Source organism: Bombus pascuorum, unplaced genomic scaffold (assembly GCF_905332965.1).
Source record: "Bombus pascuorum unplaced genomic scaffold, iyBomPasc1.1, whole genome shotgun sequence".
NCBI lineage: Eukaryota > Metazoa > Arthropoda > Insecta > Hymenoptera > Apidae > Bombus > Bombus pascuorum.
This window is the reverse complement of record NW_026869747.1, coordinates 8,797-80,885: the sequence shown is the minus strand read 5'-3', so window position 1 is coordinate 80,885 and position 72,089 is coordinate 8,797. Positions and strand designations below refer to the sequence as shown.

The 72,089-nt window shown below is 34.6% G+C and overlaps 2 protein-coding genes, 1 non-coding gene and 2 pseudogenes across 3 annotated transcripts; 3 read left to right on the top strand and 2 right to left on the bottom strand.

The window, feature by feature from the left end:
- Positions 1-29,644: 29,644 nt before the first annotated feature.
- On the bottom strand, positions 29,645-29,717 carry Trnaf-gaa (transfer RNA phenylalanine (anticodon GAA)). The gene has a single exon. It is a non-coding gene; the product is annotated as a tRNA-Phe (tRNA).
- An 11,043-nt stretch (positions 29,718-40,760) lies between these two features.
- Positions 40,761-45,968, top strand: LOC132915858 (cytosolic endo-beta-N-acetylglucosaminidase-like; annotated as a pseudogene).
- Positions 45,969-51,389: 5,421 nt separating this feature from the next.
- LOC132915863 (uncharacterized) lies at positions 51,390-63,698 on the top strand. The gene is made up of 3 exons (XM_060975631.1): positions 51,390-51,510; positions 52,130-52,404; positions 63,011-63,698. The coding sequence occupies exons 1-3, from the start codon at positions 51,390-51,392 to the stop codon at positions 63,323-63,325; spliced, it is 711 nt and encodes a 236-aa protein (XP_060831614.1). The 3' UTR covers positions 63,326-63,698.
- Positions 63,657-67,011, bottom strand: LOC132915850 (solute carrier family 53 member 1-like). The gene is made up of 3 exons (XM_060975617.1): positions 66,960-67,011; positions 64,714-64,805; positions 63,657-64,130 (listed from the first exon to the last, which is right to left on the bottom strand). Exons 2-3 carry the CDS (start codon positions 64,780-64,782, stop codon positions 63,876-63,878), a joined length of 324 nt encoding a protein of 107 aa, XP_060831600.1. The 5' UTR covers positions 64,783-64,805; positions 66,960-67,011; the 3' UTR covers positions 63,657-63,875.
- A 1,938-nt stretch (positions 67,012-68,949) lies between these two features.
- On the top strand, positions 68,950-71,537 carry LOC132915871 (putative serine protease K12H4.7; annotated as a pseudogene).
- The last annotated feature ends 552 nt before the right edge of the window (positions 71,538-72,089 follow it).

Genomic DNA, 72,089 nt, shown 5'->3' with positions numbered 1-72,089 from the left:
TATTGTTTCGAGTAATAATCATACCATTGAACAAATTTTTCTATAGCGCGTTCCAATCTATTTTGTTATCACAGAGTTCAATAATTCCAGAAGTTACTTTCTGATATCAATCACTTCTGCAAATTTATCATACTCTTCAAATAAACATTGATATACCGATAAATCTCTAAAAGTAAAACTACGTTTATAATAGTACATTAGTACTTTATCCAGAATAATTATACGCTTTCACGAAAGTATTTCAACACTTATTGCAAAGAACTTTTATGTCCATATTGTATGTTGAAAGTCATTAACATTACAAGATGCCACTATCAGTATTATATCGAATAAATTTGAAACCAATCTAGAAATGTACATAGGAGTTACAAGATATTTATCGTGAACATGCATTTAGTAAAAACTTAGTATACAACATGAAACTATCTTAAGCATATAATAAGTAAGCATTAAATATGGTGCCGCTGAATATTGACGCTTATTAATATAATGGATAATGTTATTGAACGCTTAAATACTTTTCTGGTCTTTGTGAAATATAACTTGGGTATTCAGAAACAGGAAGCGACTTGCGATGTCGATAACGTTTTCATATGCTGTTAAGGTGGGGATCGCTAATTATTTTTTAATTTTAACCTTTTGGTTATTATCAAAAAAAGTTTACACAAAAGAACGTACTTTTCGCATACCATTTATATTTAATAGAGCGTGAATAACCGAGACCTTTTTTCCCAGGTAACCCAAGTAATCTACATTTAACCCAGATCCAACTTAAACTAATTTCGAAATAAATTAAATTAGATTTAGGTCAGGTCAGATCAGACATTTTTTAAGGTGGAAATCGCTCCTTCGCCTATCCTTTTACTTATTGATGCTACAATATCAAAATATAAAATAAATTTCAAACAAACTTTTTTTGATAATAACTTTTTAATAATCTGTGACCCGCAACTGTATGAAACCTTTACAAAACTACCCGAGGGGATGACTTCGGCAACATATTAAAAAATATCATTTAATTGCCATATATATATTCCCAGATCTAAGAAACTCATTTCGAATTAATTTAAATTAGATTTAGGTCAGGTCAGGTCAGATCAGACATTTTTTGAGGTGGAAATCGCTCCTTCGTCTATCCTTTTACTTATTGATGCTACAATATCAAAATATAAAATAAATTTCAAACAAACTTTTTTCGATAATAATTTTTTAATAATCTGTGACCCGCAACTGTATGAAACCTTTACAAAACTAACCCGAGGTGATGACCTTGGCAACATGTTAAAAAATATCATTTAATTGCCATACATATATATCCTAGATTTGTTTCAAATTTTACAAATATAATCATGATAAGCGAGTTTGCCATTTATAGCCAATACTAATTAAAAATCCAAAATGTTTCGTATAGCACATATAAGTACAGTAACACACATATATTCTTAAACGTGTCTATAGGTGTGCGAATACTTTTTTGAGCCTGTGTACTTCAACCTGATCATATATGAAATATGAAATAATTTTTCAAATGATTATCCATAAATGTGTCAAAAATAGACTTACCAATAAAGCTTTCGAGCATTAACAAAAGGAAGTAGCGCCTACTAGCAGACATGTTGCACAGTCTTGACCACCAGTGGGATCTTGGTAGTTCTTGTTCTCCTCCACTCTCAAGGGCAACAAGCAGCTCGGTCGCTCGCCTCACCGTCGAACTATTATGCCTTGAACTCTATATGTTCAATATCGGCTATCGGAGCCTCTTCCATTTCAATGTCTCCTTCTTCCTCCTCACCAGTCGTGATAACATGAATGGGGACCTGGTGGTCCACCCCATCCGGCCACGGTCACAAGCTAACGACACAGCGGGGCCCGCTTGTCCACCCACGTCTGCGCCGGTACTGGGGTATCCCGCCCCTGCACCGTAAACTTCATTATTTATATTTTCCGACAAATCATCATTATCTTCATCATCATCTTCATCATCTATTTGTTTTATGGCGTATGGTTAACGAGCCATACTCTCGTCTTGGTGCCACTCACTCTTTCGCACCCTACCCCGGTCGGGACCGATGCAGGGTGACGGGGAGCCCCACGTGAAGGTGAGGTGAGTGGTCTTGACAGATATGGGCCCACCAACTTCTCCGAAGTTCTCCGCACCGGATCAGCGATCTGACGGGCGCCACAGCGCCGACCAGCCGCCACCCGACTATAGGTGAACATCAGATACATCGGGGTTTCTCAGGGCATGATGCTACGCACTGAGAACCCATACCCGCCTCGTGCTCCCCATGTGAAGTGTGTATCTATGTAAAGTCCAAGGTGTTTGACTTGCCTTGTTTGTGTTATTTGCGTGCCGTTCAGGAAGATGTTTGGTGTTATCTGTTTTCTCAATGTGAATGTGATGTGGTTGCATTTGTTAGGGTTAGCTTTGACAATAGTTGACATGTACAGTGATTCACGAACATGAGTTTGGATCTTATTAAATTTACTTTATAATATAACAGTATTTGAATTTATATTTATTTTTTTAAACTCTTTTTAAACAGTTTCTAGGGGTTCAATTTCGAAAAACGCCCAAACACGTGTTCGTTTCGTGTGTGTGTGTACACATACATATACATATATATATGTCGGAGATGAAAGGACACCGCCCCCCCCCCCGTTGGAATTATTTGGAAAAGCCTCAATACTGTAGCATCTACGAAATAACCCAGACACAGTCATTCGAAACTTGAGACAATGAGTTTAGGCTCGAGACGACAACCGGTCGCCGAGCGTAGCCACGGTCACGGGATGAACATTCCACCTAACAGAGATATAAAGTAACATAGCTTTCCTTTAAAGAATTGGCAGTACAGACACTTGACAATAAGACATTCCAACAGCCCCGCAGCTCGCCACACACAGACCCCATTCTTTGGGCCAGATGATCGCCAGATGCCGATGCATCGTTTACAGTTTATGTTCAGATAACCTGAGGAACCGTTACAAATCTTAGGACTTAGTTAACTAAAGTCCTTCAGATTGACAAACAGTCTTTATTCTATCAGCCTGTAAATCTGTCGCCTATTGCGGGAAGTTATGGGAAAGCCTGATTTGGTCACGTACGACGTTGCCTGCTAGGAACTCTCTCTCTAGGGCGGCTAGCATCCTTTTCTAACCGCCAACATAGAAATTGACCAATTAACAGCAGCGTCTATTTCCCTCACCCTCCGAGTGGAGGCTTTCTTTGACGAATCCGATGATCTCGTGCCCTTAGGCACACCCCATCATAGTTTTCCTCTGCAGCGTCGTCGCGACGGAAAGTCATTCTTTTCTGGTAACCTGATTAGCTAAGAGTCAATCAAGCGTTCCTAGTATCGCGAGTAGTAAGTTGAGTCCGACTTAGACTTTGAAGCAAAGTATATTCGTTATCCCGTTGACCGTGGATTCGCTTTATCGAACCTAGGGCCATTGTCATTAGCGTCCAGCTACCGCGTCCGATTGTCAATCTTGTATCAGCCATACTTGTGTAATAAATATCTGTGCGACAACTATGAACAACATTGGTGAAGATTCATTAAACGCCCCTAACGCCAACCCGACATATATATATTGTGTATATTAAAGTACAATGTGTGGAATACAGTGTGAGCTGGTCCAGATCCGCACGCTAGCAGTGTTACCCAAAGACTGAAAAACCTTGAAGCCAAAACTAAAGACCAGGTGTAGAGTTTTCTTAGATGTGGCGACCACTTCAACAGGTCGTAAATACATATTTCTCCTTCTTATTTATTAGAGACAACGCCATTCGAACAATCGAAGCTCCGAACCGATCTCATTCGAGCATTCACTTAACCCCGATGCAGCTCGTTCAAAAGACTGAAAACTTTCCAAAAGATGGAAATGTTAGAGAACGGAGCATCATAAACTTATTGATTAGTCACGAAGAAGGCGATAGCAACTTTGTGAACGATATCAAACAATCGTTTGATCCAGTGTAAGCATACGTTACTGAAGCAACAAGCTGCAGATTGTTCAAAGCATTCCACGACGCAATTTGTTGTACACGTGTCGGACGATCGATTCCATGGAAATTGCACTTGACTGTCGAGTGCAAATTACATGATACCACTTACAAATTAGCGCGCTTAAACCGCATCGCGACATTGTTACGGTGTCTACTATCGTGGAATTAAGTTAATTAGGCTATTCGGCCGAAGGTCCAATACGATCGAAAGCTAATTGCTCCAATGTAGAAGCAGCTATTTTTTCTTCCTTCTTTTAATCTTCTTGGGAGAATGAGAAAAAAAAAATCGCAGCGACTTAATAAACGATATCGATTTGAGTCTTACGTTGAATTAAAGAGAGGAAGGAAGAAAGTTGTACATAGGCAGATTCAGAAAAACATTCGGACGCTTATTCCATATTATATTACAACATAAGGTATCTTTTATATTGTACGTGTCACAGAGAATATCTTTTTCATTACCGGTGTTACGAGTAGAGCATCTTCGTAGGCAAACGAAATTCTAGTTGCAAAGAGTTAAATAACAAATAAATGTCATATTTAAATCGTAGTTAAATTTCTCTGTTTATATCGCTGAAATAATTAACCTCGTGCCAACTGTATGTTTTAATTATCGTGCAATGCTAGCCACACGAGATTAATTTGATGTGCGGTATTGCAGCTTCAGATATGCTAAATAGTACTATATCATTTTGGTAAATCGTTTGGACGTAGCTTTTCAAATGAATTTAGGAGAGAACTTAGTTAACTAGATTTTACACGTTTTTATGACATTGACATCAGCCGCTACATTGAATATAGGAATACATAATAAAGATATAGTATATAAATAATAATAAAGAAGTATTAAATGTTAAATAATATATAAAATGTATAATTTAAGAGTTTGTTATAATACTCGTTGAAGCGAGCAAAAGATGGAACCAATCTGAAGAGAGAATTAAATATTTTGATACAGAATATAACAATTTGTTTTCACCTCTGTAAACTGTCGTTCGATGTGTCTTCCTTTCATTTCAATGTGCTGTAGCATAAAGTAAAGTTACTACATTATTTATCGATAACGTACAGATTAAAATCCTTAAAGGTTTTCATCCCAAAGAGATCCAACGGGACAACTTAATTTAAAATACCGAAGGTCCGATTTAAATGTTATTGTATACTACTTAAATGTGATGATATGTCTTATCGAAGCAAATGTCCGGATACTTTCGTCCGAATACATATATACGTAAAATTATTTGTGTAAATTTTAATACGTTGGTGTTGTATAATACATCGTTATATTTCATACATATAAGACGAGATAACTCGGACTATGAAGGAAATAGTTGATCCATTAGAATTTTGTATTCATACATAATAGCGGTGCAAAATATGAAAAAGTTAAAAGAATTTATTATGTTAACTTATTATGATCACCAAGCATTAAACTGATCACAAATCGTATTTATGAATTTTGCAACAATTAATAGAAGACGAATTAACGAGACAGCGTATAATAACAAATATGCGTATAATAACAAATATTTTCGTACAAATTATAAATAATTCTATGCTCGATTAAATCAATACTGACAAAATTTATGCTGCTTATATTTGTTGGTATATTATTAAATTTTTGCATCAATCTTATATTTAATTTCAACAAACAGTACACTAAATAGATATAATTCAGTAATTGAAATAAATGGCAAATTACGATAACCAATCCTATATATATATACTACATATATACTATATATATATACTATATATATACTATATACTATATATATATACTATATATATACTATATACTATATATATATACTATATATATACTATATATACTATATATATACTATATGCTATATATATATAGGTTACATATTATATTATATATATATGTCGGAGATGAAAGGACACCGGGTCCCCCCCGTTGGAATTATTTGGAAAAGCCTCAATACTGTAGCATTTACGAAATAACCCAGACACAGTCATTCGAAACTTGAGACAATGAGTTTAGGCTCGAGGCGACAACCGGTCGCCGAGCGTAGCCACGGTCACGGGATGAACGTTTCACCTAACAGAGATATAAAGTAACATAGCTTTCCTTTAAAGAATTGGCAGTACAGACACTTGACAATAATACATTCCAACAGCCCCGCAGCTCGCCACACACAGACCCCATTCTTTGGGCCAGATGATCGCCAGATGCCGATGCATCGTTTACAGTTTATGTTCAGATAACCTGAGGAACCGTTACAAATCTTAGGACTTAGTTAACTAAAGTCCTTCAGATTGACAAACAGTCTTTATTCTATCAGCCTGTAAATCTGTCACCTATTGCGGGAAGTTATGGGAAAGCCTGATTTGGTCACGTACGACGTTGCCTGCTAGGAACTCTCTCTCTAGGGCGGCTAGCATCCTTTTCTAACCGCCAACATAGAAATTGACCAATTAACAGCAGCGCCTATTTCCCTCACCCTCCGAGTGGAGGCTTTCTTTGACGAATCCGATGATCTCGTGCCCTTAGGCACACCCCGTCATAGTTTTCCTCTGCAGCGTCGTCGCGACGGAAAGTCATTCTTTTCTGGCAATCTGATTAGCTAAGAGTCAATCAAGCGTTCCTAGTATCGCGAGTAGTAAGTTGAGTCCGACTTAGACTTTGAAGCAAAGTATATTCGTTATCCCGTTGACCGTGGATTCGCTATATCGAACTTAGGGCCATTGTCATTAGCGTCCAGCTACCGCGTCCGTTTGTCAATCTTGTATCAGCCATACTTGTGTAATAAATATCTGTGCGACAACCATGAACAACACTGGTGAAGATTCATTATACGCCCCTAACGTCAACCCGACATCAGAAGTGGGATCACCACCGTCTACAATTAAGGAGCAGCTTCTGGCCATCGTGAGTCAATTGAAAAAGCAAGAGGCGGGTGCGGAACCTAAGGAAGTATCACCACCGTTCTTCATCACCTGAGTCTGCGCGACGAACGTGTCGAGAAACTAGCGCTTACAAGCGACATCAAGACTCTGGACCAATTTTTGACGGAAATGAATGCTTTCCACTACGCGAAGAAGAGGCTGGCGCCTTCGTCAGGAAATCCATCAACGGGCCCCGAAGTTAAACGGCAGAAGCTACCTGACCCCCGGATCAAGTGTCGTCACTGTGGTATTCCCGGGCATAAGATAGCGGAGTGTCGTACGAGAATGAGAACCGAGAGACAGGAGACTGCACGACGCCAGGAGAAAAGCCGACCGGCTGGATCGCCCAAGGTGTCATGCTTCAAGTGTCGCGGAGAGGGCCACATCGCACCCAACTGCCCGCTGCTGCAGAAAACAAATCGCAACCCTGATAACGAACGTCGAGTCAACTCCTGCGTGGTGGAGTCTTCAACTGGTAAATTAAGCCATCTGGGTGAGTCGTTCTCGTTTTATTTCGATTCTGGAGCCGAATGTTCGCTAATCAAAGAGTCCGTAGCCTCGAAATTTTCCGGCAAAAGAACGACCGAAGTAGTAGTAATGCGAGGGATAGGAAATCACCGTATTAATTGCACGTCTCAAATTGCATCCATAGTACGTATTAATGGTTTTGCGTTGGAAATAATTTTTCACATCCTTGCCGACGGCTACCTAAATTACGACATCATGATAGGCCGCGAAATTTTGAGCCAAGATTTTAACGTAAATATTACCCAAAATAGCCTCAGTATCTGCAGGGCAAAAGCTGCCAATGTTTACAATGTAACCGCCGAAAGTAAAATCGATATTAATGGGGTCGACACCGAGGTGTTCGGTAAAGACAAAGACCGATTGATCTCCATCCTCGAAGAATTCAAAAGTTCATTTATTACGGGTTTCCCGCGTGCACGAGTAAATACGGGACAGTTAGAGATACGTCTGATCGATCCTAATATCACCGTACAAAGAAGCCCCTACAGGCTTAGCGAGGCAGAGCGAAGCATAGTGCGCGAACGAATAAGCGAATTAATTAAGGCAGAAATTATAAGGCCTAGTAACTCACCGTTCGCGAGCCCTATGTTACTCGTAAAGAAGAAGGACGGCTCGGATAGGTTGTGCGTAGATTTTCGAGAGCTAAACAAAAATACGGTCGCGGACCGATATCCTCTACCTCTTATCGCGGATCAAATCGCGAGATTGCAAAGGGCGAAGTACTTCATTAGCCTCGACATGGCCAGCGGGTTCCATCAAATCCCCATTCATCCCAATTCGACAGAATATACAGCGTTTGTCACCCCCGACGGGCAATACGAGTATACGACGATGCCGTTTGGATTGAAAAACGCACCGTCCGTTTTCCAGAGGGCTATTCTCAATGCCTTGGGCGGCCTCGCCCACTCGTACGTCGTTGTCTACCTGGATGACGTCCTAATCATCGCTGAATCGGTAGATCAGGCTTTAGAAAGATTACGCATCGTACTAGGTACCCTCGTAAACGCCGGGTTCTCCTTCAATTTTTCGAAGTGTTCCTTTCTCAAGACGTCTGTACTTTATCTCGGGTACGTAGTTCATAACGGAGAAGTTCGCCCAAATCCGGGTAAAATACAAGCCTTGAGTTCTCTACCGGCACCAACGACCGTCGCTCAACTTAGGCAGTTCATAGGTTTAGCCTCCTATTTCCGAAAATTCGTCCCTAAATTTTCGCAGGTAATGAAACCATTGTACGCACTTACCTCCGGTATTAAAAATCTAACTTGGACAGATAGACACGAAACCATAAGGCAAAAAATAATTTCCATCCTGACCAACGAGCCGGTGTTGATGATATTTGACCCGAATTACCCGATAGAATTACATACTGACGCTAGTTCGGACGGATACGGCGCTATTTTAATGCACAAAATCGACGGCAGAAACCGAGTAATAGAATATTACAGTAAGAGAACGAGCCCCGCGGAATCCAGATATCATTCATATGAACTAGAGACCCTGGCAGTTGTAAACGCCGTTAAACAGTTTCGCCACTATTTACACGGACGGGAATTTCTCGTTGTCACTGATTGTAACTCGTTAAAAGCAGCTCGTAATAAAGTAAGTCTAAGTGACAGGGTTCATAGGTGGTGGGCTTACTTGCAAACTTTCACTTTCGACATTATGTATCGAGAAGGCAAACGAATGGCCCACGTAGATTTCTTCTCGCGTAATCTTGTAGACACCGACCGCGCCCCCACCAACAAGATCGAAGAAAAGAAAATTAATTTGGCCGAAATCTCGGAAGATTGGCTACTAGCGGAACAACGTCGCGACCCTCAAATTTCTGAAATCGTCAACAAACTGCGAAACGACGAGTTCGCGGAAGACATTGCGAGTACGTATGAGTTACGATCCGGTACCCTTTACCGTAAAATACAAAGGAGAGGCAAGACCCTCTGCCTGCCCATCGTACCAAGAGGGTTTAGGTGGTCCGTCATTAACCACATACACCAGTCAATTATGCACTTAGGTTGGGATAAAACGCTCGAGAAACTGTACGAGTATTACTGGTTCGAAGGGATGGCGAAATATGTTCGCAAATTCGTAGAGAACTGTCATGCTTGTCAGATTTCTAAGGCGAATTCAGGCAAAGTGCAAGTTGAATTACATCCCATACCTAAGGCCAGCATACCTTGGCATACCATTCACGTAGACATAACGGGAAAGCTGAGCGGCAAGAACGACTCGAAAGAATACGTCATTGTCCTGATCGATGCCTTTACCAAATTTGTATACTTACACCACACTCGTAAAATAGACTCACTTAGCACCGTTAAGGCACTTAAGTCCGCCATATTTCTATTCGGCAGTCCCTCTCGGATAATAGCAGATCAAGGGCGATGTTTTACCGGCAAAGAATTTCAAGATTTTTGTAAGGATAGACAAATTAAACTCCACCTAATAGCAACCGGTGCTAGTAGAGCGAATGGACAAGTAGAGCGTACTATGGGTACATTAAAGAATATGTTTACAACAGTAGAAACGACCGGGCGATCATGGCAAGACGCGATCGGCGAAATACAGTTAGCTTTAAATTGCACCACTCATCGTGTGACTAAATCGAGTCCGCTAGAATTATTAATTGGTAAAACAGCGAGACCCTACGGGTTACTACTATCTGAAAATACCGAAGAAAAGGAAATAGATATCTGCAACGTAAGACAACAGGCCATACGAAATATGGAAGATAGCGCTAAGTATGATAAGGAAAGATTCGATAAAACGAAAGCCAAAGTAGTTAAATTTAATCTCGGTGACTTTGTATTAAAGAAAAACGAGGAAAGGAACCAAACGAAACTAGATCCGAAATTTAACGGTCCATTTGTGATAGCGGAAATTTTGGAAGGAGATAGGTACAATATAAAAACACTAGACGGCAAACGGTCATATAAATACAGCCATGATAGGTTAAAGAAAATGCCAGATAGTCGCGTTCCTATTGAGTTGGACGTCTGCGGTGATGACGAGAACAGTGACCATGACGATGCGAGTACCTCGGTCCCAGAGGATCATGCTGACCACAGCACTTAGCAGAAAGAGTTTGCATATGCCAGTGTGGCGATATGGCAAAGGACAATGTCTTCATACATGTCCAGTGCGGTAATCAGGTGTCGGATCGAACATAGTGGCTCACATACGCCTTACGGGGGGCATACGGCCCAAACAAAGTAAGTGCGGGATCAACACACCGTTACCGAATTCGATTCAAGTATCATGGAAATAACATCTAACGTAGTGTGGCGATATGGCAAAGGACAATGTCTTCATACATGTCCAGTGCGGTAATCAGGTGTCGGATCGAACATAGTGGCACACACACGCTTACGGGGGGCATACGGCCCAAACAAAGTAAGTGTGGGATCAACACACCGTTACCGAATTCAATTCAAGTATCGTTAACACTACGGAGATAACATCTAACATAGTGTTTGAACAAAAGCTCAGTGTGGTATCATGATCCAGAGAACTGAGGGTCGTCCAGGTGCGAGATCGAGAATGGTCCATCATGTCATTACGCCCAGACTGATGATTCACAAAATGCGACTAGCACTTCGAATATCAATCGTAACGTTACGGATTTCCACTCTCTTTTAACTCTTTCTTTATCAAACGTCCGACCAGAATTTTTCCTGTCAAACTGGACCCTTGACCTATTTTGACACTTAACTAAATTGTAAATAACGACAGTTATATCGAATCTAACATTGGGGAAACCCAATATTCTAGATACACCCGAGGACGTGTGATAGTCAGGATGGCCGTGTCGGAGATGAAAGGACACCGGGTCCCCCCCGTTGGAATTATTTGGAAAAGCCTCAATACTGTAGCATTTACGAAATAACCCAGACACAGTCATTCGAAACTTGAGACAATGAGTTTAGGCTCGAGGCGACAACCGGTCGCCGAGCGTAGCCACGGTCACGGGATGAACGTTTCACCTAACAGAGATATAAAGTAACATAGCTTTCCTTTAAAGAATTGGCAGTACAGACACTTGACAATAATACATTCCAACAGCCCCGCAGCTCGCCACACACAGACCCCATTCTTTGGGCCAGATGATCGCCAGATGCCGATGCATCGTTTACAGTTTATGTTCAGATAACCTGAGGAACCGTTACAAATCTTAGGACTTAGTTAACTAAAGTCCTTCAGATTGACAAACAGTCTTTATTCTATCAGCCTGTAAATCTGTCACCTATTGCGGGAAGTTATGGGAAAGCCTGATTTGGTCACGTACGACGTTGCCTGCTAGGAACTCTCTCTCTAGGGCGGCTAGCATCCTTTTCTAACCGCCAACATAGAAATTGACCAATTAACAGCAGCGCCTATTTCCCTCACCCTCCGAGTGGAGGCTTTCTTTGACGAATCCGATGATCTCGTGCCCTTAGGCACACCCCGTCATAGTTTTCCTCTGCAGCGTCGTCGCGACGGAAAGTCATTCTTTTCTGGCAATCTGATTAGCTAAGAGTCAATCAAGCGTTCCTAGTATCGCGAGTAGTAAGTTGAGTCCGACTTAGACTTTGAAGCAAAGTATATTCGTTATCCCGTTGACCGTGGATTCGCTATATCGAACTTAGGGCCATTGTCATTAGCGTCCAGCTACCGCGTCCGTTTGTCAATCTTGTATCAGCCATACTTGTGTAATAAATATCTGTGCGACAACCATGAACAACACTGGTGAAGATTCATTATACGCCCCTAACGTCAACCCGACATATATATATATGTCGGAGATGAAAGGACACCGGGTTTCCGTTGGAGTTGCTTGGAAAACCTCAATACCGTAACATTTAAGAAATAACCCAACACAGTCATTCGAAATTTGTGACAATGAGCCTTTGGGCTCGAGGCGACCATCGGTCGCCGAAGCGTGGCCACGGTCGCGGGATGAACGTTCCGCTTAACAGAGATATGAAGTTACATAGCTTTCCTTTAAAGAATTGGCAGTACCGACACTTGACAATAAAACATTGTAACAGTTCCGCGGCTCGTCACACAGAGACCGCATTCTTTGAGTAAGATGATCGCCAGATGCAGATGCATCATTCACAGTTTATGCTCAGATAGTCTGAGGAGCCGCCACAAATCTTAGGACTTAGTCCTTCCGATTGACAAACAGTCTTTGTTCTATCCGCCCGTAAATCTGTCACCTATTGCGGAAAGATATGGGAGATCAGATTTCCTCACGTGCGACGCTTCCCGCCAGGAACTCTCTCTCAAAGGCGGTTAGCATCTTTTGCTAACCGCCGATATAGAAATTAACCAATTAACAGCAACGCCCATTTTCCCTCACCCTCCGTGTGGAGGCTTTCTTTGACGAATCCGATGATCTCGTGCCCTTAGGCACATCCCATCATAGTCTTCCTCTGCAGCGTCGTCGTGACGGAAAGTCATTCCCTTTCTGGCAGTCTCATTAGCTATACGCCTAGTGTGCTTGTACGATCGGTGAATAATCTACGAGTCGAATCCGACTTAGACTTCGAAGCAAAGTATATTCGTTATCCCGTGGACCGTGGATTCGCTTTATCGAACCTAGGGCCATTGTCATTAGCGTCCAGCTACCGCGTCCGATTGTCAATCTTGTATCAGCCATACTTGTGTAATAAATATCGGTGCGACAACCATGAACAACATTGGTGAAGATTCATTAAACGCCCCTAACGCCAACCCGACATCAGAAGTGGGATCACCACCGTCTACAATTAAGGAGCAGCTTCTGGCCATCGCGAGTGAATTGAAAGAGCAAGAGGCGGGTGCGGAACCTAAGGGAGTATCACCACCGCCTACAATTATGGGGGAGCTTCGGGACATCAAGTGCCAATTGAGAGAGCAAAGGGTGAGTGCGGATCCTAAGGAAATATCATTGCCGCATTTCAATCCCGAAGTCGAGGGCGCCGATCCGCTCGCGTGGTGCTCACTTGTTAGTCAGTTCATGGACGAAAGGCCCATCCGTAGCGACGAGCTATTTTTCATTCTAAGCCGTACAATGGGCGGTAGTGCCGCACCATGGTTCGCGCGGTTACCGTTCGGTAAGGGCTTCACCTGGACCAAATTTAAGGAATTTTTCTTTATGCGCTATGGTGGTAAAGAGACGGCAACCTCAGCCCTAATAAAGATGGTGGCCGAACCTCAGCAGGAGGACGAATCCATAGGAGCCTATGGTGTTCGTCTCCGTTCCCTCTTCGGGGCAAGGTGGGGTCATCTGAACGTGGACGAGACGATCAACGCCGCCGTTCTTCATCACCTGAGTCTGCGCGACGAACGTATCGAGAAATTAGCGCTTACAAGTGACATCAAGACTCTGGACCAATTTTGGACGGAAATGAATGCTTTCCACTACGCGAAGAAGAGGCTGGCGCCTTCGTCAGGAAATCCATCAACGGGCCCCGAAGTTAAACGGCAGAAGCTACCTGACCCCCGGATCAAGTGTCGTCACTGTGGTATTCCCGGGCATAAGATAGCGGAGTGTCGTACGAGAATGAGAACCGAGAGACAGGAGAAAAGCCGACCGGCTGGATCGTCCAAGGTGTCGTGCTTCAAGTGTCGCGGAGAGGGCCACATCGCACCCAACTGCCCGCTGCAGCAGAAAACAAATCGCAACCCCGATAACGAACGTCGAGTCAACTCCTGCGTGGTGGAGTCTTCAACTGGTAAATTAAGCCATCTGGGTGAGTCGTTCTCGTTTTATTTCGATTCTGGAGCCGAATGTTCGCTAATCAAAGAGTCCGTAGCCTCGAAATTTTCCGGCAAAAGAACGACCGAAGTAGTAGTAATGCGAGGGATAGGAAATCACCGTATTAATTGCACGTCTCAAATTGCATCCATAGTACGTATTAATGGTTTTGCGTTGGAAATAATTTTTCACATCCTTGCCGACGGCTACCTAAATTACGACATCATGATAGGCCGCGAAATTTTGAGCCAAGGTTTTAACGTAAATATTACCCAAAATAGCCTCAGTATCTGCAGGGCAAAAGCTGCCAATGTTTACAATGTAACCGCCGAAAGTAAAATCGATATTAATGGGGTCGACACCGAGGTGTTCGGCAAAGACAAAGACCGATTGATCTCCATCCTCGAAGAATTCAAAAGTTCATTTATTACGGGTTTCCCGCGTGCACGAGTAAATACGGGACAGTTAGAGATACGTCTGATCGATCCTAATATCACCGTACAAAGAAGCCCCTACAGGCTTAGCGAGGCAGAGCGAAGCATAGTGCGCGAACGAATAAGCGAATTAATTAAGGCAGAAATTATAAGGCCTAGTAACTCACCGTTCGCGAGCCCTATGTTACTCGTAAAGAAGAAGGACGGCTCGGATAGGTTGTGCGTAGATTTTCGAGAGCTAAACAAAAATACGGTCGCGGACCGATATCCTCTACCTCTTATCGCGGATCAAATCGCGAGATTGCAAAGGGCGAAGTACTTCATTAGCCTCGACATGGCCAGCGGGTTCCATCAAATCCCCATTCATCCCAATTCGACAGAATATACAGCGTTTGTCACCCCCGACGGGCAATACGAGTATACGACGATGCCGTTTGGATTGAAAAAACGCACCGTCCGTTTTCCAGAGGGCTATTCTCAATGCCTTGGGCGGCCTCGCCCACTCGTACGTCGTTGTCTACCTGGATGACGTCCTAATCATCGCTGAATCGGTAGATCAGGCTCTAGAAAGATTACGCATCGTACTAGGTACCCTCGTAAACGCCGGGTTCTCCTTCAATTTTTCGAAGTGTTCCTTTCTCAAGACGTCTGTACTTTATCTCGGGTACGTAGTTCATAACGGAGAAGTTCGCCCAAATCCGGGTAAAATACAAGCCTTGAGTTCTCTACCGGCACCAACGACCGTCGCTCAACTTAGGCAGTTCATAGGTTTAGCCTCCTATTTCCGAAAATTCGTCCCTAAATTTTCGCAGGTAATGAAACCATTATACGCACTTACCTCCGGTATTAAAAACCTAACTTGGACAGATAGACACGAAACCATAAGGCAAAAAATAATTTCCATCCTGACCAACGAGCCGGTGTTGATGATATTTGACCCGAACTACCCGATAGAATTACATACTGACGCTAGTTCGGACGGATACGGCGCTATTTTAATGCACAAAATCGACGGCAGAAACCGAGTAATAGAATATTACAGTAAGAGAACGAGCCCCGCGGAATCCAGATATCATTCATATGAACTAGAGACCCTGGCAGTCGTAAACGCCGTTAAACAGTTTCGCCACTATTTACACGGACGGGAATTTCTCGTTGTCACTGATTGTAACTCGTTAAAAGCAGCTCGTAATAAAGTAAGTCTAAGTGACAGGGTTCATAGGTGGTGGGCTTACTTGCAAACTTTCACTTTCGACATTATGTATCGAGAAGGCAAACGAATGGCCCACGTAGATTTCTTCTCGCGTAATCTTGTAGACACCGACCGCGCCCCCACCAACAAGATCGAAGAAAAGAAAATTAATCTGGCCGAAATCTCGGAAGATTGGCTACTAGCGGAACAACGTCGCGACCCTCAAATTTCTGAAATCGTCAACAAACTGCGAAACGACGAGCTCGCGGAAGACATTGCGAGTACGTATGAGTTACGATCCGGTACCCTTTACCGTAAAATACAAAGGAGAGGCAAGACCCTCTGCCTGCCCATCGTACCAAGAGGGTTTAGGTGGTCCGTCATTAACCACATACACCAGTCAATTATGCACTTAGGTTGGGATAAAACGCTCGAGAAACTGTACGAGTATTACTGGTTCGAAGGGATGGCGAAATATGTTCGCAAATTCGTAGAGAACTGTCATGCTTGTCAGATTTCTAAGGCGAATTCAGGCAAAGTGCAAGTTGAATTACATCCCATACCTAAGACCAGCATACCTTGGCATACCATTCACGTAGACATAACGGGAAAGCTGAGCGGCAAGAACGACTCGAAAGAATACGTCATTGTCCTGATCGATGCCTTTACCAAATTTGTATACTTACACCACACTCGTAAAATAGACTCACTTAGCACCGTTAAGGCACTTAAGTCCGCCATATTTCTATTCGGCAGTCCCTCTCGGATAATAGCAGATCAAGGGCGATGTTTTACCGGCAAAGAATTTCAAGATTTTTGTAAGGATAGACAAATTAAACTCCACCTAATAGCAACCGGTGCTAGTAGAGCGAATGGACAAGTAGAGCGTACTATGGGTACATTAAAGAATATGTTTACAACAGTAGAAACGACCGGGCGATCATGGCAAGACGCGATCGGCGAAATACAGTTAGCTTTAAATTGCACCACTCATCGTGTGACTAAATCGAGTCCGCTAGAATTATTAATTGGTAAAACAGCGAGACCCTACGGGTTACTACTATCTGAAAATACCGAAGAAAAGGAAATAGATATCTGCAACGTAAGACAACAGGCCATACGAAATATGGAAGATAGCGCTAAGTATGATAAGGAAAGATTCGATAAAACGAAAGCCAAAGTAGTTAAATTCAATCTCGGTGACTTTGTATTAAAGAAAAACGAGGAAAGGAACCAAACGAAACTAGATCCGAAATTTAGCGGTCCATTTGTGATAGCGGAAATTTTGGAAGGAGATAGGTACATTTTAAAAACACTAGACGGCAAACGGTCATATAAATACAGCCATGATAGGTTAAAGAAAATGCCAGATAGTCGCGTTCCTATTGAGTTGGACGTCTGCGGTGATGACGAGAACAGTGACCATGACGATGCGAGTACCTCGGTCCCAGAGGATCATGCTGACCACAGCACTTAGCAGAAAGAGTTTGCATATGCCAGTGTGGCGATATGGTAAAGGACAATGTCTTCATACATGTCCAGTGCGGTAATCAGGTGTCGGATCGAACATAGTGGCTCACATACGCCTTACGGGGGGCATACGGCCCAAACAAAGTAAGTGCGGAATCAACACACCGTTACCGAATTCGATTCAAGTATCATGGAAATAACATCTAACGTAGTGTGGCGATATGGCAAAGGACAATGTCTTCATACATGTCCAGTGCGGTAATCAGGTGACGGATCGAACATAGTGGCACACACACGCTTACGGGGGGCATACGACCCAAACAAAGTAAGTGTGGGATCAACACACCGTTACCGAATTCAATTCAAGTATCGTTAACACTACGGAGATAACATCTAACATAGTGTTTGAACAAAAGCTCAGTGTGGTATCATGATCCAGAGAACTGAGGGTCGTCCAGGTGCGAGATCGAGAATGGTCCATCATGTCATTACGCCCAGACTGATGATTCACAAAATGCGACTAGCACTTCGAATATCAATCGTAACGTTACGGCTTTCCACTCTCTTTTAACTCTTTCGTTATCAAACGTCCGACCAGAATTTTTGCTGTCAAACTGGACCCTTGACCTATTCTGACACTTAACTAAATTGTAAATAACGACAGTTATATTGAGCCTAACATTGGGAAAATCCAATATTCTAGATACACCCGAGGACGTGTGATAGTCAGGATGGCCGTGTCGGAGATGAAAGGACACCGGGTTTCCGTTGGAGTTGCTTGGAAAACCTCAATACCGTAACATTTAAGAAATAACCCAACACAGTCATTCGAAATTTGTGACAATGAGCCTTTGGGCTCGAGGCGACCATCGGTCGCCGAAGCGTGGCCACGGTCGCGGGATGAACGTTCCGCTTAACAGAGATATGAAGTTACATAGCTTTCCTTTAAAGAATTGGCAGTACCGACACTTGACAATAAAACATTGTAACAGTTCCGCGGCTCGTCACACAGAGACCGCATTCTTTGAGTAAGATGATCGCCAGATGCAGATGCATCATTCACAGTTTATGCTCAGATAGTCTGAGGAGCCGCCACAAATCTTAGGACTTAGTCCTTCCGATTGACAAACAGTCTTTGTTCTATCCGCCCGTAAATCTGTCACCTATTGCGGAAAGATATGGGAGATCAGATTTCCTCACGTGCGACGCTTCCCGCCAGGAACTCTCTCTCAAAGGCGGTTAGCATCTTTTGCTAACCGCCGATATAGAAATTAACCAATTAACAGCAACGCCCATTTTCCCTCACCCTCCGTGTGGAGGCTTTCTTTGACGAATCCGATGATCTCGTGCCCTTAGGCACATCCCATCATAGTCTTCCTCTGCAGCGTCGTCGTGACGGAAAGTCATTCCCTTTCTGGCAGTCTCATTAGCTATACGCCTAGTGTGCTTGTACGATCGGTGAATAATCTACGAGTCGAATCCGACTTAGACTTCGAAGCAAAGTATATTCGTTATCCCGTGGACCGTGGATTCGCTTTATCGAACCTAGGGCCATTGTCATTAGCGTCCAGCTACCGCGTCCGATTGTCAATCTTGTATCAGCCATACTTGTGTAATAAATATCGGTGCGACAACCATGAACAACATTGGTGAAGATTCATTAAACGCCCCTAACGCCAACCCGACATATATATATATATATATATATATATATACTATATACTATACATATACTATATATATATATATATATATATATATATATACTATATACTATACATATACTATATATATATACTATATACTATATATGTACTATATATACAGGGTGCGCCGTTAGAATTCGGACAGAATTCAATTTGTAGTTCCCACCATATTAGAATTCAGATGTTTGTGCTGATTGACTCTGAAGTTAGTTAAATATGTCAATAAGTCTTCTATAACCTCAAAATGACAGAACTCGTTAAGCAAAACCCGGAATACGATAGAAGAGCGGCGATTATAGAAAGTCTTCGCGCCGGGAGAACGCCGGTCGAAATTATAAAATTCTTTAGCTACCCAAGATCGACGGTAATTTAATTTTGTTGTGGGCAAAACCAAATTTCCAGCAAGTGTTCACGTTTTGAGCGTTGTCTCAAGTGAGGGCGACGTCATGCCTCCGCACTTCTTCCAAAAAGGCGAAAGAATCACAAAGGAGGTTTATTTGGAGGTCCTGAAGACAGTAATAAAGCCGTGGATGGAAATTACGGCTTCTGGAAGGCCGTATTTATTTCAACAAGATGGCGCACCTGCTCACACAAGTCATCTTGTTCAAAATTGGCTCTCTGACAATGTGGACATGTTTTGGTCGAAAGATTTCTGGCCTCCTAACAGTCCCGACCTAAACCCATTGGACTATTACGTGTGGGGCGTTATCGAGAGACAAACTAATAAATGCAGGCACCCCAACGTCAACTCCCTACGAGCTGCTATCGAGTCAGAATTCGCGACAATTAAACGCGACCAGTTGAAGTCAGCGTGCTCGCGCTTTAGAGCAAGAATAGAGCAGGTCATAGAGGCAGAGGGTGGTTACATAGAATAAAAGTTCTCAGCAAGGACCCTTTAAATGAGATATAACAACATTTTCATGTGTTTTTGTGTATTGACTTAAATAAACAACTTTCTGCACAAAACTTCTTTTGTCCGGATTCTAACGGCGCACCCTGTATACTATATATATACTATATACTATATATATATATATATATATATATACATAATTAAATGATAATATGTAAAATACCGAGGTGGACCAATAAACGTATTGTTAAATCCGATGAGCTTTAGTTAAGTTAATTTTTCAGTAACATTCTTACTACATCTTATGATACTTTTCGCAAAAATTCATTGCATCAACAGCTTCCTTTATTTACACAAAAATGTATAGAGAATGTAAAAAATAAAGTCTTAATGTGTTAATTAATTTGCTAATTACAAAGAGGCGACTCAAGTAAAATATGTACTTTGGAAAAGAAACGGAAGCTAAGCTGCAGATGTTTGCACAAAATGCCTTCGTTTTTCTAAATGAAGCATCAACGAACTTGCAAATGTAAACGTTTTAATCAAGATACAAGAAATATAAGTATCCGAATTTAAAACTGAAGGTAAAAGACAATAATGAGCAACCGTGCGCTTGTATTTCTCAACTGTTATCTTAGAATATTTGCGAAATCTGCGAATTATTTAAAAAGAAATAAACATTTTTTCATACATAATGAAGATAGTAAGCAATAATATAAATTTAAAAATGAAAATGATAAATGGTAATATGAATTAAAAATAAGTAACTATATATGCGTTTATTCTTCGTTACTAGCATTTCATAATATCCAATAAAACTGTGTATTATTTTGAAAGTTCGAAACAGAAAAAACTTTCTTCCATACAAAATAACTTAATAATAAAGTTATACTTTGCATTGCAACTCTTCCGTCACACAAAATCGCTTCATAGAATTTTTCCTCTTTGCTAAAAGAATTATGAAAATTTCCTTTATCGTGTTTTCCTACTTTACAATCACATTTTGTAAGATTATAACCTTTTCACCCTTCCTTTATTACGTGCTTCCATCATCTGTGGTTTAAAATAATATTAAATCAACAATATCTACCTCCACGTTTCAAATGAATTCTGAAACATTAAGTGACATTTTTTATGGAAGAGTAATTTCAAAATTCAATAATAATTTGTCAATCGACTTTACATTAAAACTACCTTTCCATTTCATATCAGAATTAAATGCACGTTTCTATTGATTTCTTGAACATTTAAAAAGTATTACTAACATTAACTATATGCAAACTAATAATATTAAAAAGACAAATTAATATAGATAACTAAACCAATCTTATTCGTTTCCCACAAAACATTTATCAACTCTCAAAAGGCTTTATATCTTCGAATCGCTTACTTCAACTACTTCGCATAAAGATCACAAAAACGTGATAAGACCATCTTTGTAGGTTTTCTGACATTCGTAAATTCATCGGAGTTTATAACCAAGAATTTCTCTGATCTTTTAAACATTTTGGACTTCGTCAAAGACGCTACAATCACCATAGGCAACACAACAAAAGAAGGAAGAAGAAAAGAAGAAAAAAGGAAAACTGCAGTTCGTAACCAGCTATGTATTTGCCGGACAGACTTTCAAGGCCACGAAAGCTCGACTTTGAAACCGCCATCCATTCGCATAGCCGACGAATCACGAGATAATGAAGAAATTTAATCAAGACTTGTGGCTGGCAAGAATCTTCTGACGCAGTGTGCAATAGCTACGAGTTACTCACGCTTGCACGACGATATATTTCGGAATATTAAAATTTACCCCGTCGATTAGGCCAAACTCGACAGAGAAATTCCTCTGTCTTTCTATTGCGATACGCTTTATCCTATCTGAGACTCCTTTGGGACTTTTCCGCGGTCATTTTCGCCTAGATAACGAAGAGATATTCCTTGTAACCGGTTCCTAAGGAATATACTCGAAATTCTTGCTAATAAGTTTTTCATATATGCAATTCCGTAAGATGAAACGAATCGATTACGCTCAAGAGACAACGAAAGATGAGGAAATAGTAAATTTCATAGACTTTTTATAAATCGAGACGCGAACTTGCTATATTTCTTATATATAACTTGCTTCGCGGGGTTAACCAATCTGGGAAATAAGCGGCTCGTTTGCCGCATAAAAGCGCATGCAATGCTGTTAATTTACGTGTTAGGGAAGATCATAGGTAGACTGTGTAAATACATATATACAATATCCAAAATAAAATACTCGAATGCTTATCCATTTTGATTTCCTGATTATGTGCATTATATTATAATTATATTATGTGTATCTATAATTTCTTTCAATGATCATTCGCTGTTATTTCTATCACCTACATATTCTTCTAATCTACTTTTCAAAGAAGGCAATTTTCCATTAATCTCTTCGTCTATCGCGTTAAATTCTTCCGAAATCGGAAGTTTTTACAGTCGTGTAATAACACAATTTTTCTTATCACTAATAACTAATAATAATTTTCTCAAGAATTAGAAATATCTTAGGCTCTTCTGGGACATTTCTATAGTTATTTTCACCAGGATCGAGAGTGACAGAGATATTCTTTTTAGCCGATTTCTACGGCACATATTGAAACTTTTTACTAACAATAAATTTTTGATAGGTAAATTTCGATATTATGAAACGGGTCGATGATACCGAAGAGAAAATGAGAGGAGAAGGAAAGAGCAACGAGCGCTAATTATAAAAGGGTCAAGTGGTCGTATTTTTTACGAGTACTGTTCACTGCTGTTCACTAGCAAAGAGTATAGAGTATAGAGTTACGGGTTTCATGGATTAATAATAGATTTTCGAACACGCTTTGTTAACGAAGGATCGTTAGACGGGCCTTTGAAGAATTCCTTTGACGAAGTTGTCGCACAAGAAATTTTAATTTTAACGCATATACTAGTGATCCAAGGAAGATCCGAATGCTTTAGGTTCTTGGACGAATATTTGTGCCTTTTTATACAAAGTCGATGTTTTTTCTCAAATTAACGATGCAATCCTTTTTTAAATTAACGAGCTAACTTTTAACACGTTAAATTTTCACAATTCCGATTTCGATGGAATGTTCTTCGTTTTTTCGAAACCTGTTACTCTTAACAATTGAAAATCTCCAACTCGAACAGAGAAAATAGGAAAAAAAGAAGGGAATATAAAAAAGGAAGAAAGGTTGAAGAAAAAAGAACAGAGAGAGAGAAAGAGAATAGAGAAAAAAGGTTATCGTTGAAATTGTGCCGGCATTACTTCAACTTCAAAAATTTCCCTGGAAATTACTCGGCTCTTTTCCCTGCCCTCTCGCCGCTAGAGAGCATGGAAACAAACGTTTCCGAGGACGAGTGCAGCGTTCTAGAAGGCGACGCGCTTCTTAAAGACCGCCAGAGAGGAAACTTCAGAGGATGGGACGGTTCCATCCTACTCGTTAGCTGTTACAACTTGCAGGAGCGTGCAGACGCGCGATTTTAGTTTCCCATAAACCGTCATCGACCATTCGAACGGCGTAATACAACCCTTCTGCCTACGAAGAATTTCAATTCGCGACGAACTAAACCTGCGCGAGCCTAAATCAGGAAATTTTGACAGAAACAACGGAAGTATATTGTTTACAGAACGAACCATAGGATGAATGATGATTGGACTGTTGAGAATTTTTATAGAAAATGCAGATGTGTATGTTGGAATTGAAATTACTTAGCGTTAGACAAATATTAATAGGAGAATTTGGAAATTTGCATTTAACAAAGTTTGTAATTTAAGTTACGCATTCGTTAAAATGAAATATCAATTTAAATTGGCAGATTCAGAGGTATCGAGACACGTGTAGAATTTGTAAATCTAGGCAGCCAGTGGATTTACAGAATGTTATAAGTAAGGGAGTAAAAGCAGAAATTATAGTATATAATTATAAAAATTTATAAAAAAAAAATTTACTATTGATATTAAGAAAAAGATCATAGTCAATTATTTTATTTCATTTTTATAAGAGATGTTTGATGTATTTTTCTTTCATTTCACATTGTATAAATTATGTGTATAAAACTAAATATCTATACAATTTCAAACAATTTTCTACCTTCTCTCAATGTCTCAAATGTTCCACTTATTTTGATTTGACCGCGTTATTCACTGTGGATGAGTAAATCAAACATATAAAGTGACCCCCAATCAGGAAATACAAAATTATGTACACTTTACCACAAAAAGTATCGACTGATTTCTGAAATATATACCGCTGAAAATAAAAAAATTAGCAAACTGACAAAAAACATTACTTACAATGGTGGCCATTATGACGACTTATGACGAAGAGAAGCTCGCTTTTGACGTTTCCTCAGGGAGTATTCGCCAGCTGGCTACCTTCTTCGGCAGACGATTGAACTCGACTGAACACAGAGCACAGCGCACGGAGCCTGCTTGCACCGTTTGCGAAAAAGCAGCAACGCGCACGAGCGAGTATTGACCAATCAGGATCGCGCGAATGGCCATTATTAACCCCACGCAACCCTCGCCTAATTTTTTCTCAGATTTAAAAAGTGCCTTTGCCTGTGTGCGTATATGAGTTCCATGGATACCGTGGATACCATGGAAACATACTTTGCAAGCTCCTGTTGTCAGGCAAATCTGACATTCGACGTGGTTTTCCTTTTCTAGTCTACCCCCGTGTAATACGCGATTTCCACTTCGAACGTGGGAGTATGTGCGCGCATATGGGTGTGCTTGTGTGCGTATATATGCTTTAACGAGTGAGCACATACATATGCGCTGCAGAGCAACAGGCACGCGAGAACATCAAATCTGAGTTTATAGATTGAAAAACACATTTATAGAAAAACGTAATTTTCTCATTTATGATGATTATAGACATTATGCATTTACATATTTATGAGCTGCGACGTGTTTCGAAAGACGATTGCTCGTTAATAGAGTAAAGGTTAAGGTAGGAATGCGACAATCATTGTAACTTCTAGAAACAAAAAATGTTTATTGTTTTTAGTATACGAAACTCTCAAACACAGGTATATAATAAGTTGTGTAAGTAACTTACGAGAATAATATGATAATATGTGTTACGACCATTCGCGGAGAGACACCGTCGCGAGGAAAACGCGTCGGCGGGACGCGTAAATTCTCTCTACGATTCGGTTAATCGACGCCGCGAAATAGTCGTTCCCCTTGTTTCGGTTAACATAACAGGGGTGGTTTGATGAATGAAACCTGTTAACACTGTGTTAACAGGTTGATATATCGTCTATATTCAACAATCACTTATACAATAATATAAACGTCACAAAGTATTTGGCGATACGTACAATTAATGTGTTACAGAGAAATTCTACCCGACTTTGAAAGGATATACCTTAAGAACAATGTAAGCGAAATTTTTTAAACACGAATAAAAAGTAGAGGCGAGAAGAATCTGAATAACTGTAATTTGACCTTTCTTCAAAAAAATTAATTGTTAATTAAATTTTCGAATTGTTCACGATAGATTGAAATCTACAGATATAGGTAAATATGCTTTGCCAATATATTAAAGATCAGATAAATAACAATTCATTGCTATTCGAAATAAATACATAAGATCATTCTGTTCGAATGTAAAGTTTGTTAACAATAGATGATAACATTAAATCTCTACATTACTAAAAATGGAAATAAATTTTTATAACAGCGAACTTTGTTTTAATTTCAATACAAAATTTTAATTTTTCAGTTCAAGAAGATAATTCACTTAATGGAAGACATATTTCCATGCATTAAACATACATACATATGTATATTAAAAACAAAGTGGTATGAACCATAGGCTTTTATATGCTTTACATAATTTGATAAGCTGACCCAAAATTAAGATTGTATTGATATAGATTGTACAAAAATCGTTGGTTTTATAATCATTTAATGCGCATGCAAAATCTGTCCCAAATTCGAAATGGAAGAAGTCATCTACGAATATTTTTCTGAAAAGATGAACATTGAAAAAAAAGAAATTTAAAGGACTGAAATGAAACATTCTCTTTTGATCAAATTCAAGTAACAACTAAATGCTTTAAAATTATTTGGAGAATTTTTGTATTAAAAGTTCTAATGAAAGAATATGAGAAATTGTTTGGGAAATTTTTCAGTCTTTCAGTTTATGAATTGAAATTGCGATCCTTCTTTCAGGTAAAATATGTTCTTATAAGAGTGGATTGTAACTTAATAATTAATTCCATAATTATTTAATTTAAAGAAGAAGTTAAAAACTCGTAAATGACTAAACTTACATTTAATAAAAAAAAAAAAAAACTGAGTAAAAATTAAAAGGTTTGTAATATGAAAAACTATATTAAATAATGTAACTATGAAATGTACATAACAAAAATTTTTTAAATTTAAAAACATGTAACAATGTAGCTTTTTTCTTCGAAAATTATAAAATAAATTCAATTGCTACCTAATTAAATAAAATTAAAATAATATCAATTTTAATAATAATATTTATATTATATATATTATACATTATATTAACAATAATAAAATTTAATAATAATATTAATATTATTCTTGATGGAATTATTCATAATTTCATTATTTTTTCTTGTGTTTATTTTATTTCATAAAAAATATGTATATCAAAAATAAAATTTAAATATAAAGTTTAATTGTTCAATCTTCATTCATTATACTTAAACAAAGTATACGCTTAATGCGATTAGGTTTCCAATCTCTCCTCGTTATATACATTGCAACATAAATTTCATTTATTTTTCAGAAACTGTATTCCGTAATGGATTTAATTAAGGGTTCCTAACACTGAAACCATGATCTATGCGCTACAACTATTTAACGTTGGAAAATTAGATCTTTTATATGGACACTGGTAACTTTTGACATGTTGTTTCAGCACATGTCGATATCGTTATCCTTGTTTTGTTAAAAAAGGATGATACATATACCAATTTATTTCAAAACATTGTAATTGTCATATCAATCTTTAATATAGCCAATATTGAAACAATTATAATACAAAATACAGATATTAATACAAAATGTTATATGTACGATATTTCAACAAAGATATGAGAAGTTATTTAATATCAAAATTCTATACAAGAAAGGGTATAAAAATAATAAAGGAAAAAAGGAATGAAAACAATTACCAATATTAACTTCATTATTCTATCATTACGTTAGAATTTAATAGAAAGTAGCTTTAAATATCATAAACATATCTTTAAAAAATGCCACAATATTATTATTAGATCGTTCTGATCGTCCAAGCAATCAATAAGTGGAACAACCACTCTACCCGTAAATCAATCAGTTTCTAAGGTATAACCGCATACATCGAGAGCTGCATACTGACGAATAAAGTCGCTTAATCCAACGAATTCATCGAGAGACATCGTAAAGTCGGGTAGAATTTCTCTGTAACACATTAATTGTACGTATCGCCAAATACTTTGTGACGCTTATATTATTGTATAAGTGATTGTTGAATATAGACGATATATCAACCTGTTAACACAGTGTTAACAGGTTTCATTCATTAAACCACCCCTGTTACGTTAACCGAAACAAGGGGAACGACTATTTCGCGGCATCGATTAACCGAATCGTAGCGAGAATTTACGCCTCCCGTCGGACGCGTTTTCCTCGCGACGGCGTCTCTCCACGAACGGTTGTAACATTTGGTTCTTCGAGCCGGATTCATTCGTGAGTGAAAAGTGCACACCAGTAACACTCACTAAAAAATATTATTATTATGCGTTCCACATATGTAAGTGTATATACCGATATAAGTTTAAAAGACAAATTGGCTTTCCATCAATTTTTTTACCGATTCGAAAACGATAATATATTATCTGAAAATTCTCGTTCAACCGTGATTCAGTTTTTTCGTGTATTATGTACGCAAAGTAATTCCAATCTGTATTGTTTTTCGTCCGAAAACCGGGTCGTTTAGTGTTTACTCGCATGAGAGTATTCGTCGCTGTCAGACGCATTAGCCAGATATGTAGCCCATCGGTTTCAAAGAACGTTATTATTTCAACCATAAACATGATCACGTATTAACGTAAATACTATCATAGAAAAATCTTTTCACTGTCATAAATACTTAAAAAAGAACATTATACGAAATAACGACATGGAAAATGGATATTACTCACTAACAACTGGAATAAAATCCAATTCTAAATATTCCAAAAGTTATATTATAATAAATTATTATAGTTATATTATATAAAAGTTATATTGTTAGTATATTGGCTAGAAACAATAAATGTAAATATAATAGATTTTTGTTGATACCAATTTCTACCAATGATTAATTTAATTATATTAATTAATATATATTAATTAATATTATTATAGATACGATGTTTTTACGATACTAAGTTTATAGTTTCATTTTTTTCCTGTTACCGTTACTATTGAAAAATTGTTGCTTATATTTTTATCTACATATGTAATCAAAACATAAAAGATATAACTTAGAAAAAACGAAGCTGGCACCCCGCTGGGGGTAGCCACCCACATGCTATATTTATTTTTTATTTTATTTTATTTTTTTTTTCTTCACCAACGAGATATAACACTTTACCAAATGTCCACAAGGACAAATTGTAAAATAACCAAAATAAAATAAAAAACTAATCACATAAAAACAAAAAAAAAACAAAAAAAAATATGTAATCAAATATTAAATATTTTGCAAAAAGCTATAAGTTTTCATGTTCATGCTAGCATAGATAATCTGTAATAGATGAATGCATATAATCTTCTGAAAAATTGTTATACTACCTAAAATAGCTAGAAAGTTATTGAAATCTTATTTATTAAATGGTAAACAGGATCTCTAATGTAATTATTACTATACATACTTATTTCATTCAAAAATACATAGATCTTAATATATATGTAAATACATAATAAAATATATATAATAAATGTTTTTAGTTCTTTCAATAATTTTATTATTATTTATATATGTATATTCATTTAGTATTACTTACTGCAGTATTATTTCAATCTCAAACGTATGTTTCAAATAATATATACAGGGTATATTCTGTAAGTTTAACCGCCAATTTTCAAATATTTCTGATACTCAAGTATTTCTGAGCGGCATTTCCTACAATTTCTGGAAGGAATGTTTTGCACAAAAGTTAGATAATTTTCGATCAACTACATGTTTGTAAATTACAAATTTTTTTCCGATAAAAAGTTGAGATCGTCATGATTGATTATGATTCTGGGATCATTTTGAGATGATCTTGAACTCAGAAATTTAAGTTTAACAAGTTTAAGTTAACAGTATTAGTTCATTCTAACGTGTAATGATGTAGTACAAGACAATATTATTATAATCGTTGGATAAGTTTAAAAACTTATTCATTTGGCAGTATTAGTCTTATATCTAATATATGTTTTAATAGAAATGGGATAATTTTCCATATCGTATTTGTAAATCTGAAGGTCATCTAAAAGTCATAGTATTGTAGGACGTTGAATTCGTCTTGACGTTAGCCGCTACTCTGTGGAGTCCAAAATGCCATTTAAAAACTCAAGGTCGCCTTGACTTTTTATTTAAAAAATAATTTTTTGGATATTTTTAATACTCAAACGTGTATCAGACCGTAAATTAAATAATTTTTATCAATAATATTAACAATTTTTGTTAATCGTCGGAAATATATGAAAATGATTCGTCCAAAGACATACAAAATATATCTCTTAGTTGAATAGCATGTACTTGAACATAAGACGTAAATATTTACAAAAAAAATAGATGAAAGAAAAGGAAAACTGCCGAAACCCGGGGTCGAACCGGGGACATCTAGATCTTCAGTCTAACGCTCTCCCAACTGAACTATTTCGGTTTGTAATAAAGGCGGTTCCATTTAATTTCAAAATTATATATATTCAAATTAATCAACTTTTTAACATTTATAAAATATAAATAATATATTTTTTATGTGACAAATGTAACATCAGCATATCGTTAATACAAATGTGTCTTATTTCAGTATAAAGTACATTTTAACTATTGTTTTGAAGTTGATTCACTTTTTGTTGCACGTTTGAAAACAACATAACCTATATAAATAAATTAATTATTTGTAAAAATATATTAAATTGATTGTTTGTCGTATAAATTCCTCTTAGTATCTTATAACACATTCGACGTTAATACTAATTTTATTCTGTTTCCAGAAAAATTTGTACGCAATGTTATGATTACATTCATTATAGTTACATTCATTAATAGACTGAAAGAATCACTGAACTATACTTATATCTGTTGAATGTTAGTAATAGAGGAGTAAGTCTTCTACATAGCGTAGAAAATCGGAGCATAAACTAAGGTAAACTCACATAATTTTCTTACAAATTAAAAATTTCCCGTTTCGTAAATTAATTAATTAATTTTACAAAAACTAACAAACGAATCGATTTGAAATTTGGTATCCTATTTTGATATGACTGATACCATAAAACCTCAATATTGTATGACAATTTTAACTAACGTCATAAACGATTTAAGAAAAAAGTCTTTGCACCATTTACTAATGTATAGCATAAAAATTGAGCTTATCGTTACGTAACGAGTCTCATTTTATAGATAATTTTATTATCTACAATTGTTACGTCGCGCGAGACGGTCCGTGCGACGTCCCTTTCGGTCTGGCCGCCAAGGCCTACCCCTCGTTACACTGACCTGCAAGAAACCCAAGGAACCAGCATAAACCGAATCTTTTCAGCTTAACTTCGATTCATACAAATATTTTCAGTTTATGGATGGTCATTTGAACAGTCATTAGGTTTATTTCACACTCTTGCTAATTACGGGGAAAGCAGGTGTGCCCTGCTAAACAGCTGATTTTTCCCAAGACCAAGGACACCCATGAGTCATATCTGCAGGAGCCTCTCTCCGCGGATTTGTTTATTAACTTCGGCTATAACCAATGGGCATCGCGGATCGTTACCCTCATTATTCTACCGAAAAGTGTGAACAACGAATCCGCGTCCTTAGTTCAGCAAGGGTACACCCACACCGAGCTTTCCTCCTAAATAGTACGAGATGGGTCAGTCTCTGTTCTTATATTCCGCAAACAGTCAAGTACACTACTCTTCAACAACGCGGAAGAGTCAAGTCATTACGCTCATTCGGTCAAACATTGCTCTACGACGCCACGTAGAGTCAAATCACGTTTATTCTACACATCGGAGAATCAAGTCAGTGCTACAACACTCATCGGGTAGTCAAGTCTACTATTCTAACACAGTACCGACAGTCAACGCGCTAACAACATCAACTCTCGAGTTAAACAGTGTAAGGTCCGACGAAATCCAATCTTATCTGTATACGTTCCACGTGTTGTAAACGGCAATAAATTCCTTATATTAGATGACTGTAGACGACAGTTATTTTACCACAACCACTCCTATTATCCTAACAGAAATCAGGGGATCGCCCTGCTCGCTGTGTCGATTCCTATATCCTAACGGGACTCCCGTTGACGCGCCTAACCGAGACACGTATCCCCGCGAATGCACGAATTAACAACAATCTTCTATTGACACTTTTTCACGTATGATAAATAATTTTTAAGATACAGAGGAAATGTAAGAAAAAATCCCGTTTTTTTTTATTTAATCGATATGACGTTTATAAAGTTATAAAGTTGCTTGTCTTGTAGATTAGATTATACAGATTATATAGTAATATGATCTAATCTGAATCGTTCCGAGTCATATGATACAAAAACGTTTCTATTAGGAATTTGTTTCTAATACAATCAGATTATATTCGATTATATTATACAATCAGAATACATATGTCGGGTTGGCGTTAGGGGCGTTTAATGAATCTTCACCAGTGTTGTTCATGGTTGTCGCACAGATATTTATTACACAAGTATGGCTGATACAAGATTGACGATCGGACGCGGTAACTGGATGCTAATGACAATGGCCCTAGGTTCGATATAGCGAATCCACGGTCCACGGGATAACGAATATACTTTGCTTCAAAGTCTAAGTCGGAATCGGCTTACTACTCGTAATACAAGGATCGCTTGATTGACTCTTAGCTAATCAGATTGCCAGAAAGGAATGACTTTCCGTCGCGACGACGCTGCAGAGGAAAACTATGATGGGGTGTGCCTAAGGGCACGAGATCATCGGATTCGTCAAAGAAAGCCTCCACTCGGAGGGTGAGGGAAATAGACGCTGCTGTTAATTGGTCAATTTCTATGTTGGCGGTTAGAAAAGGATGCTAGCCGCCCTAGAGAGAGAGTTCCTAGCAGGTGTCACGTAAAATTATGCAAAAGAACAACAAAAAAGAATAAAAAAAAAAGAAACTTTATTTTTCTTCTAACACTTGGTTTTACAATCTACTTCAGAGCTCTAAGCGTGACCTTTTAAGACTGAAGCTCTTATGATTTTTTACTTTCGATCGGATCCCATCGCTTTCTTTTGTTATCCCTCAACATCCCCACCGTCCACGCATTTGCCTGGCGTCCGCGGCCGTTGCCACGCGCTCTTTCTTCTAGAGCCTTCGGTGGAAGGGCCGTTGGGATGTTGATGGTTCATTAGGCACTTCAGCGATATACAGTGCTGGACAAAAGTATTGGCACAGCATGATTGTTATGATAGAAATGCTTATAACTACTAAACAAATTGATTTAAACAAAAAACTTTTTGACGTATTTATTTATTATCTATTCTAGTTTATTACATAACAAGAGCAACAATATAAATAAAATAATACGCAAAATAATAACAAAAATATATTTTTTGAACATTTTATGGGTGGACAAAACTATTGGCACAGTAGAATATTTACGCTTATAACTAATTACATAATAAACTTCTAATATTTTGTTGGCAGTCCTTTTCTTTTAAGGACTTCCTTTAATCTTCTGGGCATCGAGTGGACTAATTTTTTAGTGAATTCAGGTACAATATTGCTCCATTCCTGCAGAAGAACTTTCTTCAGTTCAGACTTGCTTGTGATATTATGTTTCCTAATTCTTTTTTCCAATTCGTTCCACACGTGCTCAATGGGATTCATATCGGGACTTTGAGGTGGTGTGTTTAATGTGTGGGCAGTATTATATATTATCCACTGACGAACAATATATTATCCACTGACGAACATAAAACGCTTTAAAAGTGAAGAAAATCTAGAGAATCAAATTAGGAGTGGTCGCCCTTCTAAGGTAACAATTCGAGAAAAAAGGAAAATCGTAAATATTGTAAAGAAGGATCCAAAAACTAATTCGACTGAAATTGCTTCGATGTTAAAAGCTGAGTGTGAAAAAGAAGTAAGTACCAAAACTGTACGTAGGGTATTGAAGGATGCCGGTTATTCTGCCCGTGCAGCACGAAGAAAGCCCTACATCAGTAAAATAAACCAAAAGAAAAGAGTGGAATTCGCGAAAGAGTTTGTTACGAAAGATACTGATTTTTGGGAAAAGATCATGTTTTCAGATTGTTGAAGTGATCGTCACTTCTGAGAAAACTCAACATCTGGTCTTCGGTTTCTCAACCGCCTAAGGTCTTCGAAGGCGCATAGACAAAAGAATGCGTTTAGGAAAGGCCATAAGCGGTACACGTCCGATGTTGGTTGAGGCAGTTGTCTTTAGTCTAAGGGTAACGCTGCTAGAGAGAGGATCTGGATAGGCTCACATTGTACCACATATTTTGTAATTTACTAGTCACAATATATACACTTTCAATACCTTGCAGTTTGCTCACGCATTTATTTAATTACATCCACTGAATAATCTTAACAGGTTATGGGCCCAGGGCTGTAAATTGTAAGGTAGCAACGCGAAGTGAATAAAGTGTTGAAGAGTTGTGCTTAGTAAAGTAAGTGATAGTGCTAAAATGGAATCAGCAAGTGCGAAGATCGAGATGTTACGTGGCGAAGAAAATTGGCTCCAGTGGCGTTTTATTATGCGTACACTTTTGGAGGAAGATGACGACCTGATCAACGTGTGTGAAGGGAATCTGTGTCATCCAGGTAACAGTACAGAAGAGGAAATCGCCCGTGAAAGATTTTTGAAGGCAGATCGGTTAGCGAGGAAATTAATTGTGACCTCGGTAGGAAGAAAACCGTTGGATCTTCTTTTATGCTGCACAACAGCACATGAAATGTGGAAAAAATTAAACGCAGTATATGATATGAAGTCGAATGAGAATCTAAATATGGTCCAGAAGCAGTTCTTCAATTTTAAATGGGAGGAATCTGAAAATGTGTCCCACAACTTGTCGAAGTTGGAACTAATAGCAGCGAAGATGAAAGCCCTTGGAAGTGAAATTGCCGAGAAAATGCTGATAACACGCATTTTATCGGCGTTACCGAGTAAATTTGATCACTTTCACAGTGCATGGGATTCAATGGAAGAAGAAAAGATGACCCTAGACAGGCTTAGTACCAGACTGATGACAGAAGAAAGCAGATGGAAGAAAGACGACCAGGAAACATCGGTGGCGCTGGTAACAAAAAGTAATAATTGTAAAAGGGAACAGCAGAAGCGATCAAATAAAATTGAATACGAGAAACAAGGACGAAGCTGTTTCAACTGTGGAAAAGTTGGACATCTAAAAAGAGATTGTTTTAGATGCTATATATGTAAAAGGAAAGGCCACATCAGCAAAAATTGTTTCAAGAATAAAGGAAACAACAGTAGAGACAACCAGGAACCCAGAAATCAAAATCGTGATGACAACGGAATTAGCCTATTAGGAAGCACCTCAACGATGCATGCGGCAAACCACGATGTTTGGATAATCGACTCAGGAGCTACGGATCACATGACAGGACGAAAAGAATGGTTCAGCGTTTTCGAAAAATTCAATAACACGGTGAAGATAGAGATCGGCGATGGTACATTCATGGAAGCATGCGGCAGAGGAAAAATCAAAGTAGAGACTTTTGTGGATGGCAAAGGGGTAGCATGTACAATGAACGATGTATTATATGTACCAGGTATGAAAAGAAATCTGTTTTCCATTAGATCTGTCGCAAGGAGGGGTATAGACTTCTGTATTTTAAAGGATGGGGAAAATTGTATATTTCTACAAAACAAGAAAGTAATAGCAAGAGGTTCGGTTATCGGAAATTTATATAAGGTCGATATGCGAGTTATAGTACCGTCAGTTTGCAATCTTAGCAATAGAGCGGAATCAAACGCGGATATGTTGCAATTATGGCACGAACGGCTATGTCATCAAAACATCAGACACGTTAAGGATTTCTTAAAGAATTTAAATATAAAAGTTGTAGAGGATAGTAGCTTTTTCTGTGAAGGTTGCGCATACGGGAAACATCATAGATCGATTTTTCACGAGAAAATCAAGCGTGCGACTAAACCTCGCGAAATTATCTATACGGATGTATGTGGACCTATGGAAGTCGAGTCATTAGGAAAGAAACTGTATTTTTTGATATTTAAGGACGATTTTTCGAAATTCACGAAGATTTACTTCTTACGACATAAGTCAGAAGTAATCGAAAAGATAAAAACTTTTTGTTTAGAAGTCGAAAACCAATTCAATAGTAAGATCAAAGAAATTCATAGTGATGGAGGGAAAGAATTCAAAAATAAAGAAGTTAAAGAATTTTTAAGAAGTCAGGGAATTAGGCACACGGTTAACGTCCCATACACTCCTGAACAGAATGGCGTTGCAGAAAGAGAAAATAGAACAATAGTAGAGGCAGGCCGGTCAATGCTACATTCGAAACCAATTCTACCGTTGTTTTTATGGGCCGAAGCCATGAACACAGCAGTGCATGTCATAAATAAGACAGAGCCAACAGGACAAGATAATAAAACACCATATGAACTATGGTACGGGAAATCCCCAGATGTAGAAAAGTTTAGAGTTTTCGGTACTGAATGTTTTGCACACATACCTGCGGAAAAGAGAAGTAAACTTGACAAAAAGGCTAACAAAGGATATTTGGTAGGCTATTTAGATGACGGACGAGGGTATCGAATATACGTGCCGACCGTAAGAAATGTAATATTAAGCCGTGACGTAATATTTAAGCCCGAACTAGAAACAGCAAAATACGTCAGTATAAATTTACCGAAAATTGTCGAGCGCGAAGATGTGTGTACGCAGAACGATAGAGCATGTACGTATGAAAGCGCAGTGAGTGAACATGAAAAACAACCTCATGTAACCAACGAGAATGTGAGACAATTGAGAGATAGAGACAAAATAAAACGAACCGATTTTTATGGTAGTCCAGTAACGTACGTAGCGGAAAAATTACCGGTGGATTTTAACGAAGCGATGAGATCCGAAAAGAAAGAATTATGGAAAGCGGCTATGAATGATGAAATGAAATCGCACCATGAAAATAAGACGTGGATCCTTGTAGAAAAACCAAAAGATCAAAAGATACTTAGCAATAGGTGGGTTTTAACGATAAAGCAAAATCCGGACAATTCGGAACGATATAAAGCGCGACTTGTGATTAAAGGGTGTTCACAGAAAGAAGGCATAGACTATAAGGAAACCTATAGTCCTGTTGCTCGGTTTGACACAATTAGATTAATGCTTAGTATGGCTGCCAAAAATAATTTACACCTTGGACAGTTTGACATTAAAACCGCATTTTTATATGGAAGTCTGAAAGAAGACATTTATATGAAACAACCTAAAGGTTTTGATGATGGTACAAATCGCGTTTGTAAATTGCTAAAATTAGAGAAATTTAATATGAATGAGGCAAACAGTGTTTCTACACCTATTGAGACTAATTGGAATGAAAGTAACATAGGCAATAATGATTGTAACGCACCATACAGAGAAGCTGTAGGAAACTTAATGTTTCTACAAACCGTAAGTAGGCCAGACATTAGCTTTGCAATAAATATAGCGTCGAGACATTTAGAAAATCCAAATAAGCATCAGTGGAAATTAGTCAAACGAATTTTACGCTACATAAAAGGGACCGCGGACATGGGACTCTTATATACAAAAGCAGGTAGTCTCGAAACCTTCAGCGATGCTGACTATGCAGGCGACAAAGACACAAGAAAGTCGACATCAGGCGTTGTATGTAAGTATGCGAATGCGGCCATTACATGGCAATGTAAGCGACAACAATGTATAGCTTTATCTACGACAGAAGCTGAGTATGTCAGTGCAGCCTCAGGAGCGAAAGAAATTATGTGGCTGAAGAAAATATTTCTTGAATGTAAAATAGATATCCTCAAGTATACGCTATATGTAGACAATACTAGTGCCGCGAAATTAATTAAGAATCCGGAATTCCATCAAAGAAGTAAGCATATTGATGTAAGATATCATTTCTTGCGAGATTTATACAATAGAGGCGAAATTGATGTAACGTATGTAACAAGCGAAGAACAACTGGCAGATATATGTACAAAGGCGTTGCCAAAACCAAGATTTGACTATTTGAGACAGAAATTAGGTTTGAACAATAAAAGAGATATTAAGAGGTAATTTTTGTAAAGATGTAGAGTTTTTAGGGAGGGTATCGAAGTGGTTATTACATGTAAAAAAAAAAAAAAAAAAAAAAAAAAAAAAAAAAAAAAAAAAAAAAAAAAAAAAAAGAGGAAAAACTCTACATGATCTGTTAAGTCTTCTTGTAGTATTTTTTTAGTAATAAATTAATGTGAATAATAAAGAGAAAGGTATTGACGAAATTAAGCTTCGAATATTTACAAAAAGATAATTGTATAGACCGATGTAGAGTTTTAGGGAGGGTGTTGAAGTGATCGTCACTTCTGAGAAAACTCAACATCTGGTCTTCGGTTTCTCAACCGCCTAAGGTCTTCGAAGGCGCATAGACAAAAGAATGCGTTTAGGAAAGGCCATAAGCGGTACACGTCCGATGTTGGTTGAGGCAGTTGTCTTTAGTCTAAGGGTAACGCTGCTAGAGAGAGGATCTGGATAGGCTCACATTGTACCACATATTTTGTAATTTACTAGTCACAATATATACACTTTCAATACCTTGCAGTTTGCTCACGCATTTATTTAATTACATCCACTGAATAATCTTAACACAGATGAAAGTAAGTTTAATATTTTTAAATCTGACGGCAGAATATTAGTATGGCGAAAACCCAACACAGAGATGGACGAACTGAATCTGCAAGCCACCATGAAACATGGGGGTGGTGGTTTAATGGTGTGGGGATGTATGGCATCATCGGGTGTAGGAGAACTTATATTCATTGATGAGATAATGGATAAATATGTATATTTAAATATACTCAAGCAAAATCTTTTGAAAAGTACTCAAAAATTAAACCTCCCCAGGGATTTCTATTTTCAGCAGGATCGAGATCCTAAACATATGGCGTATATTGTTCGTCAGTGGATAATATATAATACTGCCCACACATTAAACACACCACCTCAAAGTCCCGATATGAATCCCATTGAGCACGTGTGGAACGAATTGGAAAAAAGAATTAGGAAACATAATATCACAAGCAAGTCTGAACTGAAGAAAGTTCTTCTGCAGGAATGGAGCAATATTGTACCTGAATTCACTAAAAAATTAGTCCACTCGATGCCCAGAAGATTAAAGGAAGTCCTTAAAAGAAAAGGACTGCCAACAAAATAATAGAAGTTTATTATGTAATTAGTTATAAGCGTAAATATTCTACTGTGCCAATAGTTTTGTCCACCCATAAAATGTTCAAAAAATATATTTTTGTTATTATTTTGCGTATTATTTTATTTATATTGTTGCTCTTGTTATGTAATAAACTAGGATAGATAATAAATAAATACGTCAAAAAGTTTTTTGTTTAAATCAATTTGTTTAATAGTTATAAGCATTTGTATCATAACAATCTTGCTGTGCCAATACTTTTGTCCAGCACTGTATATTCTTTTTAATAGAACCATCCATTTCTTAACACGTTAATCAATCTGTTAATCAATCCGCATTTCTCATAAAAGGATAGTAAACTTTTATGACGAGAAACCATTAGTACTGAACGAAAAACCTTTGGAAAAGCTGAATAATATAAATAAAATAATTGAATTTTAGGTTTTTGTCATTTTTATCACTATAATATTAATTATTTATATTTACGGTATTATAAATTATAATAGTATATACTATAATAGTATATAATATTATAATTTATAACTACATAATATTATATAGTGCTTTAAGTTAATAGTGTTATATATTAAGACGTCCTTAGTGAGGAGTGCCCACACTTCTAGCAGCAAAATGACGTTCGGTCCCGCGCGATTCTTCTGACGATGGATATAATAGCACGTACATGTTCCGTATACTTTGTAGTTGCAGGCGACTGACTTGCCGAGGTAAGTCGCAACTTTAGAGTCGCGCGCGATCCTTAATCGCGGTAGTAGGAATAAAAATTGTGCCATATTCGGCAATGGATTTTATAATCGCGTGGCTAATCGCAAATGGAAAGCACGCTTCAGACGGCAACGTTGGAAGACCAGAAAAATAAAGCTCTTCTGTCTCACAAAAGAAAGATACGTACATATGTGTTTCCTTATTCTTTCAAATTTTAGCGCTGCTGCGCCAATTTACGGCTATTAAAATATGAAGAGGACTTGGAGAGGTATTATAAGGAACTTTATTCTAATATTCACGTAATTGCTCTACACGTGTGATACTCGCCAGAGATCTAGGGCATAAGATTTTCACACTGCGCTTCTCTCTTTTCTCTCAACGGAGTCCTAGGCCATCGTACAACGCTCACATACATACTATGAAGGGGATACATACTTGTGTGTGGTTGTGCTATACGTTCCTTCACTCTCGCACGTACAATACAAATGTACCATATGTGGCTCTTAGTTTGAAAAACCTGTCTACGAAGTAGGAAAGGTGACAAATGATGAAATGTTGTCAACACTGGTAACGAGTCAACAGTTCAGTACTTTCCTCGGAATCTTGAGGGAGAAAAATTACCTAGAGAAAATAATAACAAATTTGTTAAGTTTATTAATATATTCACATAGTAGACCGTAGACGATACATTTTATGTCTCATGAGACATGCGACATGCCGCGAGACCAAGCACCGAATTTCATATTTTATAGTTGGACATAGACACACAACTGTCTTGTAACTATACTATTATTATCAATACCAGAAATGCGTTCGGTTGCCGTCGATCGTTTGGTAGCCGACATATTATCTTTGAAGAGAACGCTTTGCATATAGTAAGTATCTATACTAATAAATTGCATGTATGTCTTTAACATTATTATTTTGTATAGTGCTTCTCCCTATAATATATATTAATATATAATATAAAATTTAAAATTTATTTCTGGTGACTTAAAGGACATAAGTATAACTTGTATGGCTTGTGTATGGCTGTGCATTACGTTATTTGCAAATTAATTTAAGTTTTTGGAATTATCGTAATATCGAATGATTATTCTTAGGAAGAAAATTACTCTGTACATGCACATATCTTAAGTTGCTAAAAGTTAAATTACAAAGTTAAATTACATGTAATGGATTAATAGTGTAGGATAATTAAAAAGAGTGTCATTTTTTATAAATTACGAAAAAGTTACTTATATCTGAACTAAGAAATGTCATAAATATCATAAAACGGAAGCAGAAGAAATAACATTGAAAGAGAAAATGAGAAAGAGTAATATTTTAAACGTAAAGGTTAGGTGTTAAATTCTACTCAAATCAAATAAAATATTTAATTAAATATAAAAAAAAGTTAAAGTATTTACTTAGTTATGTTTATTCCAAATTGTTTGTTTCGGTATAATTTTTGCAAAATATTAAAGAATATATACTTGCGTAAATAAGAATATTACTTTCAAAGTCGAAAGAATCATATAAACATTGATGTAGGAGCATTATAAATTCATAATTTTATTTTGTATACTTTGTTTGATAGAGAAATGAACATCTTTTTGCCCATTAGCAGTTGGTAGATAATGGTATTATATCATGAGACGTAATTTGATATGCCAGTTCTGTTAGATGGGAACACTATCTGCTTCGCATGTATATACATGTTTCCAGTGAACCAAAATAAGAAGAGAAACCTTTGTTTGAGTTAATGAATTAAAAACTATTTGAAAGTGATCTGTGGAACAGTATAATTCAGAGAGATGAGGACGGAAGTTACAGAGTCACAGCCTTTCAAAAACTTAAAAGAATTATTCGATAACCTGGGTAACTTGAAACCATGGCCAGAAATTGGAGAACTACGAGATTCAACTGATTATGTGTACAGTGGTTTAGAAATAAGCGCAGGAAGAACGCGGTTAGAAAAATTGGATAGAGAAGTACATCCGAAAACGTTGCTCTGTCATGATATGAAAGGTGGCTACCTAGAAGACAGGTAATAGAAATCACTATATTTATTAATTCATATATTATACATAATATACCCGTGATTTTTCAGATTTATATATGGATCAGAATCTTATGATTCTTACCTATTTTATCACTGGAGTGTTATTGACACTTTTGTGTATTTTAGTCATCATTTCATAACTGTGCCCCCTTTTGGATGGATTAATGCAGCACATAATCATGGTGTAAAAGTTCTTGGTACTGTAATTACGGAAAGAGAAGGTATCTGGGATGTTATACTTGAATATCATGAAGAAGTAAGAAGATTTGCAGATGCACTAATACTTGTTGCAAAATTTTATAAGTTTGATGGCTGGTTATTAAATATTGAAAATACCATTAAAAGTGAGCAAGTTAATAATTTAATTTATTTTGTAAAATATCTAACAGAAAATATTCATGAAGTAATTAGAAATTCTGAAATTATATGGTACGATAGCGTAACCAATGAAGGAAAATTAAATTGGCAAAATGAGCTTAACAGTAAAAACATGTAAGCTTATGACACTCTTATACTTTTACAATTGTTTCTGTTTGTAAATTTTATTTAATGTTCTGAATACAATGTTTCAGAGATTTCTTTTTAAACTGCGATGCCATTTACTTGAATTATAACTGGATGAAATCAAAATTGAAAAACAGTTTGGCACTAGCAAAAACTCACAGTCGAGATATTCATGATATATATGTAGGAGTTGATGTTTGAGGTAGAGGTTGTCCTGGCGGTGGTGGATTTAATTCATCATATGTAATTACAATATTACTTATTTTATTGTAGCATATAATATAATATCGTTTAATATTTCATTAAACCATTATAATCTACAGGCTTCACAAAAAATACGACACGAAGGACTTTCTGTTGCACTTTTTGGTCCAGGTTGGACTCACGAATTTTTCGGATCTAAGACATTCCAAGAAGTAGAAGATCTATTTTGGGCACAGTTGTTTCCTTATTTATACGTTCATGTATCTATCTAGGAAGAAGAAGTATTCAAAACATCATTTTGCCGTGGCAGTGGTAGCATGTATTATCGCTGTGGTCAGGTATGTCAAATTTTGACAAACACATTATTTTTAACAAACTGAATTTATCATAAAAGATATAACTTAGAAAACACGAAGTTGGCACCCTGCTGAGGGTAGCCACCCACATGCTATATTTATTTTTATTTTATTTTTTTTATTACCAATGAGATATAACACTTTACCAAATGTCCTTCATGACAAATTGTAAAAACCAAAATAAACCATATATATAAAAAAAAAAAAAAAAAAACTGAATTTATTACATGAATATATTATAACTGAGATGCACATAGTTTATGCAGGCACTATATGAAAGGGATGGAAAAAGATTTAAACACAAACCATTTTACAATTTATCCCTGCAAAATCCACAAATTTCAGTACCTATACCGCACATGAAATTTACATCATCGCCTCAACTTCCAGAACCGAAAAGTGAAAACGATCGAAGTGAGTGTTCAAAAGAACCGATACAATATGTTTATGAAACGAGGAAGAATGTTATTCGAGTATTAAAAAATGTTGTAAATATTGAAAATAAAATGCCAATGCTATATGTAAATAGCTTCGAATTTTGCAGCGAGTTCTCTTTCAGAGGTGGTGGTTGCATAGAATTAACTACAAATGATCTTACAACTAGGTCATATCACAGGTGAAGGAGTTATATATTTTGTAATTAAATTTATGATACCTCGCACAATTGTATTTTATATATTAATTATGTGTTTAAATTCATTTACAGACTATTTCTCGTTCACATCGAATTTCAACAAGACATTGTAGCAATCATTGCTTATAAAAAAATGGAGTCGTCCATAGCAAATGGAAGTCAACCCGAACCAATACTAGTTCTCGGCAATAATACATTCTTAAAATCCATCGTTCATTATAAATCAAGGAATTTGGTTGCCAACTGGAAAAGATGGTAAGTCTACAAAATATAAATTGAAATATTTGTAACATAAAAAACAAGATCACAGAATTTAACAAGTAACCGTGATAGTTAGATATTCGAGATACTATCAACAATGATCTTAGGTTCAATAACGAATCCGCGGTTAACGGGATAACGAATATACTTTCTTCCAAAGTCTAAGTCGGACTGTTTGCTAAAAACGTGAAATATCCACTGATCGTAAGGACGTTGTTTTACTCGCTGATGAGATCGCACGAGAATGTTCCTCTTCATCACAGTGATGCTACAGAGAAAAACTATGATGGGGTGTGTCTCAGGTCACGAGATGATCGGATTCGTCGAGGACAACCCTCGTTCAGAAAGTGAGGGAAATGGACGTTGCCGTTAATTGGTTAATTTCTATGTATTTACTTAAAATTCTATATAAGAGTTGGTCGCAAATAATCTGTTAATTAAAACAGAAATTTCTATGTTGGTGGTTAGAGAAAGATGCTAGCCGCCATTGAAAGAAAGTTGCTAGCGGGAAACGTCGTTCGTGAGGAAAGCAGATCTGCCGTATCTTCCGGACTGTTAGGATAAAGACTGTTTGTCAATTTGAAGGACCTTAGTCAATTAAATCCTAAAATTTATAGCGGGTCCTCAGGCTAGCTAAACATATACTGTGAATGATGCATCGACATCTGGCAATCATGTTGCGGGAATAATTGGGTCTGTGTGTGGCGAGCCACGGGGCAAAGACGGTTGGAATGTTTACTGTTGGATGTCGGTACAACTGTTTCTGTTTAAGGAGAGCTATGCAATTCTATACTATCTATGCTATTCTATTCTATGCTATCAATTCTTCTATATCTGTTACTTTCAGCTTCTTTCTATAAAAGGCTTCATGTGGTGCTTTTAACAAAGATAGTTGTGGTATTATCTTAAATTTCAAATCGTAAATGGAGATATATTAAACCTTTAGTTTGAAAATTAATTTGAAGTTTTTAAAAGGTGTCTTTAAGTTCATAATCTTTTTTAACTGTTGCATAAATGCAAAAAAATATTCTATTTAAACGACAATTTAAATTGAAAAAAATTCACACAGGAGAATATTAACAATAATTTTACTATTAATTCTATGTAAAAAGAGGAAGTAAACAATATTCAAATTATTGATTTATGTAAACTTATTTTTATTCGTTTTCTGAAATTACATAAACTTTTCTAAATTCTATAAAATAAAAATCTTTTTCAATGGAAGAACATTTTAACAAAAAGAGTCTCTTAGATTTACAGAATATACAGAAAAATTTTGTATGTTTATGATTTTCCCAACAAAATCATACAATACATAGAAATGCCAATATAGTCTGATGTGTGATCTCGAAATTTTAAAAGCGTCAAAGAAGTCACGTTCGTATTAATGTTCGTAATACTATACCCTTTCTATTTAACATGAAATTTTCCTTTTTGTTGTTAGTGTTTAAATTTGTGTGGTTTTTCTGATTTTGAAAATGACGAATGAAGAGTTAGTATTGTATATATACGTGAATCATAGTTTAATTTTCATGAAAGTGGGTCAGGGTATTCTTATTTCTCACAATGATGTACGAAAAAGCTTGTTTGAGCGGTACAATTTTTCTCTACCGGCGATCTATCCTCATACTGACGAATCGTCGCCACGATCGTCACTAAGTATCGTGATTAAGTGAGAACTCTCGGCGAATTTGGTCACACGCTTTCGATGTAGACACCCGTAGATGTTAAAACGCAAGTTTGAACGATAGGTCCCGCGTGCTTTAATTCTCTTAATGAGGAATCGTTGTAGTTCTCTTGTCTGTTTTACGGTATGTTGTACGCGTTACGAGAAGAATGGAAGAATGGAATCGGTTACTTCCCACTATGTTAGCGATACACAAACGATGAACAAAACTATATAATTCTGTAGACGTCAGCCTACAACGTCCGAATTAACAAGTCGGGTATGAGAAACCCGGCCTGTTCGGTCTCGGGATCGAGTACCCGTCTTAAGGGAAGAAGCATAACAGAGCTTAAATATTTCTGGATCTTCGTTATAAGATCATAGATGATACTCGTGTCATTCATATCTTTCGTCATATCCTAGTTGAGACGTAACCATATTCTGTTCACAGTCGATACGTTCGGCCTTGTAGCTTGAGTCTACGAAGAAATCACGACCTGTACGAGACGTTCAGAAAGCTTATTGAACAAACTCAATTGGCTTGTGGCTCGCAAGTTGGCAATCTGGTGAAACGATCTTTGCAAGAGCTGATCCATCTAGCTTCTACTGTGTATAAAATATTGTTCCAGCTGTGCTTTTTGCTTCTGTTTCGCTGATATTGGAAATTGGATATCGGCGAGAAATCATGTTCCGTGTTTGTTTAGCAAGGTAAAAATTTCAAATCGCTAATAAAAATCTAAAATCGAAGAATTTATTAAAGATCTCAATAATATTTGATTGTAAAATTTTGTTGTTTGCTTGTTTTATTGTAGATCTGAATTAATGAAAAAGACATTCTTTTTTATTGAATAAATTTGGATAATTTTAGAAATTTCTTGAAATTCTGAATTTAAATTCATTACTCATTTATGTTTACAACCTATAAGAATATTTATTCTATTAAACAAGTGAATATTTTTTTTTTTGGCTGCGAACATTAGTGGGAAAGTATGTAAATGTTAATACCGTTGCAAAGGAATATTATACATTTCACACAGTTCTATTGCAAAATGAATAACGATTTTTAATTTAATTAAGAAATAATTTTTTATCAATCTACGGGCATAAATATATCTAAATAATCGTAACAGTCGAAACTAAAATTTGTAGTAAAATTATTTTATTAATATCATTTAATTTTATACGTATTCGAAACATATGCTCAATTAATATTAAATTTTAATTCACCGAGCAAAAATGCAAAGTTCGTGTCAATCAGATCGAACATCTCGTACATTTGCATCATATCATGAATGAATAAACTATCAGCGAGAAAATACCAGAGTTTTAAGATGAATCGATTAGCATAGTAAACGATTAAATTTTTTTTTATTTTATTTTATTTTGGTTTTTTACAATTTGTCCTTATGGACATTTGGCAAAGTGTTATATCTTATTGGTGAAAAAAAAATAAAATAAAAATAAATATAGCAATATAGTGGGTGGCTACCCCCAGCGGGGTGCCAGCCTCGTTTTTTCTAAGTTATATCTTTTATGATAAACGATTTAATGAAAGAATTAACTAACGAATGTCTAAATAACAGAAGCATAGAATGGGAGTGAGTTCTCGAGGATAGCTGACATTCCTAATCTCACGTGCACATTAATCACTTACGATACGTATTATACATATATAGGAGTAGCCCCTTTTGTAGATGTTAATTCGTCTCTACGTTTTCTTTTGTGTAATTCCGGTGTTTCAGTAGTCTAGTTACAATCAAATTACAATAGAGTTATTTCGAGAAAAAAAATAATTCCGCATTCTGCTAATATAAATGTAATATTGGGAGATAGATGGATCACCTGTTTCGAATGCTTCTCGTTTATTATTATTGTTGAAGTGATCGCCACTTCTGAGAAAACTCTACATCTGGTCTTCCTTCGGTTTCTCAAGCGCTAAGGTCATCGATAGCGCGTAGATAGCGCACAAAAGAATGCGTCGATGACAGACCATAAGCGGTACACGTGCTACGTTGGTTTCGGCGGTTCTTTTAGTCTCAGGGTAACGTTGCTAGTGTCACGTAAAATAATAATGAATTTAAGGAGAAAAGAAACTTTTATTTTTCTCTTTTGTTTACAATACACTTCCGAGCTCTAGACGTGACCGTTCAAGACTATCTGACTGCTCTACTGCTCTTACTGAGGAAAACTCGGCGTGGGTGTTCCCTTTTGAACTCAGAACGCAGATTCGTTGTCCACACTTTTTGGTGGAAAAGTGAGGGTAATGATCCGCGATGCCCATTGGTAAATGAATTAGGTAGTAAAGACAAGGAGAGCTAGATATGGCTCGTGGGCATCCTTGTTCATGGGAAAACTCTTATCTTGCCAGACACCCGCTTTCTCCGTATTAGGTAAGAGCGTGCAACAAACATAAACCGAAAATGTTTACGTGAAGGAAACTGAAACTGAACAGATTCGGTTTATGTCGTCTTCTTAGGCCTGTTGCGAGTTAATAGAACAATAGATAGGTCTTGGCGTCCGGACTACGGGGAATCTCGCAAGGATCGTTACATCTGGCGTACCACATGGCAAAAGGAAAATTGATTCGTGACACTAGCGAGAGAATCTGGTTCGGCTTACATTGTATTTCACATTTTGTACTTTATTATTCACAATATATATACTTTCAATACCTTACAATTTACCCACGCATTTCTTTAATTCCACATACACCGAATAACCCTAACACTGATTACAGGAAGGGAATACCGTGTGAGCGAGCCACTTCCGCATTCGACCGGAAACTGCAATGAGTACAGCTGTGGATCCGAGGGCCACGCTGAGTGTTCGCCAGAGGACTGCGTGCCCCTTCTCCCCAAGATACCACTTGCATCAGATATATCGGACGCACCAGAAGACGATTTCGAAATTTTCAACCGTGCCAGGGATCAAGAAATCGACGAGAACTTCTAAAGAACGATTATCGGCTGTTTCATGAAATTTTCGAACGCGTGACTCGCGAGAGACTCGGCTTTCACGTAATCGCGGTCTTCTACGTGTTTCGTCTTTACCTATTAAGCTTTTCTTCCTTATTCGGAATTTGTTGATCGATATGAATTATACGCGAAGATTGAACAATGTTAATCATTACGTTAACGTTAAAATGAATTATTTAAATTTGTGTGGTTTTTCTGATTTTGAAAATGACGAATGAAGAGTTAGTATTGTATATATACGTGAATCATAGTTTAATTTTCATGAAAATGGGTCAGGCAGTTCATTTTTCTCGTGCGTCTTTCAATCATTCCATAAACTATTGTGTCTGTCTTGTATCCGTGGGATCCCGTGTCCGCTTAAAAATGGTTGTATGCTAAATAAAAGAAAATCCTACGGTATGTCGATTTTCTTTCGATTTTCCCTTTATCCTTATATTATCTATATTATATATGTGTAATATACGTCATGGTTCTAAATCCGTGTGAAGTCAGCGAAATTCTGTGACCCAAGATAATATGGAAATCAAGAATAACAATATTACGTGGAGGTTTCGGTTTTGAGAAAATAAAACTTAAAAGCCTGTCAACTACATATGTATACGAGTTTGATTCTCGATTCGGCAGAAGTAAACAATTGATAGGAGATTATTCAACATGCGAAAATAAATAAAGAACACCTCCGATGTAATAGTTACTCTATTATTACGTATTATTTTGGTACGTGGTAGAATAAGTCATAGAATCTTCTTGACTTCATTTCGACATCGCAAGTCGCTTCCTGTTTCTGAATACCCAAGTTATATTTCACAAAGACCAGAAAAGTATTTAAGCGTTCAATAACATTATCCACTATATTAATAAGCGTCAATATTCAGCGGCACCATATTTAATACTTATTATATGCTTAAGATAGTTTCATGTTGTATACTAAGTTTTTACTAAATGCATGTTCACGATAAATATCTTGTAACTCCTATGTACATTTCTAGATTGGTTTCAAATTTATTCGATATAATACTGATAGTGGCATCTTGTAATGTTAATGACTTTCAACATACAATATGAACATAAAAGTTCTTTGCAATAAGTGTTGAAATACTTTCGTGAAAGCGTATAATTATTCTGGATAAAGTACTAATGTACTATTATAAACGTAGTTTTACTTTTAGAGATTTATCGGTATATCAATGTTTATTTGAAGAGTATGATAAATTTGCAGAAGTGATTGATATCAGAAAGTAACTTCTGGAATTATTGAACTCTGTGATAACAAAATAGATTGGAACGCGCTATAGAAAAATTTGTTCAATGGTATGATTATTACTCGAAACAATAATCTGAAAGCTGTTCTATAACAATCTATAAAATCTTCAAGGTACAGGAAATACGTTTTTAAATCCTATATTGTAGAAAGGAACAGAAGTAAAACTCGTTATGGTATATACAACTAATTATATCGAATTATATACAAGCATTTCTATATGATATATTATATATTTTATACGTAATATGTAATATAAAAATTGATATATTATATATATTCTATATTTTATGCAAAGCAATTTTTAAAATGATACCAGTATACGTAGAGTAAAAATATTTCCCAAAGGATTGTGCAACGTAAGTGACGTACGAACAAGATATTAGAAACAAATAATTAAATGGCGCGTGTATAGCAAGGGAAAGTAGACATACTTGGGATGCGTATTTGATTTCCACTACAATAGAATCTACGTTTGAATATAATTTTGTATACACATGTATTACTTCGATAATTATTCCAAGATTTCTTAAATTAATAATAAAATTAAGTAGACAATAAATTTAATAAACATATATATTATTCATTACTGTTAGATTATCATTAAAGAGAAGCTTGTTATTTTCTACAAAAATGTTAAATTTCCTTCGTTGTATTATATGCAAATTTTACATTAGAAAACTAAATATTTAATTTTATCAGCAATAAAGTAATAGCTTTTTCTTTTATCAACAGCTCCGTCTCAAGTTCTCAAATAAATTTCTGCAATTATTAACCATTTAGACAAGATAATATTGCTTAGAAAGTTAATTAGACGTTTATAAATAATGTTAACATCAAAATTGATTAAAAAACGAATAATTGATTCTATATTACATACAATATACTATAAAATAAAGTACAATTATCAATCTTCTTTAACAAATCTAATTTTCAACAACGACACATTATTTGCGTATTATTTACATACTTGAATAATAACAAGATAACTTCGATAACCGAAAACCGATTAAAATCCGGATGACAGGAAGAACCTGTTTCATCGGAATTAATCCAATTATGTAATAACATTACAAATTCACAGCAAACGTGTTTGCCAGCCGTTTCAATATCGACAAATAGCGCATTCCAGATTAATTAAACTAACGTCATCATTGATCAGTGATCAGTTATTTAATTTCATGTAAATACACATGTAAGTACAGATTCATTTGTTATTCGTCGTCCTTTATGATATATAATAATCCGTATTGATTGCTACGAAATGAGGAGAAAAGATATCTAGATCAAAGAGTCTGAATATTTTAATGAATGAAATGCAAATAGAGAGAGAGAGAGAGAGAGAGAAGGAAAGAGAGAAAGAGAATCAAAAACAAAATTATAAAAATACAGTACAAGATACAGTTATAAAATTAGTTTAACACGTACTCTACTTAATTTTTAGTTTAATGATACATATTTATATCATTCAATTAGGGAATTATTTGCTGGAAAATCTAGTTCTCAAAATCGTTCATATCACAAAAATTACAGCAAAAATGCTGTAACATACTAAATATGATATTTCTTTTACAATTAATACTTTATTTTGCAAATATCAAACACGGTAATTATTTTAAGTAGTTTATCTAATTATTAGGAGGAATATTTTAAAATGTCTCAATCAGATTTTTACATTAATTTTTATTCGTCAGCAGCATTTAGTTCTCTTAATAATTACTATATGTTACAAATATGACAAAAATTAAACAACAGATATTACAATATTTATTTCTTCCTTATGTAATTCTGTACTTATTTAAATAATAATGTAACCTGTAGTTTATTTAAATATGAACAATTTATTACATACAATCACAAAAGATCTATATTTTTATCAAGCCTAGGACTTTGGTTATCCGAATTGATCACGATCTGCTGTCGAATTGAATTTTTCCGAAATATTATCTATTCCATATATTTCATCACTTTTTCTTATTTTAAATAAAAGACAGAAGGTAATTTAGTTTGAACTATTTTATAAATATTAGTATTAAGGAGCGCCAAAGCTTTTCAATAAGAATGTAATAATTTCTTTAACATTCTGTTCTTGTTTCTCAATGTCTTTCAATGTTTCTCAAATCTTTTCTTGCAAGGGAGCATCTTTAAATTTTTGATTACTTGATGTTCTGATCATCGAGTCCGTAATAATATTAGAAAACATTTACTTACGATAAGAAAGGAAAAATATTTTTGAAATTATCACATAGTACATGAACAAGTAACACGAGCATGCTTAGTATCTTGATTGGTTTGGATTTCTATACATGAAAAATACACGAATTCCATTGACCGGCCGAGCATACATTTCTCCAAACTGCATAGAAATCGGCGTAAAAGTGAAAACATTTCACTTAGAAGGTCATACTTGTGTAACTCTTTCCGCGGGTTTGCAAACCGTAGAGAATTGCAGCGCTGCAATTCATTGTTATTCGATGTTTTCTGGCGACACTCTAATGAATACAATTATTTCAATGTTCATGTGTACTCTGTTATTTGTATAAGAGACAAAAGTGAGTCTCATTGTAGAATAAGAGAGTTCTTAAACCAATTTCATATATTTTAAGAAGACACACGTTTTATCTTTCACATTGCATTGTGAATCATAATTGATTTAAAAATGTTTCAAAAAGTTGATTACTATGTTTTAGAAGGATTAAGTTCTAAAGTGAAAGTAAACTAAGATAACCATGTACATGTATAATTCTTTGCAATAAAAGGTTTCCCAAGCTTTTTAAATATCCTAATAATATAGATTGCTTTCTAATTTTGAAGACTGTTTAAAATTTTACACATTTAAAAAATTAAAGAAAATTTTCAAATCAGAGTATCTCATATACTTTGTGCTTTTTAATTGGTATTTTAAACTTATGTAATTGTAATCTTATTATACTTATATAACTCTATATACGATTTACATTTATATATTAAAACTTAATTGAATCATATTTTAATTGTTATCATGCTAAAACACATTATAATATAAATCGATTTTAATGTTTCTCAGGTTTGATTACCTTGGTCTTCACAGTTCTACTGACGCCCTATAAGTCTCTCGGCCAGAGTTTGCAGATGTGCGCAGACGGAGTTGCCAGTTTGACAGGACTTGCTGGTATTGTTGATGCGTTGATGACGCCACGCAACAGATTTTCCGGCTTTACCATGGCTTTCCTTGTATTCGACCTCGCTGCCTTTGGCCTTTCGTTTACATCTCTATCTGTGATCGTCGTTCGTATTTCCACAAACGTAGGGATGCCACTGGATGGTGACAAGTCTAATTCGGTACGTATTGTCGTCTGTACTTTCACCGGTACTGTCCTTTCCTATTTCTTTTTCTCTGCTGAACACTATGTTGCACTACTGAAATGTTAATTACTATTTTTCTACGTTACTTTTGTTTTCTTTTCCTTCAGTTAAATTCTTCATTATTTAATAATCTATACAATTATTTATATAGTAAATAACAAGTATTGAAGTAACGATCAAATAAATGTTGGAGAGGACATACATATTTTTATTGAAAACTTTCAATAATTGTGCTGAACTATAGATGATACAATTATAATAATATTTTGTATTACGATTTGAATTATAAGATAACATTCATGTAAGCCAAATCTCACATTGTTGCCAGGACAATGCTAAATTAAATTTCATCCGGATAAAAATTGTATATATTTAAAAATGCTTTTTCATTAAACTAAAATTTATCTATCAAAATAGCTTCGCCTTAGATAAAGTATCCAATGCTTTATTACATTAATTAAATGTTTTTTTTAAAAAGTATTACGAATATTAAAAAAGTAGCTAAAATTGTTATCGAAAATGTACTAATATTTATTACTTACTAATAATAAGTTATTATTGCCTCTACCAGAAGAATTTTAACTAGCTGATGCACATGCACTATTTCATTTGCGAGAAGAGCATAATTCCAGAAAAAATGTCATTTCAGAGCTGTACTGAAAAATTGTTGATCGATCGTATAGAAAAATTCTTAAAGTGAAAACAGAAAGCGATTAACATAGCAAACGTTATATTATATTTCATGCTTAAGCTTGTAGTGCAACGATCGATTCATAGGCTAATTAGTAAGCCATAAAAGATATAACTTGGAAGAAACGAAGCTGGCACCCCGCTGGGGGTAGCCACCCACACGCTATACTTATTTTTATTTTAATTTTTTTTTCACCAATAAGATATAACACTTTACCAAATGTCCTTCAGGACAAATTGTAAAAAAACCAAAATAAAAGAAAAAAAAAAAGAAAAATTAGTAAGCAACGTCGGTGGCGCAAATTCGTTTCCGATCGTTTTCTCATTCATCGGTCGGGTCGATGAGTTTCGGCGTCGCAAATCAACCAGAACAGGGCTTAAAACCGCTGGAACCGTTCGATCGCCGGAGAAAGTTTCCAATGCCAAGACTAAAACGCGGTCAGGGCACGCACCATCGTGAAATTTCACAAAATTACTTCGCCTCTAGACCCCGATGGAACGCGTCGCGCCTCTTCCGCTCAATGATCTATTTTTCGAGATACATTTTTCGAGATGCAGTAACCTGAATTTTAAAGGAGGGAATCGATGGATCGGAACTGCAATGTTTTAAAGATTAAGAAATCGTTATAGCGTAATTGGAATGTAAAGAAGCTTGATGAAATTTTCGTATTTTAAATATTTTCTTATTTAATAGATTTTTATTTTCCAATGTGTATATCAGTATATCTTTTCCTGTTTCTTTTAAGAATTTGATGCAGTTTATATGTAAAAAAGCACGATATCTTATTGAAATAGAAACTCAACGATTCAAAATATTTCAATTTCATAAAATTTTAGAAGATCGTACGATGGAAAGAAATGGTAATGAGAAAAATATCGAGGAAATTCCAACTAAATTGGCTGAAATGATATATGAAGGTCTGAGATGAAAACCATGATAATCCATATTATCTATCATTTATGGAAGAGTAATTTAAAAATACGCTGTCAAGCAATTCTATATGAAAATTATACTGTCATTTTATTTTCGAGTTAAATGAGCTTCTAAATCTTGGCTTCTTGGGTAGTTAAAACTTCTTGGACAGTTAAAACTTCTTGGATAATTAAAGCTTCTTGGATAGTTAAAAAATATTAACAAGATCATTTTACAAATAATGTTAATCGTTCCTTACAAATTACTGTGTTTTTGTCATCTATTTTTGAAAGATTCATATCTTTGAATCTGTCAGGTTATTCCCTTTTAACTGTTTCATACTAAACTGTTTCATACAAAAATATTTCTTAAAAAAAAAAAAAAAAAAAAAAAAAAAGAGAAGAACAAAAATTAGAGAATCTTTTCATGTTTTATATGAACTATATTGTTTTATATTATTCTCCAATTCGACATTTATACCTTGAATGTAATATTTTGAAAACGACCACTGTTACTAAATTTTACCGAAAATTTATACATATCAGCAATTATTCACCTATTCAATTACTATACTTGTATAAATGTCTGTTATTATTTGTGAAACTCAGTTTTCTATTGTAAAAACTTGTTCGTAAAAAGTTAAACTTTAATAATATGTACGTGTGTATTCGTAGAGATCAAAGATGTACTATCTTAAGAATTCATAAATTCTTGTTATGTAATAAGAATCTAAATGTAAAGTTTCGCGAAAGAGCGGATTACGGAATTAATGATGGATCGAAGGTGTACGATCTGAAAGATTCATAAGTTCTTTTAATATAATTTGAGTCTGAGAAACTTTTTAAAAAGCTAGAGCATTGCAAAAGTAATAATTCATCGAAGGATTTATAAATCTTTGGATTTAACTTGAGTTTAAACAGCACTGGAAGAGAGGATTGTCGAAGTAACGATGACTTCAAAGTACACCGTTTTAAAGATGCAGAAATCCTTATAAGAGGACTCGAAGCTAGGAAATTTTTCACGAAAGCAGGATTATAAAAATAACAATGGATTAAAAGATTTATAAATCTTCTAAATTTAATTCCAATCTATACAAATGTATACAGGTGAAAGGTGAAAAGGTGAAAGGTGAAAAGGTGAAAAGGTGAAAAGGTTAAAAGGAATTAGAGAATTAATGATGGATCGAAAGTATGTTATGTTAAGAAAGTTAAGAAAATTTTTGTTGATTTCAAAAATGGTCATTTGAAAGATAAATGCACTTATCCTTTCTAGTGAAATGATCAAAATATGGTAATAAATGAACAATATTAATATTAAACGATAAGAGTTTTGTGATAATACTAGTATAACAGCACTAATATGAATTTTCAGTAAAACTAATAAATTTAGGGGCAATGTAAATTCTGTAAATGTTATTCAAAGTGTAAATATTAAATAAGAAGGTGGTACAAACATATTTCAACTCGTTTATAAAATAAACACTTTTGACAATAGAAAATACTCAAAGATCCACATTGTCTTAAATTGAAGAAATTCTTTGAATAGAAAATCGTTGATTCTAAAAAATAATGATGCAAAAAACATTCTAAAAAGGATAATAAAATAAATGGAAAAGTTTCTTTAGTTTAGACACGTTTTAACATCGCATCAACTCCATCACGTGGTTATTAGCGATAGCTAATAATAACAATATTAGCAGAAAGGAATTTATTATTATTAGGATATTCTAGTTAAATATCGCTAAATAAGGACATGCCTTTCAGGAAGGATAAGACGCGTGAAACTTGAGTTTTACCATTGAGATTTCCACCTAAAGCTCCTTTGATCTGGTATTTGTTACGAGAGTAATTGTATTTAAGACAATTTACAGAACATGTGTTTGATGGTAATTTGACAATTACAGATATCGTACGTTGGTTAGTGTTAGGTTTTGACGAATTAGATTTTGAGAATTAGATTTGTATGTGCAAGTTTAGTCTGACCAATTCTAAGTCTGTTTAATACAACTTCGTGTCGATGATCGAGATTCCTGAGACCTACGTTCTTGTTAAAAAATTCTTTATTTATTAATTCGACTGCATTCGAGACTGCTGAGTTTGTCCATTTCATTCGTTTGGCGATTCAGATTAAACATAGCTGTTCCAGTTGAATCGGAGATTTTTCAAACTTTTTTGTTAAAAATAAGGTAGGAACGTCCTTTGCTATCTTCTCCGCCAATTCATTGGAATATTCATCTATGCAAAAATAACTGTTTCACCTTCATTAATTACGGAGTGATTTGTTTCCAATATATCAAATGCGATATCATCAGATCTCTATACTTGATAAATGTGATAGCATCCCTGTTATCGGTGAGAATAGTGTGGTTTTTGATTGGTCAATTATAAGAAGTTGAATTGCTATTAATTCTGCTGATTTAATGCCAATATTGTTAGGTAATATAAATTTTAATATGTCATCTCCATAGATATAATTTTCCATAATTTTCCAGATCGGAATTTATCGAAACATGTTTGAATGACCAAAAAAGAATTTTGGAGAATCTATGCCAATAAATTTAAGTAAATTTAACGTCCAATAATCGAACTCTATTCCCCTTTCAATTCTCGAAGATGCTCCAGGCGTAATTCGTGGTTGCGGTCTGAATGCCTACGAGATTCTTGCGATGAATAATTGCAATAAGTGCCTTGTGTATATAAGGGTTATAAGGTGGTTTATTTTGTGATTAAATATGACAACTCTACTGTATTAATTTATTGATGTGTTTAATATAGATTCCATAAAGCTTAATAGTATAATTCTATTTTAATATAAAGATAAAGAATAATAAATTCTATGCCTTTTTCTATGCTACAGAAATGATTGACCTACTCGTCAATCGCACAGTCCAAACCAGTGTGCCTAGAAACCAGTGTGCCTAAAATTTGCACAGTATACTTCTTTTATGATGTAGACATGAAATAAAGAATAATTTATGGAAACTACAGATCCCAAAGGGGCAAAAAGAGGTCTAATTTTTTACAGGGTAACCGTATCTCTATGTCCACTAAGTTTAGAAACCTGAAATTCGACGTACAAACTTTCCACTAGAAATAAACGAACACGTGTTTGGGCGTTTTTCGAAATTGAACCCCTAGAAACTGTTTAAAAAGAGTTTAAAAAAATAAATATAAATTCAAATACTGTTATATTATAAAGTAAATTTAATAAGATCCAAACTCATGTTCGTGAATCACTGTACATGTCAACTATTGTCAAAGCTAACCCTAACAAATGCAACCACATCACATTCACATTGAGAAAACAGATAACACCAAACATCTTCCTGAACGGCACGCAAATAACACAAACAAGGCAAGTCAAACACCTTGGATTTTACATAGATACACACTTCACATGGGGAGCACGAGGCGGGTATGGGTTCTCAGTGCGTAGCATCATGCCCTGAGAAACCCCGATGTATCTGATGTTCACCTATAGTCGGGTGGCGGCTGGTCGGCGCTGTGGCGCCCGTCAGATCGCTGATCCGGTGCGGAGAACTTCGGAGAAGTTGGTGGGCCCATATCTGTCAAGACCACTCACCTCACCTTCACGTGGGGCTCCCCGTCACCCTGCATCGGTCCCGACCGGGGTAGGGTGCGAAAGAGTGAGTGGCACCAAGGCGAGAGTATGGCTCGTTAACCATACGCCATAAAACAAATAGATGATGAAGATGATGATGAAGATAATGATGATATGTCGGAAAATATAAATAATGAAGTTTACGGTGCAGGGGCGGGATACCCCAGTAGCGGCGCAGACGTGGGTGGACAAGCGGGCCCCGCTGTGTCGTTAGCTTGTGACCGTGGCCGGATGGGGGTGGACCACCAGGCCCCCATCCATGTTATCACGACTGGTGAGGAGGAAGAAGGAGACATTGAAATGGAAGAGGCTCCGATAGTGTAAGCTACATCAAAATTGATAAATGACAAATTGATAAATGACAAATTGATAAATGATAAATTGATAAATGACTACGAATTATTGTCTTTTTACAGAATACAGCGAGGTGCCGGGTATTCAACCGCCTTGCTTGGAACGTATATATAATCAACAAATAAAGGACACGAAATACAGCACACTCTTCTCTTAATACTGAACATTTTACTAATGAATTATAAATAGCCTATATGCAAGTATTATTTACATATTTAATTCGCCACAAACTGCATACAATTATATGTAATCACATATAATTATATATAATCACATATAAAATAAATACAATTGTTTGATGAGATAAGCTACAAATACCACTTCCCAGTGACAATTAATCTAGAACTTATATTTGTCACCAAAAATTATGAACATTATAATGTAATGTGCGCTTTCCCTTTAATTAAAATTATAATACTATAATAACAGATAGACTGCACTGTTGCTCGTTGCAAAATGAACATCTTAAAATATCAACCCTGTTTCTACATACAACTCACTAATATCTATGTACAACTATTATGATACACTTTATACATTTCTCAAGTATGAATTACCACTACGTTCACGAGTGCTTAGAGGAAAACAAGATAAATATAATTAAAGTAAGTACAGGCGAAAATACTGCGGATATTTTTACGAAGGCACTGTGTAGAGAGAAATTTGAAAGGTTTAGGTCATGGATGAATGTAAACTAAGAGGAATGTTAAAGGTTCTATTAAGTAATTCGACAAATCATGTAAATCCGATAAGCAGACGTTAAGAAGCATCTGGAAGAGTCGGTTGACAACAAGCGAGCGTGCGAGTAGGTTTACGAGGTCTTCAGAGTATAACATATGTGTATAACTGTTGTGTGTTGAATAAAGTGAACTATTTGAATTTCCGAATATATATATGTATATATATATGTATATTGTTTTTGTACAAACGTTTTATTTTTATTTTTTTTAACCGAACTATATCCATCAAATAGTTGATTATATATAAGAAAGTAGAACTATAGCACACAAATAATTACGAACATTTTTATTTGAAGTTGGCTATGTGGATTTTTGTATTTTTTATCAGATATTGAGACAATCTTTTATTATATTATTACCCTCAGAATATTCTCTCAATTAACATTTACTTTGAATTTAATTTTTGATATAAATAAAACATTTTTTCGATTTTGTCAAGCATTTTTAAATGTTATAACAATAATAAAATTTTATTAAATATATATGTGAATTCAATCTTCTACTTTGTAAAAGATTGCAACATGCACAATTTATTTGTTGATAATATATACGTTCGACAAGTTTTATTTTTTAAATTCATTTATTCATGACATTACACATATAGATTAGAGACGTTATAGACATTATTACACATATATATTGTAGACGTCACGTTAACGACTATACAATAGAATGGCGGCATTAAATTGGCATCACGTGTAACTTCATAAAAGATATAACTTAGAAAAAACGAAGCTGGCACCCCGCTGGGGGTAGCCTCTCACATGCCATATTTATTTTTATTTTATTTTATTTTATTTTCTTTCTTTTTTTTTTCTCACCAATAAGATATAACACTTTACCAAATGTCCTTCAGGACAAATTGGAAAAATACCAAAATAAAAAGAAAAAGAGAAAAAATATATATATATCTACGTATATTTTTTTAGTTTTTTAGTTCTTTTATTAGTTTAGTTTACTACATGCAAAGCACATCCCAAAGATTGATTTCGTCTATTATTGTATAATCATTATTTTAAATTAAACATAATAAAACATGTTTTACAAGGTAAACGCAATATCTGTACAGCTTGCTACAGTTTTATAATTTCCTTAAGTTAACTTATGCTGTTTATGATATTGCAAAGAAACAAATCATATTATATTCATTAATTAAACAAAGAAATGCTATTACTTGTAAGAACCTATAGTGATTGGCGAGAAATATCACAATTATATTTTATATTTGGAATTTATTTCACAACAAATACACAGAGCTACATGATAAACAACAGAAAAAATATATAAATTTATTAACTTTTAAATCTTACTTATTAAATATAACCATATCTATACATCGAGTAACACGACATGTATCTATATATCTATTCTATGTATCTATGTGTAACAACAACAATTGTCTAACAAATTTTCAAAGCGTTGATAATTGAAATGATAAAAACTTTCTACTTTTAATACTAGATCAACCAAATTTAGATACGTTAATGAAAGAAGAATTTTGAAAATCAATTAAGGGATATGATACATAACAATAGATACAATTGAGAACAATTGCAACACGATAGAAATTGATACAGTGTTTAATAGTGTTCTAAATACATTTCATTATTGGACATTAGTTGTCCCACTGTCGGCCGGGTGCAATCAATATCAGCACAAAGTCTTCTGCCGCTGTACCTTCGATACCATTATACAAATGTATATAGTACTCCTCTTCTTCGCCGATAGTGGGCATTCTGTCCACCGAACTCGGAGTTCTTTGTGTTAAATATTTCTCTTTGGGTCGAATGTAAAATTAAATACCATTATTCATTATTCCTTTGACTATCGTTAAAGAATATAAATGATAATATATGAAATGATATTCTATCTAAATTAATTTTCTTTTAAAGAAATTTTTTCTGTAAATATATGTGTATAATAAGTATATTTCCAAAACTTATATTCATTCCACATATATTTTTGTTTTTATATTTGATTATTTAAAAGACCCAAAAATAGTAAATAGTTAATTTATTAATTGAATTGATTTGTAAATTACCATTCTATGTACCTATTCTTATTCCTTGCAGTAATGAAAATACAACAATTTTGTATGTTATTTTCATTAGTCTGTTTTTAAGAAATAATAAATATAAAAGTCGTTCCATTGTAGGATTATTTCGTTTTTATCATTTCAATTATCAACGCTTTGAAAATTTGTTAGACGCAAAATTCTTCTTACATTAACGCATCTAAGATTTAAAAGTTAGTAAATTTATTTATTTTGTCATGAATAAATGAATTTAAAAAATAAAACTTGCCGAACGTATATATTATCAACAAATAAAGGACGCGAAATACAGCACACTCTTCTCTTAATACTGAACATTTTACTAATGAATTATAAATAGCCTATATGCAAGTATTATTTACATATTTAATTCGCTACAAACTGCATACAATTATATGTAATCACATATAATTATATATAATCACATATAAAATAAATACAATTGTTTGATGAGATAAGCTACAAATATCACTTCCCAGTGACAATTAATCTAGAACTTATATTTGTCACCAAAAATTATGAACATTATAATGTAATGTGCGCTTTCCCTTTAATTAAAATTATAATACTATAATAACAGATAGACTGCACTGTTGCTCGTTGCAAAATGAACATCTTAAAATATCAACCCTGTTTCTACATACAACTCATTAATATCTATGTACAACTATTATGATACACTTTATACATTTCTCAAGTATGAATTACCACTATGTTCACGAGTGCTTAGAGGAAAACAAGATAAATATAATTTGTGTTTAATTAATTTGTTGTTGTTGGTGTTAAACGAGTCTGAAATGTAACGTTGTTGGGTCAAAGTAAATAGACTTTGACGAATATAAATTTGCTATAGTAGTTTCGTTCAACCGCCTGACAAGAGAACAAGAGTTCTTCCGAAGTAGGTACCCTGTACCTGTATATTTATCTTTACTTTTCAGTCGAACAAGTACCAGCTTACCATTCTTCTACAGTAACGTACCTCGTTAATTATTCCGAATATTTCATACGTCTTTATGCCTCATTTGTCTTTCATCGAGATAATATTAAACTTTATGACCCACCTTTTTTTACCAAAAGATTTTTTAAAAATCAATCAAACCTCACACTTTTATCAAACGAAGAAAATTGAAACTTGCTGTTTATATTACTATATAACAATAGTTATATAGTTCAAGTTAGTACATTAAATTACATCATATTTTCGTGTCACACTCAATGCAGTGAGGTTGCAGAAACAATAGGAGAGGAAACAAATTCAGCTCGGCTGAATATCGATTGACAAAAGTTTCAAGATAGACATTTTTTTTTCTTTTTTTTTTTTCTTTAATGTTGTTTTTTTTTACAATTTGTCCTGAAGGACATTTGGTAAAGTGTTATATCTCATTGGTAAATAAAAAAAAAAAAATAATAATAAAATAAATATAGTGTTTTCCAAGTTATATCTTTTATGAAGATAGACATTTATACTAATGTGTTTTTAAATACTAATACATTAGTTAAATTACATAATCCATAAACAAATGTAATCGTACGTGTAATAAAACTATTTATTATTTATCTGTTGAAAAATATATAATAAACGTAAACATATTGAGTAATAAATATATAATTTTATTATACCATATAATAAAAATTATTCTATATTAATTATTACAATAAATTATTCCATATTTTATATTCTAGTGATAATAAAGATTATATATCTATAAATCGTAAATATATATTTTACAATATAATATGCACTAAAATTCCTTGTTGAAGATAATTACCATATTTAAAGTCGAAAAAGGTTCATAAAATGCCAAAATTTATAGAAAGTCTAAGGTGATTAATAACCCAGATTAATGTAAATAATCAAATGTAATTGTCGCTAATGACCTCGTAATTAAAGTAACATCAATCATTAATAAAATGAAAGTACCGTATGCCATTACAAATTGCAAAGACCATCATTTATAATATACTTCTAGTATGTTATAATTTTTTGTTTTTGTTTATGATTGTCCAATGAATCTTCTTTTTCTCCTTTTTCTCCTTTTTCAATCTATTTAAGAATAATCGTGATATATCTTTGTTCTCTAACACTAATATCTTCTTTCTAATTCTTCCGAGAATTTTACGCAGTTTACATGTCTTTTACATCTCTTGTTATTTATCAAAATTGATAAATGACAAATTGATAAATGACTACGAACTATCGTCTTTTTACAGAATACAGACTCTGTAAGCTATAACTGGATCGTGTTACTCCTTAACATCAGTGAGGTATTGGCAGACTTCATCCTGGTACTGCTTAACTGCCACTTTTATTCAACTTTGTATCCGAGGGTGCACAGCTGTTTCCAAATAGAGACAATCGACGACGTAGGAAACAATGATGAAATCGAGATGCGTGACATGGTCCAGCAGTGGGTCGCCCGACACAGCGAGATGCCGGGTATTCAACCGCCTTGCTTGGAACGTATATATTATCAACAAATAAAGGACGCGAAATATAGCACACTCTTCAACAACAAAACAAGATAAATATAATTAAAGTAAGTACAGGCGAAAATACTGCGGATATTTTTACGAAGGCACTGTGTAGAGAGAAATTTGAAAGGTTTAGGTCATGGATGAATGTAAACTAAGAGGAATGTAAATAAAGTAATAAGGTTTAAAGGTTCTATTAAGTAATTCGACAAATCATGTAAATCCGATAAGCAGTCGTTAAGAAGCATCTGGAAGAGTCGGTTGACAACAAGCGAGCGTGCGAGTAGGTTTACGAGGTCTTCAGAGTATAACATATGTGTATAACTGTTGTGTGTTGAATAAAGTGAACTATTTGAATTTCCGAATCCCTTCTATATCTTTACACTAAGTTATTAAATTCATAGTTTAATAAACAGGATATATACAAGGCACTTGTTCAGTTCAGCCTCACAATCTTCAATTTTGATGCACAAAGGAAATATTAATTGTTCATAAAGTACGACCTGCACTCTTTCTGGCAAACTATTGCCTATATAAAAATTACATTAAATTTGGAATAATATTGCTTTGCGTAGGTTCTGATAATAAAACAATTGAACTATTTTTAACTGGCATTTGATATATCTATATCAACTGTTTCTTCTTTCAGCAATGCCCGTTTGTCTTCTTTACTAGTAGCTTGTCGTTTACCACCAACTTTACGTTTACCTCTATTGAGTACACCATTTTCTTCTTCACCCATCATACGCAAAATTTGCGTTTGATCAGAACTTTCTATCGGTGCGATCGAAATATCAAGAACAACACTTTCAGCTGACGGTGCTTTTTCTACAGCAGTATAGAGCATTGCCTTCATTTCCTATTAACCCAAAGAGGTCATTTTAATTAATAGTGCTCTGATCTTTCATTGTACAGAGTGTCTCAGAATAAGTAGGAAATATTTTGGGAGTGGCTTCTGTATACCTAAACCATAAAAAGTTCATATGAGGATATGTCCTATTTGACTTTCTTTTCAAATTATAACGGTTTTTCTTTTGCAATTTATATTTCTTTCCGTAGACAAGTATTGTGTTTCTCAAGTTTCCAGCAAATACAGACTACATCTGGATATTTAAACATGGTAAGACATTCATTGGTAAGATATCTGCAAGCTTGCATTGGAATATAAAAATACCATCTCAAATACCTTTTATGAAAAGCAGTATATAATGTAGTATACAAAATAAAAGAATAAAAATTAAATCCACTATAACTCGAAAACAAACTCAAGTAAGATATATTTATATAAAGTCTTTCTATTGTTTATATATGCAGAAGCTACTCCTAAAATATTTCCTACTTATTCTGAAACACCCTGTGTATCTCCATTAGCATAGAAATAAATTTTTAACAAAGACAATTAAAATATAAATATTTTAATTTCCAAGGCTATTTTATTTTACCTCATAGCTTATGTATTGCTTACGCCATTCAGGCGTAATGTGAGCAGACAGATGTTCTGCAAACTTCATCTTGCTTCAATTGATGCAATAATCTGCAATAAACAAATTCGTTTAAATTATTGCTAAAGCGATATAAATATATAATATTAAAAATTTCCATAAAATAATTATGTATATAATAAAGCATACATAAAAGAATGAGATATATAAGTGAAGTACAAAGTGAGAAAATCATATATTATAATTGAAGAAACTTTTTTATTTCTATAGTCTATATATCTTCATAAACAACATTTACTCGATGTATTAATTTATTATTACGAACAGCGTATACCAAAAAAATAACAATATAATAAAATGAGCAAAGTGAAATATTATGATAATATAATTGCAAAGTAGAAAATGAAAAGATGAACAATTTAATCAAATGTTTCGTTTCACGCTCGTCTTTAAGGAATTAAACCACGAAAGAGGTCACATACACATACAGTGCTGGACAAAAGTATTGGCACAGCAAGATTGTTATGATACAAATGCTTATAACTATTAAACAAATTGATTTAAACAAAAAACTTTTTGACGTATTTATTTATTATCTATCCTAGTTTATTACATAACAAGAGCAACAATATAAATAAAATAATACGCAAAATAATAACAAAAATATATTTTTTGAACATTTTATGGGTGGACAAAAGTATTGGCACAGTAGAATATTTACGCTTATAACTAATTACATAATAAACTTCTAATATTTTGTTGGCAGTCCTTTTCTTTTAAGGACTTCCTTTAATCTTCTTAATTATAACACTCGATCAGTGAAACTGGAGACTTCAGTTATTAAACAACAAAAAACCAAGAAAGAGTAATAATGTCTAGAAAAACGAAAGAAACCACAATTGAAGAAAGAAAAATAATATTAAATTTATATAAGATGAATAAATCTTACAACGAAATTGCACAAATCATAAACAGAAGTCGTTTTACTGTGCGTTCAGTCATAAAACGCTTTAAAAGTGAAGAAAATCTAGAGAATCAAATTAGGAGTGGTCGCCCTTCTAAGGTAACAATTCGAGAAAAAAGGAAAATCGTAAATATTGTAAAGAAGGATCCAAAAACTAATTCGACTGAAATTGCTTCGATGTTAAAAGCTGAGTGTGAAAAAGAAGTAAGTACCAAAACTGTACGTAGGGTATTGAAGGATGCCGGTTATTCTGCCCGTGCAGCACGAAGAAAGCCCTACATCAGTAAAATAAACCAAAAGAAAAGAGTGGAATTCGCGAAAGAGTTTGTTACGAAAGATACTGATTTTTGGGAAAAGATCATGTTTTCAGATGAAAGTAAGTTTAATATTTTTAAATCTGACGGCAGAATATTAGTATGGCGAAAACCCAACACAGAGATGGACGAACTGAATCTGCAAGCCACCATGAAACATGGGGGTGGTGGTTTAATGGTGTGGGGATGTATGGCATCATCGGGTGTAGGAGAACTTATATTCATTGATGAGATAATGGATAAATATGTATATTTAAATATACTCAAGCAAAATCTTTTGAAAAGTACTCAAAAATTAAACCTCCCCAGGGATTTCTATTTTCAGCAGGATCGAGATCCTAAACATATGGCGTATATTGTTCGTCAGTGGATAATATATAATACTGCCCACACATTAAACACACCACCTCAAAGTCCCGATATGAATCCCATTGAGCACGTGTGGAACGAATTGGAAAAAAGAATTAGGAAACATAATATCACAAGCAAGTCTGAACTGAAGAAAGTTCTTCTGCAGGAATGGAGCAATATTGTACCTGAATTCACTAAAAAATTAGTCCACTCGATGCCCAGAAGATTAAAGGAAGTCCTTAAAAGAAAAGGACTGCCAACAAAATATTAGAAGTTTATTATGTAATTAGTTATAAGCGTAAATATTCTACTGTGCCAATAGTTTTGTCCACCCATAAAATGTTCAAAAAATATATTTTTGTTATTATTTTGCGTATTATTTTATTTATATTGTTGCTCTTGTTATGTAATAAACTAGAATAGATAATAAATAAATACGTCAAAAAGTTTTTTGTTTAAATCAATTTGTTTAGTAGTTATAAGCATTTCTATCATAACAATCATGCTGTGCCAATACTTTTGTCCAGCACTGTATAATGCACTTAAAACCTTTGTCGGCAGTACTAAATCAATATTTTCTGAATTCGTTTACTTCATGATAAATTATTATTACTTACATATTGTAAAGATATAGGAGGGATTCGGAAATTCAAATAATTCACTTTATTTCACACACAACAGTTATACACATGTATTATACTCCGAAGACCTCGTAAATCCACTCGCACGCACGCTTCTTGTTAACCGACTCTTCCAGATGCTTCTAAACGACTGCCAATTGTCCTTTGCCTCAACTCAGGCCTGGACACGCACTGACGGTTGAACACACACATTCGCATGTGCAGTGTAACTGTATCATCTTCCTGACGCATATATATGGATGTCTTTATTCTTACTTCTTATGTTTAACTGTCAAGCTTTACACGACACATAGCACCATTGTTTCTTCATACGTACAGGCGATATTCATTAGACGGCTACAAGTCTTTTTATTACTTAATTTAGAACGTTTTTCGCAAATATAGATAGCTTCTAGTGTCCATCTGTATAGTAAGGATTGACGAGAATTTTCCGATTAAATACCTTTGATAATGTCATCGCTCGAAGATTTATTTCAGTTAGATAAAATGCTTATATGTGATATGTATATAATCTATAATAGTTATATGCAGTTTATAATGTTAAGCATTCATATTTCGATTCTTACTTTACAAAAAAAGATTTTGTTTATATGTTTACGTACATATGTATACATGCATATTGAATGTAAAAAATATATCCTCATATATATATATGTATATTGTTTTTGTACAAACGTTTTATTTTTATTTTTTTTTAACCGAATTATATCCATCAAATAGTTGATTATATAGTATAAGAAAGTAGAACTATAGCACACAAATAATTACGAACATTTTTATTTGAAGTTGGCTATGTGGATTTTTGTATTTTTTATCAGATATTGAGACAATCTTTTATTATATTATTACCCTCAGAATATTCTCTCAATTAACATTTACTTTGAATTTAATTTTTGATATAAATAAAACATTTTTTCGATTTTGTCAAGCATTTTTAAATGTTATAACAATAATAAAATTTTATTAAATATATATGTGAATTCAATCTTCTACTTTGTAAAAGATTGCAACATGCACAAATATATACTTAAATATATATAAACGGAACTATTAAATATATAAAAAATAAAATATTATAATATCATAAGATAAATAGTATAATGCGTAGAAAAATGTATAAAACATTAAAAATATAGTTTTAGTAGATTGTATGATAATTATCTTTTAAGAAGTAATTATGTGTATGTATAATCAATAATAGAAGAAGATTCTTAATGTAACTCTTTTCAAATGAAAAAAAAAATTGGATTTTATTCATTATAACATATTTAATCTAATTAATATCCAGTACAACAAAAAGTAATACAAGACAAATAAGTGTACTTACGAGTTACGTTAACAATTAACACTACAAAGTTTACATTGATAATATTTTAACTACATGTATCATTTATTTAAAATCTAAAATGTTTTCATATATTTAGAGCCATTTTTGGTAATGTTATCTGGAACTTTTGTATCTGTCTTTTTTTCACGAACTATTTTCGTAAAATGATTTATGCGCTTTTATTTGCTAACTTATACTCGTGTATATGATATACATATATATATATTTATTGTAATAAACCGTTTTATAGGGGGCGCTATACAAAAAATGCACATACTATATCAGCTATACATATAATATATATATATATATATATATATATTAGACTGCACGTACTACAAGCTGCTACAAGTCAACAAGTTAACGATACACATATAGTGCCTTTTCAAAGCAGCAAAATTGTTCATTACATCAAGGTTATAAATTATAATGTTTTCTCTAAATATTGTATATATTAAAACGAACTAAGTAAATTATTCAATAAGTACTATAAAGAAAAAGAAGCTCTAAACAGGAAAGAACAACTTATCATTACTATAAAATTTGTAAGTACATTCCTCTGCTTTTTATATTTACATATATTCTTTTAGTTTTATCATGTTGGAAAGATTGGAATTTTGTTCCAAGCATGGTTTCAAGTTAATAAATTGTAGTACTCATATATAAAAAACACGTGTAAATTTGTACAAGAATAATATTAGTGCCTATATTATAAGAACTAATTTTAAAAATATCATTTCTGTAAATAATAAATGTAAGACAACTTGTATTTTAAAAAGGTAGTATTAACTATGTTATCGTTATGTTTTAATTTATTAGAGAATAAAATTGATAAAATAATATTCGTAATATATTAATTTTTTATGTGTAATATAAATAATAAATTTAGTTTTTATTTTTTCAGAATGCATATTTTATAGTTTATCCAAACCTAGGATACTATGAACCGTTTACTACTATTATTATTCTTCGTTAATTTTATAAATAATAGTATATCATGGGAGACTTTTATGAGGGGTCGAAGCAAATATGGTAATCTAGGTGCTCCAATTTTATCTGAAGATCATGAACTTCCAAGTGCTGAATGGTTTACACAGTTTCTAGATCACTTTGATCCAACTGATGCGCGTGTTTGGCAACAGGTAATAAGAATATATTAAATATTTCTTAATTTTTATTTTATAATATAAATCTTTTTATTATTTTTTCAGAGATATTTCGTAAACGTTAGGTTGGGGTTAGGTTGGAGAGCACTATAAGAAAGGTGGTCCAGTATTTTTGATGATAAGTGGTGAAGCTGCAGCAAATGCTAAATGGATGGCAGAAGGTCAATGGATCGAATATGCTAAGCAATTTGGGGCGCTATGTTTTCAAGTGGAACACCGCTTTTATGGACAAAGTCATCCTACTTCGTATGTAACATTGTTTATAAAATATATAATTGATACATTTTAAGTTATAATGTTACGTTTTTGTTATCTGCAGGGATCTCGGCGTGAAAAATTTAATGTATCTTTCATCGCAACAGGCACTTGCAGATTTGGCTTACTTTATAGAATTCATGAATATTAATTACAAGTTACCAGCTGGTACTAAATGGATTGCATTTGGAGGATCATATGCTGGATCATTAGCTGCTTGGTTGCGTAATAAATATCCTCATTTAGTACACGGGGCTGTTTCTGCTAGTGGTCCTTTATTAGCAGAAATTGATTTTCAGGGTAAATATAAGATACACTTAAATATAAAAAATATTTTATTTAAAACAGAAGTGTTTTATATTAATAATTATACTTTATAGAATACTTTGTTGTTGTTGAAAATGCCCTCAAAGAATATTCTGAAGCATGTGTAAATGCAATACTAGAAGCAAACAAACAATTTCATATAATGTTACATCGTCCTATCGGTCAACAAGGAATAGCTAAAAAATTTATGTAAGTAAAAGTAAAATTCTTCATTTACAAATCAAATATATCATTATTGAAAAATTATTTTTACTTATAGTTTATGTGATCCAATCAACGAACATACCAAACGTAATGATATTTCGAATTTGTATGAAACAATAGCAAGCATCTTTGCTGGTATTGTACAGTACAATAAAGACAATCGTAATAATTCCGCAATGGCTAATTTAACTATCGATAGTGCCTGCGACATATTAACGAACGAAACATTGGGTATTGCTATTGACAGACTTGCAATTTTGAGCACTAAAATATTACAAGCATCAGAAAAAAAGTGTTTGGATTATATGTATAATAAAATGATTCATAAACTTCGGAACATAACATGGGCTAGCGAAGAAGCAGAAGGGGGTAATGTATTTTTTTACTTATACTATTGCTGTTTTAATTTTTATTTATTGTATTTTAAAATATGTTTCTTGTAGGACGTCAATGGACGTACCAAACGTGTACAGAATTTGGATTCTTTCAAACTTCGACAGCACGCCCAAAATTATTTAGTGAAACTTTCCCAGTAGATTTCTTTGTGCAACAATGCATTGATATATTTGGCCCAAGGTTTATTTAAAATTACGATAAATACATTTCTCAATTATGATAAATCATTAGCTATAAAATTATAACATTTCCGTATTCTAACAGGTACAATATTCATTTGCTGAATTCGGCAGTGAATAGAACAAATATTCTGTATGGAGGATTAGATTTAAAGACTACAAATGTAGTATTTGTACATGGATCAATTGATCCTTGGCATGTTTTGGGAATTACAAAATCAGCAAATCCGCAAATACCTGTCATTTATATTGATGGTGTGTACATATTAATTGAAATTTTTCATTTTTCGTGTAATACAAAAAATTTATTTATTATTATGACCATAGGTACTGCTCATTGTGCCAACATGTATCCTCCTTCCAAAAATGATCCACTTCAGTTGAAAGCTACCAGAGTTGAGGTTGGACATTTAATAGATGAATGGCTGCATAATTAAATATGATATTTTTAACGCTGTGTGTGCTACATTTAACTACTTTATGATAAGTAGTTTTTTATTTTTTTAAACAAAAATGATGTATTAAAAGAATTAAATTTATCTTATTAACTTTTTGAACAATTTGTATTTTCCTTTATGAACTTCTGTGAAACAATTATGATACATAAATATTTTTAGTTGAAACAATTCGTGCATAACTAAGACTAAAACTAACTATGTACGTACATAACAAGTTACTGAAGATACACGAGTGTTCACCATTCTGTGTTTATGTTTAAACAACTAGAATGCATGTATAGATACAATTAAACAAGTTTGCCCATAATGGCACTATTACAATTTTTTGTAGATTATTGAAGTATTAAATAAATACATGTACAAACTTACTACGAATATCTTACGTCAGTCAATGAATAAATACATATCTATTAATTATATATGTTTTATTCTTGACAAGCATGAGAAAAGATGTTCAACTGGTTAAAATAATACTAAACACAAATAATTTATTAAGGTGTTTTAAAATCTGCAAAAACAGATCCGACATGAATTTGAATAAGTGCAAAGTGTCTTAAAATGAGCACCATAACTAAATGAATTTTGATTCTGATATGTATAGCGTCGGCCTTTCCTTAACGGTACCATCTTCGAATATCGTTTCGTTATGAGTTTGTTCGATTCCTTTAAGGCGAGGCCAAGGTGCCCATTACAGATATTGATCAACCGAGTATGCGTATGATTTTCATAAAATATTGTCAATCCTATTATAATCGAACATTCTTATAATAGTTTGTATAGAATTCGTTTAAAAA

Coding starts and splice junctions, on each gene's coding strand:
- LOC132915863 (XM_060975631.1), top strand. CDS start 51,390: ATGAAAAATACACGAATTCCATTGACCGGCCGAGCATACATTTCTCCA. Junction 51,511..52,129: donor TTGTGTAACTCTTTCCGCGG/GTTTGCAAACCG, acceptor AATGTTTCTCAG/GTTTGATTACCTTGGTCTTC. Junction 52,405..63,010: donor ATGGTGACAAGTCTAATTCG/GTACGTATTGTC, acceptor GTCTTTTTACAG/AATACAGACTCTGTAAGCTA.
- LOC132915850 (XM_060975617.1), bottom strand. CDS start 64,782: ATGAAGTTTGCAGAACATCTGTCTGCTCACATTACGCCTGAATGGCGT. Junction 64,131..64,713: donor AGCAATACATAAGCTATGAG/GTAAAATAAAAT, acceptor TTGGGTTAATAG/GAAATGAAGGCAATGCTCTA.